General features: G+C 31.5%; 3 protein-coding genes across 5 annotated transcripts; all 3 read left to right on the forward strand.

Annotated features, from left to right (window-relative positions):
- Positions 1–37,396: 37,396 nt before the first annotated feature.
- Positions 37,397–42,477, forward strand: LOC112274381 (uncharacterized). Its single transcript, XM_024503831.3, has 4 exons — positions 37,397–38,002; positions 39,015–41,086; positions 41,501–41,589; positions 41,781–42,477. The coding sequence occupies exons 1-4, from the start codon at positions 37,747–37,749 to the stop codon at positions 41,896–41,898; spliced, it is 2,535 nt and encodes an 844-aa protein (XP_024359599.1). The 5' UTR covers positions 37,397–37,746; the 3' UTR covers positions 41,899–42,477.
- A 474-nt stretch (positions 42,478–42,951) lies between these two features.
- On the forward strand, positions 42,952–45,231 carry LOC141044657 (TPD1 protein homolog 1-like). 3 transcript variants are annotated; one of them, XM_073529732.2, is made up of 3 exons: positions 42,952–43,084; positions 43,442–43,565; positions 43,869–45,231. In XM_073529732.2, the coding sequence occupies exon 3, from the start codon at positions 43,929–43,931 to the stop codon at positions 44,409–44,411; it is 483 nt and encodes a 160-aa protein (XP_073385833.1). In that variant the 5' UTR covers positions 42,952–43,084; positions 43,442–43,565; positions 43,869–43,928; the 3' UTR covers positions 44,412–45,231. The 3 variants fall into 3 exon arrangements, with proteins under 3 accessions (XP_073385833.1, XP_073385831.1, XP_073385832.1); XM_073529730.2 differs by having other exon boundaries at positions 42,968–43,108; positions 43,442–43,587; XM_073529731.2 differs by having other exon boundaries at positions 42,968–43,108.
- A 1,110-nt stretch (positions 45,232–46,341) lies between these two features.
- Positions 46,342–51,767, forward strand: LOC112274383 (putative zinc metalloprotease EGY1, chloroplastic). The gene is made up of 10 exons (XM_024503838.3): positions 46,342–47,944; positions 48,325–48,783; positions 48,978–49,118; positions 49,483–49,584; positions 49,986–50,197; positions 50,424–50,474; positions 50,639–50,708; positions 51,060–51,128; positions 51,267–51,317; positions 51,530–51,767. The coding sequence occupies exons 1-10, from the start codon at positions 47,510–47,512 to the stop codon at positions 51,677–51,679; spliced, it is 1,740 nt and encodes a 579-aa protein (XP_024359606.1). The 5' UTR covers positions 46,342–47,509; the 3' UTR covers positions 51,680–51,767.
- Positions 51,768–72,089: the final 20,322 nt, after the last annotated feature.

The raw sequence follows: 72,089 nt of genomic DNA on the forward strand, positions 1-72,089 counted from the left end.
AAAAAGAAAAAATCCTTTCCGAGAATATTATATTTTGAAGGGATTTTATTATAACTTGAGTATTTTATACAAAATACAAGAGTATTTTGGGAGCTTAGATTTTATACATATGTTGAAGATAGATATATGGAACTATGGTTGAATTTTTGTATAAAAATGAGTTTTTGAAAAGAGATTGTGGATTTCCTTTGAAGTTGTTGAAATCCTAATCTACTAGCAAATGATTATCTATGATTTGGTATGGCGAAGAATGTTAGAAAATTTCTAAATATTTTTAAAAGCCTTATGTATAAATCTTCTTAAATATAAAAAGGTTTATTAGTATAATATCTTTTTGATATTGTAGTATTTAATTTTCTTCTACTTTTAAGATTAAATAACTTATTGAAGCTTGGCTAGTAAGTTAAAAATAAAATCTCTACAACTAGGTACCCAATGTATTCCTAGATAGAAAACCATGCAATATGACAATAGTAATAGGACTTGAAGCACCTTTTAAATAATGATACGATTCTTGAAAAGAACTCATGATTGCAAGAAGTTCTTTGTTGTAGATCTCATAATTAAACTTGGCTGTTAAAACATTTCTTGAATAAAAAGCTATTAGATGAAGTTTGCTATGTGATCCTATTTGTGATAAGACTGCATCCAAGGCAAATAGATATAGAATACTTTTTGAGATTTGTAGTGCTACTTCAATAGATATAAAATCCGATAATTAATGGCAAATCTCAAAAAGTATTATATATCTTTTATTATTTTTAGATTCTTCTAATCCATACTTGTATGAACTTTTTTAGGATCCATCATTAGACCATTGTTTGAAATGATGTATCCTAAGAAGTCAACTTGGATAGTATGAAATACACACTTTTTCATCTTAGCGTACAATTGGAGATCTCTAAATTTTTGTAATACATGATGGATATGAATTTTATCTTCTTCTGCATCCTTAGAGTATATTAAAATGTCATTTAAGTAATAGACAACAAAATCATCTAAAAACTCATGAAAAACATCATTCATAAGATGTTGAAAAGTAGTTGGTACATTCATGAGTCTAGAAGGCATGATCTTATATTCAAACTGTCCATACTTTGTTTGAAATATAGTCTTCCATTCATCTCTTTCTTTAATGTAGACTAGACTATATGTTCCTCACATATCTATTTTTATATAGATCTTAGCTTAATTTAATTAATCAAGAAGTCCAGATATCTAGTTATGTCATTGATAATCTAGATACATTTGCAATGATCCATTCTTTTTTTCGCAAATAAGATAAGAGCTCCTGCAAGAGATTTTGAATGGCATATGAAATTCTTGGCCAAGTTTTCATCAATGTACTTCTTGAGTTCAACCAATTCATTCTGTGATAAACTATAGATTGGACCAAATGGCAGTTGAGTTCCTTCTTTAATATCAATTGAGCAATCATATAGACGATGCTTTGAGAGAATATCTACATTCTTTTTTTCAAAAATATCTTTAAAATCTTGATATTGACTTAAAATTTCACTTGAAAACTTTCCATCATTTAAAATGGATGTGGCATAAATAACAAAAGATGATCCTTCTTTTACAACATGCAAGAAAGTTTTTACACCTACAAGTATATGTTTGGCTATATTAGACTCATGGCTTTCTATTGGATTACAAAAACTCTTAATAATATTAAAAAAAAAAAAATCAAATTTATGAGAAATCCAATCTATCACAAGATTATATTTTTTTAATTATGATAAATCTAAAATGACTGGACTAGATAGAGATCTAATTATATTAAAAATTATACAAGTATTATGATCAATTACTACTACATCCATAGGAAGTGTTTCATGAATAATATCTTTAAAAAATAACGAACGACCGTCTATGACTTCTACGTGTATGGGTTTAATTTTTTGTATCAACTGTATATTATGACTTTTAATAAATTCTTTAGCTAAAAAATAAGCAGAGGTTCTTGAATCTATTAAGGCAGAAGCTTTGTGGTTATTAGATCTTAAATATACATCTATTATAAAACAAGAAGAGGGTTCTAAGGAGAAAATAAAACCTTCATTAGAAATTGTAGAAGATTCCAGCCACACAATCCCTATATTAGTTGGACAAATTTGTTCTTTGACATGTTTTGATAATACTACTTCTCATTTTGTAACTGTGTTATTTCTTTCGACAATATTAAGTAGTGCGCTTAGCTTTTCTATCATACAAATATAGTCTTTCTTGGCAACGACGAGTCTTTTTTATTTGGGAAGAGGTTTAAAATATACTATATCAATTTACATGTCTTTTACTTCCAAATGCTTAGATTGAAAAGTCGTTGTTATTGTCATAAAATTATAATAACATTGAGGTTTTCATGTGCAATTTTCAAATTGAAATTCAAAAAGCTGATTGCCACATTTCACAGCAAAGTCAATTTCATGACTTGATGTTTGTGGATCAGATAAATTAAGCATGAATTTCTTTACTTCATATTATAATCTATAGAAAAATTGGCTGATGAGTGTTGTATCATCTCACTTGATACATGTTGTTAATTGTCAAAATTATCAAATGTATAATATCACTGATTGATTACCTTGTCGCAAGACATAAATTTTGTTGGTTGCAATATGGATTGCATCATGTTCTCTATACATTAATCAAAAGTCCGCTAAAGATGCTTCCAAATTATCTAAAATTGGATCACATCATTGAAAAAATGATAAAAATGATGATAAAGCAGAACCTGAAAGTATTATTTTAATAAATCTAATTTGTAATCCTTGAGTTGGATATTTTTGAGGTTGTAGTTCAATCACTAGTTGTACCTGATTGATGAATTCTTGAAACTTAGATCTTGTACCATCAAACTTCTCAAACAATCTAATTTTTGGTTTCTTGAAACTTGAATGATGTTTGATTGTAGGAGCAATAGTATAGCTTGGTGTAGATATTGAAGCAACTCCAATCATCTCTATATCTTCATTGCTTGATAATCTTATTTCTCCTTGTAGTGGTAGAGTGAATTGATGCATTGCAAGTATCAATTCTCTCATTTGCTCTTACATTTGAGCCATTGCATTCTTCATTTTAATAAGCTTTGCCATGTTAGTACAATAAAAAGAAAGATATTGATTCTCAAAAAATACATAAATCAAGAAAAAAAATTCTAGAAATAAGATCAGTTTCAAAGAGGGTAATCTGCAACTTTTAATATGCTTATGTTTTATTAAGAGAAAGGAATAATCCACTCTTCATCAAGAAAAGAAAAAGTTTTGATATTATATGTGTATTCTTGTTAATTTGTCAAAAACACAAATTGGAAGTAGATGCATAAAGTCATGAAATCAGTGTCAAAAAGAAAGTGACAAAATAAAAAAAATATATATATTCAAAGAAGAACTTGAATAGCTATTGCCAAAGTCTAAAAAATATAAGACTCTTGAAATTAGAATAAAAAACAAGAAAAGGATTGATAAGAGTAAGAAAGGCCTTATTCTTGCCTCTGTATATACTACTTAATTAAGAAATATGTGGCAACATGCTATAGGATCTCTAATACGCATCCAACTTACAGAATACATGTCTAATTTATAAGGCAAGTTTCTTAGGTTTGCGCCATATGTCCAACTTGTATTACAAGTGGTCAACATATAGACATGTGGCCTCCTTGTTGGCCAAGTTTTCAACCTACCAATCACCTATAGACATATATAAAGGCAAAACAACGTCTATGAAGCTTCTAAGAAGCTTTCTACAAGATATTATCATATTTATCTACTTTGACTTACTTCTACCTATTTTTATTATCTAGATAATTATCAAGATAAATATGCATGTCCGTGACATTTAGGGCAAAATAAGGTTTGATTCAAAGATAAGAGATTATGGTTTCAGAGCTAGCTAGAAGCTTCTTTCAAGGATATAAGGCTTGTTTTTGTAGGATTTGATTGGACTTTATAATTGTTATTCAAAATCAGGGTTTGTATTGGCAAATCAAAATTTATGTAATACAATTAGGGCTAGCACTATTGACTAATTCATAAAATTGAAGTCAAATCTATGGTTCAAAATTTGATAATGCTTTGTTGATTGGATGTGCTAATTGTATGTAAAATTTTGTGATAATCTAATGGTGCAATTGAAAGATATCTAGGTTTTAATACAAAAAACTACCAGAAATTGGTAGTATGAGATTGGATAGGATATCTATGATATCTAAAGATCTACTAGTTTGAACAAGATAAAATTTATCATGGTATTAGAAGACTTGATGATCAAGCTTCAAACTAATTTTGACTTGAAGTTAATAGTTAAAGAAGGAGAAGTCACTGCTCAAACATTTGCATCAACTTTCAAGTTGGCGATTAAGTAACATTAGATATGTTTTTGGACATTTTTTTATGATTTTTAGGTTAGATTGGAGTGCATTTTATTTAAGCATATAAAAGACTTATAGTAGAATTTGTATGAAAAAGTTTGCTTCAAGTGGATGATTAGATTAGAAGCTATAATTTGCTAAAGCTGGTTGATTAAGATTAAGTTTACAAAGAAAATTTAAAATTACCTAATTATGAAAATTATAAGGCAAATATAGATTATGTATAGTTGAGATTATTAAGAAGAGTGTTTTTGAATACTTTGTATTAGAATTAAGTACTTCTGTAATAAATTTTAAACTACACTCTTCTTATAAAGGGGATACATATTAGGATTCTTGAATACTTGTAAAACACCTTTGATAGCCACATGCCTACTGTATTTCTAAATAGGATGACACATAATACAACAGCGTTCTATTTGCATATCAATTTGAGGATGGAAAGTCGAAAAGAGCTTTATATCCATCTTTAAAATCATAAAAAGGATTCTTCATTATCTTGATATAAATTGAAACCTCTTATCTAATATAATATCTTTAGGCAATCTATGATAGATATAGATGTTGTTAAAAAAAGCTTAGTTGTTTCTTCACATGTGATAGATTTTGTATATAGTACAAAATGTGCCATCTTTGTTAAACCATCAACTATCATAAATATAGAATCATACAAACCTGAGACTGAAAGATCTATAATAAAATCCATAGAAATGAAAGACCATAGTTGCTATGAAATGGATAATGGTTGAAGAAGTCTATAAGATTGATAGCAAGGAGTTTTGAATCTTGAACAAATATCACATGATTGTATAAAGTCTTTGACTACTTTCTATATTTGAAGCCAATAGAAATCTCTCGATATTAGTTCCAAAGTTTTTTTGTATCCAAGATATCCGACTGCAGGAAAGTCATGACAAATTTGAAGAATATGTAATCATGTCTCAGTTTTTAGAATGTATAATTGTACCTTGAAATAGATTAGGTTGTTCTTGAACTCAAACTTCAAAGTATCATGAGATTTAAAAGAATTATTTTTGATATCATGGACAAGAAAATCAAAGGACATATTTAATTGAATTTGCTTAAGAAATGTTGAATTAATAATCAATGTTGATTTTGTTGCTCAAAGGTGAAAATATTTTGGCTTCAAGAGAATCTTTTTTTGTTGATCAAAAGATACATTTCATTCTTTTGATATAAGATAAGAACATCTAAAAAGAGCTTCTGACAAATTGTATTATTTTTTGAGTCGATAAGTAATCTTCAAATCAAATCTTGATAAGAACATGCTCCAAGGAGCTTGGCTACAATTTAAAATATATGCCAACATAAAATACTTGAGGATCTTGTGATTTGTATACATAGTAATTAGACTTGAGGCATCTTCTAAATAATAATGCTATTCTTGAAATGAATCCATGATTGTAAGGAGTTCTTTGTTATGGATCTCATAATTAATCTTGGTTGTTGAAACTTTTTTGGAATAGAAAGCTACAAGATAGAATTTGTTATCTACTCCAATTTATGATAATACTATACCAAAGGCAAAGTCTGATACATTTGTTTCTATAAAAAATATCTTGGAAAAATTAAAATAATATAAAATTAATGCAATAGTAAATTATTTTTTTAAATCATCAAATAATACTTCAGCTTCTTTATTCTACTCAAGTTTGTCTTTACAAGTCAACCGTATAAGTGACACTACAACTAGAAAAAAATTCCTTGATGAAGATCCAATAGTAATTGAGAAAGCTCAAAAAGCATTGCACATTTCTTATTGTTCTTGGAATCTTCTAATCCATAATAGTCTTGACCTTTTTTAAATCCGTCATTAGTCCTTCATCAAAAATAATGTATCTTAAGAAGTCAACTTAAATAGTGTGAAATACACACTTTTTTAACTTGGCATATAATCTTTCATCTCTAAATTTTTGTAACACTTGATGAATATGATTTTCATGCCCTTTTGAGTTCTTAGAATAGATTTAAATGTCGTATAAATAACAAATGACAAAACCATAAAAAAAACTCATTAAAGACATCATTCATTGAATTTTAAAAAGCAATTGGTGCATTCGTGAGTCCGAAAGGCATGACATTATATTCAAAATGCCCATACCTACTTTGAAATGTAATTTTTTATTCATCTCTTTCTTTAATACATACCAGATAATATGCTCCTTATATATCTATTTTTCTATAGATCTTTATTTGATTTAGTTGATCAAGAAGTTTTGAAATCAAAGATAAAAGATACCAATTCTTGATGGTGATCTTACTGAATCTTTGGTAGTCTACATACATCTTCAAAGTTCCATCTTTTTTCTTCACAAATAAGATATGAGGCCCTAGTAGAGATTTAGAATGATATATGAAATTCTTTACCAAATTTTCAACAATATACTCCTTAAGTACAACCAACTCATTTTGTGATAGGCTATAGATTGATCCAAATGGTAGTTGAGCTCTTTTGTAGAGATCAATAGAACAATCATAAGGACAATGCTCCGAAAGAATATTTGTATTATTTTATTAAAAAATTCCTAAAAATCATGATATTATCTAGGAATATCACATGATGTCTTTTCTCCATCAAAAATCGGCATGGAATATAAAATAAAAGATAATCCTTCTTTTGCAGCATATATAAAAGCTCTTACATCCACTAATAAGGATTTAGATATACTAGACTTATGTATTTCTAATTGAATAATGGAATTTGAGATTAAACTATTAGATAAAATTAAGATTATAAGAAATTTAATCTATCTAAGGATTATATATTCTTAAATAAGATAATCCTAAAATAATCAGATTGAATGGAGATCATATTATATTAAATATTACTATGCTATTATGATATTGAATTATCATTTCTAAATGAAAAGTCTCATGGATAACATATCCATAAGATAGCAAGCGACCATCTATGACTTCTACATGTACTGTCACACACATATAATTGAAGAATGTTCTAAAAGATTTTAAAAGATTTTAAAAGGTTCCAAGAGATTCCAAAAGGTTATGGAAAGTTTTAGTAGATTCTAAAAAAGTTCTAGAAGGTTCTAGGAAGCTTTAGATGAATTAGGAAGTTGTTGAAGAAGGATCTTAGGCTTGCTTTGTTCACAAGCCTCATAAAAACTTCTGAAGAAGCTTCTTAAGATCTAATATATATAGGAGTCGAGGCTAAGGAGATCCTCAATCTTAACAACTTACTTTTTATGGTCTAGACAGGGCTTTCTTGCCATGTATCTAATTATTATTCTAATATGGAGTTAATTCCAATTCAAAGGATTGGATCCTTATCTTATATATGGTCACTAATATTTTATCAAGATTGCTATAAATCAATATTAAGAGCTTGATCTTTTTTCATACGAAAAGAATTACTGTCATAGACATATGCATGTAAGCCAATAATTACATGTATAAATAGGTAGAAGTAAATAAAAGTAGATAAAAGTAAGTTAATTCTATAATATTTACTATGGAGGCTTCTTAGAGGCCTTAAAGATGCTGCTTTGACTTTATAGGTATCTTTAATTGACTTTTTGGATTAGAAATGTGGTCAACAAGTTGGCCATGTGCCACACAAGTTGTTAGCTTGAAGACCAAGCTAACTATGTGGTCCGCATGTAGAAAAACTTGCCTTGTCAGTCAAGGCATGTGTCCTACAAAGTCAACACATATTGCAGGTCCAATAGAATGTCGCCACGTAGCCCCAATTTAGATAGTATATTATCACGAACATAATCATGTAAACTAGTAATTACTTATATAAATAGGTAGAAGTAAGTAAAAGTAGGTAAAAGTAAGTTAATTCTATAGTATTTAATATGAAAGCTTCCTAGAAGCTTCATAGACGTTGCTTTACCTTCATAGGTATCTTTAATTGACTTTTTGGATTAGAAACGTGGTCAACAAGTTGGCCATGTGCCACACATGTGTTTAGCTTGAAGATCAAGCTAACTATGTAGCTCACATGTAGAAAAACTTGCCTTATAAGTCAAGGCATGTGTTCTACAAAGTCAACATATATTGGAGGTCCTATAGAACGTTGCCACATAGCCCCTAGTTAGATAGTATATATAGAGACAAGAGTGAAGGCTGCTTCACTCTTGTCATTTCCTTTCTTGCTTCCAGTCTAGTTTCAAGGGTCTCTAGTTTTCTTGTCTTTTGGCAATAGCCATTCCAGTTTCTCTTTTAATATACATACTTGTTTATTTATATTTTGTTACTTTTCTTTGAATAAAGGTTCACTTCTCTGAATTGTTTTTTCATCGAATTCTTGTCCTTGACAGATTGACAAGAGTACACCTACAATATCAGAGCTTTGTCTAATCTTGATTAAGAGTGAATTACCCATTTTTCTTGATAAGATATAAGCATATTAGAAGTTACGGATTACCCTCTTCTAAACTGATATTGTCCTTAGTATTTTCTTTATTCTCAAGTCCTCTCTTCTATTTGTCTTGAGCAATATTAGACATCTTCTCTCTTCTAAGGATTATCATGACAGAACTTGTTGAAATGAAGAGTGCAATGGCACAAATGCAAGAGCAATTGAGGGAGTTAATGCTTGCGATGGATCAACTCAATTTACCACCACAAGGGGCAACAAGATTGGCAAGAAGTGAAGATATAGAAATGGTTGGAGCTGCTTTAACATCTGCACCAAACCATGTTCTTTTTCCTATAGTGGAACGCCCTTCAAATGTTAGAGAATCAAGAATTACCCTACCCGAGAAGTTTGATGGCACCAGATTCAAGTTTTGAGGATTTATCAATCAAGTGCAACTTGTGATTGAACTTCAACCCCAAAGCTGTCCAACTCCAAGATCACAAGTTAGATTCATTGGTATGCTTCTTTCAGGTTTAGCACTATTGTGGTTTTCATCTTTTCTTGAACGACGAGATCCAATATTGGATAATCTAGAGGCTTTTTTGGCGGAGTTTTGATCCATGTATGGAGAACATGATGTAATTTGTGTTGCAACAATAAGATCTGTATTTTACGACAAGGCAATCGATCAGTAATGTTATACGCTTCACAATTTTGATAACTTGCAACTGATATTAAGTAGGATGATGCTGCACTTATTAGTCAATTTCTCTACGGATTACAATATGAGGTAACAAATTAATGCTCAACTTACTTGATCCTCAAACATTGAGTCAAGCAATTGACTTTATTGTGAAGTGCGATAATCGCCTTTTTGAATTCTGATCTAAGAACCGTACAAGTGGACCTCAATATTACTATAATTCAATGGCAACACCAACACCTCTTCAACACATACATTCGGAAGTAGAGGATATGCAAATTGATGCAGTACGTTTCAAACTTCTTACTGAACAAGAAAAAACTCGTCGTTGCCAAGAAAGATTAGGTTTATATTGTGGAGAACCAAAGCACACTGCTCAACATTGTTCATAGAAACAACGCAATCACAAAATGAGGAGTATGGCTGTGAAACAAGACAATATGTCAGAAAACAAGTTTGTCTAGTTACAATAGGGACCGTGTGGCTGGAACCTTACACAACATCTATATATCTTGGTCTTGTTGAATTCCCTTTCTGCTAACTTTCGTTATTGGAATCGAATGGAGCATTTCAGTAAGCCTCGGCTGACTGTAATGGGGTGACTGAACCTAACCTCTCAGTATTTGCACTGGAATTGGTCGTTGCTCCCAATATTCGAGGTAACTGAACATTAATAAAAATCCTCTTTCTTTACATTTTCACAGTATACTCGTGTTACAACACGACAACGCTCCGTTTGTCCATCAATTTGAGGATGGAATGTCGAAGATAGTTTTATATCCACTTTAAGGACCAATTCAACAACGGGTGAGCCTGGTTCGAAGAGCCAATTGGATCCAATTTCAAGACATCCAATCCGGGTCCTCTTACCCAATATGAGACCTGAATTGGTCGGGCAGCCCAATGCGGTCCAATTGTCGGAACATCCAGGTCTTACTACGGGCCTCTTATCTAATATGAGACCTGAATTGGTCGGGCGACTCAATGTTGTCCCGATTACGAGGCTCCAATTCCGTTTCAGGCTGTTCTATGCTTTGTGCTGTTTCGAAAACGTCCTTTCGATAAAAGGATCTCTTAAAGGTAAAAATGGAAGAGAAAGCTCTGACGACGAAGCTAATTCCAGATCCAAGACGGAAGGAGCCAATTCCGGATCCAAGACGGAAGGAGCCAATTCCGGATCTAAGACGGAAGGAGCCAATTTCGGATCCAAGATGGAAGAAGCCAATTTTAGATCCAAGACGGAAGGAGCCAATTTCGGATCCAAGACGAAAGGAGCCAATTTCGGATCCAAGACAGAAGGAGCCAATTCCGGATCCAAGACAAAATATTGAAGAAATTCAAAGGCTAGGGTTTGAAAGAGGGGAGAATTAGGGTTAAAGGGGAGGAAGGTTAAGAAATGGAAGGGGGAGTTTTTTTAGATCAGGTTTTTTGGATCGAAGAGCTAGCTTCAAGCTCTTTTCAAGGTTACTAGTTTGGTTTCATTAGGGTTTGTGAGGGGAGAGCAATCGCTGCTCAAAGTCAGTGTTTATTTTGGTGTTTCGGATTTTATATAAAACATTGATGGTTTGTATTCTCAATCGGTTTGTGCAAGTCGTGCAGCATCTATGGGTCAAAATTTGGTATTGTTTGGATAGTTGGATGTGCTAAGTGTATACAAAAATTTATATTAATCTAACGATGCAATCAAGAGATAACTGGGTTTTAGTACAAAGGGTTGTCGGAAGTTAGCAGTCTAGGGTTGGATAGGATTTGAGTGATATCTGAAGATCTACCAGTTGGATCGACGTAATTTTTGGCTTGGTAATAGAAGATTTGGAGATCAAGCGGCTATTCAATTTTGAACTGGAGTTAACAGTTGACAAAGGAGAAATCACTTCTGGAGTTTCTACATCAAATTTCAAGGTTGCGGCTGAGTATCATCAGTGCAGTTTTTGAGCATTTTCTTGCAATCTGTAAGTTGGGTTGGGCTGAAATTTTCTAAGCATATAGAAGGCTTATACTGGTATTTGGGTGCAAAATTTCACACTAAGTGGACAATTGGATCAAAAGTTACAGCTTGTCAAAGCTCATTGGTTAGGATTAGGGCTTGTTAAGAAAAACAAAAACAACTTAATTATAAAAGAAATAAAGCAATTGGAATATTGTATAGTTAAAATGACTATGAAGAGTATTTTTAAATACTTGGAAATTGATATTTCAATTATATTCTTCATACATGGATAAAATCTATTAGGGTTTCTTTGTTATTTGCAAAAACAACTATACCTTCCACAGCCAGATATCTAGTGTATTTTCAAACAAGACAACACGTAATACGACTGCGTGTTAATCAAGTTTTGGAGCAATATTTAAGATGTACCATTAATTACCAACAAGATGATTGGACAACTCTTTTGCTATTGGCAGAGTTTGCTTACAATAACACGGTACAATCTTCTACAAAACAAACACCTTTCTTTGCTAATTATGGTTATCATCCACTACTTGATACTTTTGACTTTTCAAAAGTTGATAATTCTGCTGTGAAAGATTTAGCAATTCATTTATCAGAGCTATATGCAACGATGAAGGCGCAGTTAAAAGAGGCTCAAGAACAACAAAAGGTCAATGCGGATGTCTATCAAAAGGAACAACCATCATTCGTCTTAGGTGATAAGGTATGGCTACTTCGTCGCAATATCAAGACCACTCGTCCTTGTGACAAGTTGGACTATCGAAGGCTAGGCCCATTTTCTATTTGTGCACAAATCAATCCAGTTGTATATCGTTTACATCTACCATAGTCAATCAAAATCCATCCAGTATTCCACGTGTCTCTTCTTGAACTATACAAGATAGTGGACATACCAAGAAGACGACAAGCTCCACTTCCTCCTATAAAAGTGGACAATAATGAAGAGTTTGAAGTAGAAGAAGTCTTAGATTCAAGGCGACGCCAAAATAAATTAGAATATCTTGTCCATTGAGGCGGATATGGTATTAGTGAATGCAGCTAGTAAAGAATCTTGCAAATGCAGCAAAGGCGGTGGAGGCTTTTCATTGACGACATCCATCAAAATCAAGATGAAAACCTTCTTTATAAAAGAAACAACATCTAAGCAAGATAATATTCTACTTTCAATTCTTGTTCGTAGCTTCTTTGTAGTAGTGACACTCAGGAGATGGAGAACCAACAACCAACGGATTCGACTCAAGAGCCTTCATTTGCTGACTTGTCGGATGAGACATTACGATTGTCACAACCTTCAAGATGACACAATCGAGATGAAGATCTTCAAAAACAACATGTTCTTCCTCAAATAGATGGCGAGATACAACGCATTTGGTATCACGATTTGGGAAGGGACTCTCGATGTTTGGTGATTGTGCTAGAAGTAGGAACAACTCCTGATGGTGTTCCAAATATTCTATTCAAAGGAAGTTACGAAGGCCTCAACAATGATCAAATAAGTGGGTGGTCTTCCCGTCCTGGAATGGGACACTACCAATGGTTGAGAGGCCTATCAATCATCTTCGAAGAGAACAAAGATCAGAGTATGTGGCGAATACAATTTGTCGCATCATAGATTTTCTCAACATATGATGACCGCTCCTCGTGGAACTCGTCCCTAGAAAGGAGGGTAATGTCACGAACATAATCATGTAAGCTAGTAATTACATATACAAATAAGTAGAAATAAGTAAAAGTAGATAAAAATAAGTTAATTCTATAGTATTTAATATGGTAGCTTTTTAGAAGCTTCATAGACGTTGCTTTGACTTCATAGGTGTCTTTAATTGACTTTTTTGGATTAGAAACGTAGTCAATAAGTTGGCCATATGCCACACATGTTGTTAGCTTGAAGATTAAACTAACTATGTGGCCCACACGTAGAAAAACTTGCCTTGTAAGTCAAGGCATGCGTCCTACAAAGTCAACACATATTGGAGGTCCTATAGAACGTTGCCACATAGCCCCTAGTTAGATAGTATATATAGAGACAAGAATGAAGCCTTCTTCACTCTTATCAATTCTTTTCTTGCTTCCAGTCTAGTTTCAAGGGTCTCTAGTTTTCTTGTCTTTTGGCAATAGCCATTCCAGTTTTTCTTTCAATATACATACTTGTTTATTTATATTTTGTTATCTTTCTTTGAGTGAAGGCTCACTTGTCTGAATTATTTTTTCATCGAATTCTTGTCCCTGATATATATATAGAGACAAGAGTGAAGCCTTCTTCACTATTGTCAAGTCTTTTTTTACTTTTAGTCTAGTTTCAAGGGTGTCTAATTTTCTTGGCTTTTGGTAATAGGTAATTCGAGTTTCTTTCTTAATACACATATCAAGTTATTTCTATTTTTTGATCTTTCTTTGAGAGAAGTCTCACTTATTTATTTATTTTTATCATATTTTGGTCTTTGACAGATTGAGAAGAGTGCACTTACAATATCAGAGTTTGGTCTTATTTTGATTAAGAGTAAATTATTCCTTTCTCTTAATAAGACATAAGCATAATAGAAGTTACAAATTACCCTCTTCTAAATTGATATTATCCTTAGTATTTTCTTTGTTCTTAAGTCCTCTCTTCTATTTGTCTTGAGGAATCTTAGACATCTTCTCTTTTCTAAGTATTATCATAACAGAACTTATGTCACAGACCTACTCATATAAGCTAGTAATTACATATATAAATAGATAGAAGTAAAAGTAGATAAAAATAAGTTAATTCTATAGTATTTGGTATGGAAGCTTCTTTGAAGCATCATAAACGTTGCTTTGACTTTATAGGTATCTTTAATTGACTTTTTGGGATTAAAAATGTGGTCAACAAGTTGGCCATGTGCTACACGTGTTTTTAGCTTGAAGACCAAGCTAACTATGTGGCCCACACGAAGAAAAACTTGCCTTGTAAGTCAAGGCATGTGTCCTACAAAGTCAATACATATTGAAGGTCTTGTAGAATGTCGCCACAAAGCCACTAGTTAGATAGTATATATAGAGACAAGAGTGAAGCCTTCTTCACTCTTGTCAACTCTTTTCTTATTTCCAGTCTAGTTTCAAGAGTCTTCATATTTTCTAGTCTTTGGCAATAGCCATCTACTTTTTCTTTCAATATACATACTTGTTTATTTATATTTTGTAACATTTCTTTAAGTGAAAGCTCACTTATCTGAATTTCTTTTTTATTGAGTTCTGGTCCTTGATAGATTGACAAGGGTACACTTATAATATCAGAGCTTTGTCTTTTCTTGATTAAGAGTAGATTATATATTTTTCTTGATAAGACATAAGCGTATTAAGATTTTTGGATTACCCTCTTTTAAACTAATATTATTTTTAGTATTTTCTTTGTTCTCGAGTCTGTTTCCTTACTTGTCTTGAGCAATATTAGACATTTTTTTTTAGGTGTTATCATGGCAGAGCTTATCAAATTGAAGACTGAAATGACACAAATACAAAAACAATTGAAACTATTAATTCTTGTAATGCATCATCTTGAGATTTACCAACTACTATCAGATCTTCATCAAAGACTTCTCTCAAGTTGCAGCTCTAATTATATGTTTGACTTGTAAATACAAACTTCAATGGAATCAAGAAGCAGAGATAACATTTGAAGTTTTAAAAATAGCCTTTATTTCTGCACCAATCTTGTTTTGTTTCGATTTTTCTAAACTATTTTTTATGAAAACAAATGCATCAGACTTTGCTTAAGGTGTCATATTGTCACAAATGGGAATAGATGATAAACTTCATCCAATAGCTTTTTATTCCAAAAAATTTATAGCAGCCCAGATCAACTACGAGATCCACAACAAAGAACTTCTTGCAATCGTGGATTCGTTTCAAGAATGGCATCATTATCTAAAAGGTGCTTCTAGCCCAGTCACCATATATATGGATCATACGAATCTTAAATATTTTATGTCAGCACATGTTTTGAATCGTCACTAAATCCATTGGAGTATGTTTTTGTCAAGATTTGAATTGAAGATCACTTATCGACTAAGAAAACAAGAAGGTTTGTCAGATACACTTTCTAAACGATCTTACCTTGCACCAAAGGAAAGAGATGCTACTTTCGATCAACAATAGATAATTCTCTTGAAGCTAGAGCATCTTCATCTTCGAGCAATGAAATCAATACTAACTGATGATTCAACTTTCATTAAGCAAGTTCAATCAAGTATGTCTTTTGAACATCTTATTCATGATATTAAGGAAAATCCTTCAAAGTCTCTTGATACTTCCAAGTTTGAATTCAAGAACAATCTACTATATTTCAAGGAACGCCTATATGTTCCAAAAGGTGAAGCTCAATTATGTGTTCTTCAAGCTGGTCATGACTTTCTAGCAGTAGGACATTTTGGGTACAATAAAACTTTGGAATTAATATCCAGGGACTTTTGGTGGTACCAAATATAAAAAGCAGTCAAAGATTTTGTACAATCTTATGATGTTTTCTCGAGATCAAAAACTCCTCGTCATCGATCTTATGGACTTCTTCAGCCATTATCCATTCTAGAACAACCATGGTCTTCTATTTCTATGGATTTCATTTTGGATCTTCCAATCTCAGGTTCTTATGACTCTATATTCATGATAGTAGATCATTTTACCAAGATGGCACATTTTGTACCATGTACAAAATCTATCACAAGTGAAGAAACAGCTAAGCTCTTTTTTGACAATATCTATCGCTATCATGGATTATCCAAGGATATTATATCAGTTAGGAGAACTCAATTTATATCAAGATTTAGGCCGACTCTTTTCAAGATTCTAAAAGTGGATATAAAACTATCTTTGGTATTCTATCCTCAAACTGATAGACAAATGGAGCATGTTAATCAAGTTTTGGAGGAGTATTTAAGATGTACTATTAACTACCAATAAGATGATTAAACAACTCTTTTGCCATTGGCAGAATTTGCTTAGAATAACACGGTACATTTTTCTACAAAACAAACACCTTTCTTTGCCAATTATGGTTATCATCCATGATTTGATACTTTTGACTTTTCAAAAGTTGATAATCTTACTGCGAAAGATTTGGCAATTCATTTGTCAAAGCTACATGCAACGATGAAGGCATAGTTAAAAGAAGCTCAAGAACAACAAAAGGTTAATGCGGATGTCTATCAAAAGGAACGACCACCATTCCAGAGAAGTGATAGGATATAGTTACTTCATCGCAATATCAAGACCACTCATCCTTGTGACAAATTGGACTATCGAAGGCTTGGAACGTTTTCTATTTCTACACAAATCAATCTAGTTGCATATCGTTTACACCTATCAGAGTCAATAAAAATCCATCTAGTATTCTATGCTGTCATATTACATTTATTTTAGCTTGAGAATGTATCGACATCTGGTTGTAGAAGATAAAATGATGTTTTGCAAGTAGTCAAGTAGTCTATTGGGTTTCAACTGTCTAAATACAAACTATTTCGGATTTTAATATAAAAGCTTAATTCTAATATAAAGTACTTAGAATACTATTTTTAATAAGTTGTGGATATTATAAGTATAGATTCTTTTATTATGTGTTATTTTTATTTCTATTTTTTTTTTTTTTTGATTCTAATCCTAGACAACGAGCCTCAACAAGCTGTAATTCTCAATCTGATTGTCCAATTGTTGTGAGACTTCTACCACTAGTGTCTTTATAAGTCTTCTAAATGCTCAAGAAGTTCAATCAAATCCAACTTATAGATTACAGAAAATATCAAAAATCCATGTTGAAGTCCCTTGACCATTGCCTAGAAGGTTGATGACAAACTTGAACTTGCAATTTCTCCTTCTCTAACTGTTAATTCTCATTCAAACTTTGTGTGCAGCTCCGCCTTTGAGTCTTCAAATTACCATGTCAAAATTCACCTTATTCCAGTTGGTAGATCTCAGATATTACTAAAACCCTAAACAATTCTAATATGTCAACTTCTGATACCTCTTTATATTAATGAACAAATATCCTCTATTCGTACAGTAAGATGAACACAAATTTTTGCATGCACTTAGTATATTCAACCATCTAGACACCTCTATGATTTCAACCACAAATATCTCTCCAATTTTACAAAACACTGACGAGTACTAGCCTTTACTTTATTACAAAACCCAATTCACCAATACAAACATAGACTTTGAGCAACAATTGCAAAGCCCTCCCAAACCCTATGAAATCCAATTCTACACCTTTCGAAGGAGTTTGAAGTTAGCTCTCCAATCCCAAAATCTTGATCTCCGAATGTCCTCTTCCTTTTCTTCTTCTTTCGTTTAACTCCGTGAGGTCTCCTATTCTTCTGCCCTAGACTCCAAATTAGAACAGCAGACCCGCCTCTAAGAGGATCTTTCTATGGAAATGATCACAAATATCACTCAAATACATATCAATTCAATCTTAATTTAATCCTAGTTAAAATCCTATCGAACTTCAATCAAACTTTAGGCCAAAACTAATTGAATCTTAAATCTTAATAAAATCCTAAACCCTGAATCAAATCCTAAACAAACCTTAAATCAAACCCCAATTAAATCTTAAATCAAATCTTAATCAAACCCTAAACCAAACCCTAAACCCTAAATCAAAATCTAACCAAACCCTAATCCAAATCCTAAACCCTAAACCAAATCCTAATCCAAATCTTAAATCCTAAATCAAACCCTAATCTAATCCTAATCCAAATCCTAAATCCTAAATCAAATCCTAATTCAAATCCTAAATCCTAAACCAAATCCTAATTCAAACCCTAAATCCTAAATTAAATCCTAATCAAATCTTAAATCCTAAATCAAACCCTAATCAAATCCTTATTCAAATCCTAAATCGTAAACCAAATCTTAACCAAATCCTAAATCCTAAATAAATCTCAACCAAATCCTAAACCAAATCCTAAATCCTAAATCAAACCCTAATCCAAATCCTAAACCAAATCCTAGTAACTCCTATAACAAATTTAAACCTCAATAACTAATGAATAAACCATTGATTTTAACTCAAATTTTTCGCACTTCTAAAACAATAAGTTAAAAATAAGCAAAAAAAAAAATTGATAAGGATCGGAGTTACCAAATTGACGATATCCTCAAAAATGGGCTCGGGTATTGGCCGGCCTCCTTCTCTAATCTTGATTCTAATATTCCAAAATTGATATCTCTCTTTTCCACCGTTCGATTGATTTCAAAATTCTCATGCACATAGCAAATCAAGTCTTATATCCTCTCATGTAAGTTTTACTCCAATCCAACTAGTAGATTAGAAGAAATCTTAAAAATTCCCACTAGACCTAAAATTCTACTTTTTGAGACCTTGACCTTTTTAAACCTCAATATTTCTCAATTTAATCATTAGATCGAGCTCAAATTTACGACACATATTGAAAACAACTATAAACATAAATCTACAAAATTTCACCTATAGATCTATTACAAAACTCTTGAAATCACCCAAAACGTAAACTCTATTTTATTTCATAAATTCCAGGTCATCCAAAATAAACCTTGACTTTGCAAAGCTCTTTCAAAGTCATATCAACTCCAAATCACCCAAAATTAATGCCTATAGAAACCTTATCCAATCTTCTATGAAATCCCACTCTTTGATTTACCAAAGAGTCTTGGAATCGTCGTCGAGACTTAGTTTTGTGCCTTAGGGTCTGATTTCGACCCTAGTTCATAACTGGTCCTCTCCGGGTATCAACATCTAGTTTTTTTTTAGTAATTTATACTAGAATTTACTCTTAACTTCCTCCTAAAGATGTTCATATCATTTATTTTTCCAATCTACCTTATTTTGCGTTATTTTTGGTCCTACAAAATAAATAGAAGCTATTTTTTTTCTAAAAGGGCAGCATTACTACTAAAAGTTTTACTACCTTCCTATCTTTTATCCATATTTTTCTACCTTTTTTTTGACTTGGCTCTTCTATAATAAGATCCATATTACCATCTTTAACCATATAGTCATGTTATAACATGACAACGTCAAACATGAGAGGTGCATCCACTCAAAGCAATGATATGACAATAATAACAACAAAAGAACCAAGAATTAGCCTTCTAGTAAATTCTATGGCACCTACTCAAAATTTCAAGGCTTTGTAAACCAAGTAAGACTAATCACCTTGCTTCAATCTCAATGATATTCCATTGAAGCATTGTGTGTTAGGTTGATTAGAACCTTGCTCTCAGATCAAGATTTATTTTGATTCGCCCCATTATTTGATAAAAATTCTTCTATATTACATAATTTTGAAGCATTTTTGGCAGCATTTGCAGAAGCATTTTGTAAACATGATGAGGTTTGTTCTTCAAGAACTAAAATTTGGAGCCTTTAACAAGAAACATATTTTGCATCAACATATGCCTTTGATTTTTGATAATTGACATGTGAGATAAATTAAAGAGTTGAAGCATTGATGAGCCAATTTCATCGGAGATTAAGAAACAATGTCAAGGACTTATTATTATCTATGCTAGCAAAAAACCTAGCTATAAGATTAATAATTGTTCAGAGAAATCCCAGCGTATATATCAAATAAAGAGTGCGGCCAGATCATCAAAAGCGTTGTAGGAAAATAAAGACGTTCAACTATAGTAAGGACTATGTGGTTGAATTCTTTACTATGACAAATCAAAAAAGATCTTGTACTCTTTGCTAGCCCTTCTTGTTATTTTACTATACCTATACAGTTAAGAGTTACAAAACTAGATTGCATTACTTAACTCAAGAGTCTCTACATATTTTATTGACAAAGAATTTTCTAGATCACACAAAATCTGTACAGTCAAAAAATCCAAAGCCTTACATGTAGAAGTAATAGATGGTTGACCTTTATCCTCTGGAGACATCACTCATGAAACAATTCCATTAGAAATAACCTTTGACAATCATAGCAGCCAAGTAGTATTCAACATTATTGGATCACCATCAAGTCTAATCATTTTAGGACTCTCATAGTTTGAAAAATATAATCCATAGATAGATTAGGTATCAAAAAATTTAGAATTTCTTCTAGTAGATCATAGAATCTCTAGAGCTATGAAAAAGTTTTTAACATCCAACAAGCCAAAATTTAAATAACATTTATTTATTCGAGCTAAAGTATTTATAAATTTGGCCAAATAAGGTATTACATTTACTCTCTATGCAAATCCACAATTGAATTAATGAATGACATATTTTACAAGTATCTTGATGACTTTGTTGTGGTCTATTTAGATGACATTTTGATCTTTTTTAAGAATCTGAACAACTACAAAAAAACATATCCACCTTGTACTTGAAAAGCTATGAAGTGTTGGACTATATGCAAAATTAGAGAAGTGTGTATTTCATGCACCTCAAGTCAAATTTGTTGGATATATTATTTCCAACACAGGCCTTTTTATGGATCCAAAGAAAGTATAAGCAATCATTGATTGGGCAAAGCCAAAAATTATACGTGATGTCTAATACTTTCTTAGATTTGTAAAATTTTATAAGATTTTTGTTAAGAATTAATCCAAGATTGGTGCTCCACTTATGCAATTGATATGTAAGGACAAACTAGATTGACGCCCTAAAGCAAAGAAAGCTTTTCAATGCTTAAAAGATGCTTTCATAAAAACTCCAATTTTAATACATCTAGATTTTAACAAGCCCTATTTTATAGAGATCAATCCCTTAGACTTTGTATTGAGAGCACTCTTGTCACAATATGGAGAAGATGGTAAATTTCATCTAATTGCATTCTATTCTAGAAAATTCTCAATGGTAAAAATTAACTATGAAATCCATGATAAAGAGTTACTTACTATCATAGATTCTTTCCAAGAATGGCACCACTTTCTTAAAGACACCTCTCATCAAGTGACTGTATATACAGATTACAAGAATCTTGAATACTTCATGTCAGACTAAGTATTGAACCATTGCCAAGCACGTTGAAGTATATCTTTATTACAATTTGACTTTTACATCACATATCAACTTAAGAGCTAATAAGAATTATTAGATCCATTATCAAGATATTTCTACCTTGAACCAAAAGAAAGTGAGGCAGCATATAATCAACAATGGACAATCTTCTTAAAACCTAAGTAATTTCATCTTCGAGTAAATAATGTATCAATGCCTATGGATTTATTATTTCTTGATCAAGTTTGTAAAGCCACAAACATAGACATTCTTATTCTTAATATCAAGTGTCTTGCCAACAACCTTCTTGAAGAGTCTTCTAAATTTAAGTATAAAAACAACCTCTTGTTCTTTGAAGAATGTTTGGTTATTCTTGAAGGACCAACTCGTCTATGTTGTCATACTGTAATTGCTTATAGTATGTAAAAAATAATTAAGACGTATAATATGTTTGTAAGTCTTGATGTAGATTAGAGTGGTTAGTAAATAAATTTAAAGAGAATTGATATAAGAGAATTTATTTGGAGATTTATCTATTTTGATTATAGTATTTGTATTATGTAGGATTTAGATATTTAGTATAAAGCTTGAGAGGAGATTAGAGCCTAAAGAAAAAAAAAAATAACTAATAGGAGGCTTATTGGGAGGAATGAAAGTAAGGCATGGTTGGATGAAGGCAAGGAATGGAGATCTTCATTCCTATTGGTCGAAGGCCATGCCCAATGGGCTTCAAGGAGGCTGCCCGAGGCCTTATTAGAGATTAGGATTTCTCTTTCGAAGTCATTCGAGCTTTGGAGGCTAGAATCAGCAAGTTCAGGGTTTTGGGTATAATTTGACGAAGAATTTATGTGATTTCGAGTTTTTGTGAAGGAGATATAAGTGTTCAAAGTTAAGGTGTCAAATTTGTACCTATTGTCACTCTTTGAAGTATAACATACGAAGAGCAATGAAAGATGGGTAATTGAAATTGGAAAGAAAACTTTCTTGACTATACTTTATATATACTATTTGATGAATTCTAAGTCTAAATAAAGGAATTATAGGGCATTGAAGATAGCACATGTAATTCAAAGGTAGTAAGTGAATCATTTTATTGATAGTATTGTTAAGAGCCATAACTTGAATTTTGGACGAATTTTTGATTCAAAATTTTTGTAAGTATAAATTATTAAGTTAAAAAGCTATAGATCAAAGTTTCATGGTATTTAAGTAGTTATTTTGTGAAATATGAAGAAAATAGCACATGAGTGTATGTAAACTAGGGTTTAAAGCTACTGTGAGGATTTTGGTAATATCTCAAGATCCATAATAAATTTGCAGTTGAATTTTTTTGTAGTAATTTTGAAAGTATATCAATACTTTATGTAAAATTTAAGATTGTTTGGACAGTCCGATCGTGAGATATGAATTGTTGAAGTTTGGAAAACATTTCTTATAAGGATATGTAAGGTTTTAAGATACTTTATCATACATTTGGATATTTTCTTGATACTTCGCTTATGTTTTGATGTAATTACCTTAAAAAAGAATATATTATATGTATAAACTTGGTAATTTTATATCTTAGACTTGATTGAACATTTAGTGGCAGCCAAAAGCTCAGTGCTTTTTTGAGGCAAACTCTTTCTATTCCGACAACGCATTCTTCAATCATGCCATGACTTCCCTAAAACTGGGTATTTTGGATTCAACAAGACCTTCAAACTTCTCTTTAGAGACTTTTGGTGGCCTAAAATGTAGAAGGACATTAAAGAATTTGTATTATCATGAGGTACTTATTCAAAGTCAAAGAATCCTCGACATCAGTCATATCGACTTCTTCAATTCCATCCTATTCCAAGACAACTATGGTCATCTATCTATATAGATTTCATTATAGATCTTCCACCATCAAAATTATTTGACACTATCTTCATAGTTGTTGATTGATTGATTAAGATAATATATTTTATACTTTACAAGAAGTCAATTATTGGTCAAGACACGGCAAGACTCTTTATTGACAATGTCTATCATTACCACAAATTACAAGATGACATGTATTAGATTGTGGACCACAATTTATATCAAGGCACTTTTTAAGATTCTTAAGGTTGACATCAACTTTTCCTCTATCTTCTACCCTCAAACTAATGGCCAAATGGAGCAGATCAACCAAGTTCTAAAACAATATTTGAGGTGTACCATCAACTATCAATAATACAATTGAACTTCTTATTTGTCATTAGCAAAATTCACATATAACAATATAATCCATATATTTATGCAACAAATATCATTCTATTCAAATTATGGTCATCATCCAAAGTTTGATATAATAGAGCCTTCAAAGTTGGCAAATCTAACAACAGAGGAATTTGTTACAAAGATGGCCGAACTTCAAGCAATCATGAAGACTCACTTAAAAAAGATTCAATAACATTATAAAATATTAGCAGATGAATTAAGGAAGGAACATCCTCTATTTCAAGTTAGTGACAAAATATGGCTTCTTTGGCATAATATAAAAATCAATAGGCCATATGATAAGTTAGACTACTGAAGGCTAGAACCATTTGTGATTAAGAAATTAATCAATAATGTAACTTATTGCTTGAAATTAGCTTCATCCATGAAGATTCATCCAATCTTTTATGTTTCACTTTTGAAAAGGTATAAAGAATCGAACATATCAAATCAAAGACAACCACCACCTCCTACGGTTGAAATCAATGATCATATTGAATTTGAAGTAGAAGAGGTATTAGATTCAAGGATAAGATATGAAAGGCTTGAATATTTGGTCTATTGACACAAATATGATATCAACAATTATACATGGGAACCAAATGGCAACTTTATAAATGTACATATGAAGGTTTAAAGGTTCGATCAACGACATCCATCCAGATCAAAAGTGGCAAAATAAAGAATAGTAGTAAGATGGCTTCACCACAAAGATTCTTAGTTCTTGGCCTCACAAAGAAGGTGAGGAGGCAACCTCAAAAGAAGCAATTATTGTCAAATATTTAGAATAGTATAAGTTAGTAGTTTGAGTTCACGAACATAGCTTGTTTATATTCTTTTTATCTTGTCTACTTTATATGATAGGAGTATTCAAGAGATAGATGTCTTATCGGTCATACCATCTCAACCAAATAGCTTGCAGAGATGACTTTGAGATGAAGAGCCTCTTGAACCATGAAGACGTTGAAGGATATCTAGTAATAGGCCATTGGTAATTGTGTTTGAGGTAGAACCTGCTTAAGAAGGATGTCCAGAAGGAGTATATGCAGGACAATTCTATAATGAAGATATCAAAGTTCATGCTTGGTCATAAATAAAAGACTTGAGACACTATCAATGGCTATAAGGGCCTATGAACCATTTACCTTGCAAAAAACAATTGAAATATATAACAAATACTATGTGATAAATCTTCAACTTCTTGTACATAAACTAGCTTGTTGCAATATTGTTTCTCAAAGACCTCGAAGCTAAAAGAGGAAGTGATGTGATGGACATACAACTGACGAAGGTTCTAAAAGATTCTATAAGGTTTCAAATAGTTCTAAAAGATTTCAGAAGGTTCTAAAAGATTTTCGAAGGTTTCAGTAGATTCTAAGAAAGTTCTAAAAGATTTTAAGAGACTTTAGATGAATTAGGAAGTTGTTGAAGAAGAATCTTAGGCTTGCTTTGTTTTTAAGCCTCATAGAAATTTCTCAAGAAGCTTCCTAGGACCTAGTATATATAGAAGTCGAGGTTAAGGGGATCCTCAGTCTCAACAACTCACTTCTTGTGCTCTAGATAAGACTTTCTTGTCTTGTATCCAATTATTGTTTTAATGTGGAATTAATTCCATTTCTTAATCTTAGATCCTTGTCTTGTACATGGTCCCTAATATGTACAAATTTAATTTTTTTGACTAATAATATTTCTTGTTTTTTGACAAAATCTTTGTTTATAAAATAGGATTAGGCTTTTAAATCTAACAAAGCTAAGACTTTGTTATTTTTTGGTCTTAAACAAATTTCTATTATAAAAAAAAGATGAGGGATCTAAAAAAATAATAAGACCTTTACTAAGAATTATGTAAGATTTCAGTCGCACGGTTCCTATTGTAATTGGAGAAATTTGTTTTTTGACACCTTGTCTTCTTTGACAATCATACTTCTTATTTTATGATTGTGTTGTTTCTTTAGGTAATGTTGAGTAGTGGGTTTAGCTTCTCCTTAATATGAGCATAAGCCCTCTTCATGTTGTCAAATATTTTCTTACTCTATGAGTGGTTTAAAACATATCATATCAATTTATATTGGTTCTGATGTTGATGAATAAGTTTTTGAAAACTCAAGAATTACCATAATTATTTGATTTGATCTTCTTTAGCCAAATCTTAATTCTTGACATCTTTCAAATAAACTATTATCACATGTAATGGCTTAAGTGATAAATTATTTTAAAGATTTTACTTGTGATATTATCAGTAACAAATCTTTGATATTATCCTTCAACCTATATCAAAATTGATTGATAAGAAATTTGTCATTCTAATCCATGTCGCAAGTAAGGTTTTAGAATTGAATAGTATGTATGGTGGTTGATCATGATCTTTGCCATAAATATAAGAGCTTGATTTTTGTTATCCTTTTTTTTTTATCACTTTCTTTGAATGTAATCATAAATATTTCTAGAAATTAATTCAAATTATAAAAGAGTCATAAATTCTTTTCCATTAAAGATGCAAACTAAGAGAGAGCACTTTTTGATAAAAGTGCACCTATGAATCCGACTTGAGTAAATCCATCGGAGTATTGGAAGAGATACAACCTTAGATAGAGCTTAACTTGTTAAAAAATCCTCAAAATTTTGATCTTATTCCATGAAACTTCTCAGGCATACTAATCTTTCTCCTTGTCATACTTGTAGAAGCAAAATTCCTTCAATTTGGTTGTGAAGACGATCTACTTGCATCTTTCAATTGCACAATTTCTTGTTACAAACTCTAAACTTCTTTTATAGGTGTAGGCATAGTAATTCTATAATTCATATTGGAAATACGTCAGATTTCCACTCTTAGAATGTTAATAAGCTCATGAAGATTTGTAATAGTTACAAATCTATATTCACTTCTACTAAGAGTAGCATCTATAATCTTTCCTTCCATAGACAACTCAAAAAAAATCAAATAATTAAATTAAAGGAGGATAATCCACAACCTCTAATATCAAATAAATATTTCTACAAAGAAGAATAATCCACTTTCTTTGAAAAAAATATATATGGAGGCAAGAGAAAGCCTCCATATATATTTTTAATTAGGAGTTATGTGGTGATGTCTTATAGGACCTCTAAAATGTGTTGAGTTTGTAAGACACATATCTTAACTTATAAGGCAAGTTTTCTATATGTGCGCCACAAAGTTAGTTTGTTTTGCAAGCTAGCAATACGTGATTAACTTGTTGATCTAGTTTCTAACCTATTAATTAGCTACAAACACATGTAAAGTCAAAGCAACATGTGTGAAGCTTCTATGAAGCTACTCTTGAAGGTATTATGAAATTAACATATTTTTATCTACTTTTGCCTATTTCTATCTAATTACATAGGTATTTACTAAAGTAACTATATTTATTCATGAAAGTTGCTTCTTAAAAGTATTGTTGTGATTTGTGTTCTTAAAAAAATATTCATAATATTTTTAATGGTTCCTTTTTTTTTTTTTGACTTTGGCCAAAATTATATTTTAAGTTAAAATTTAATCTGAAATTATTATGACATTCTTTGTAATATTTCATATAAAATAAGTGAAATTTTATTTTTTGTCTCTTTAATTCTGTTTTTGCAATGTATATATCTAATTAATATAACTAAAATTAAATTTTAAATTATATTATCCATTAATATTTAATGAATTGATTAAAATAATAATTTTGTCTTTTATTTTTTAAAAACATATTTTTATAACTTTATTTGAAAATTCCATTTTAAATGCATTTTTTATTTAAAGAAGAGTTTTTATGTTATGTTACACATAAAAAATCTTATTTTATTTTCCTTTAAATAAATATAATGAAATTAGAAATAAAAATAAAAATAATTGATATAATTTTTTTAAATAGTAACCTATCAAAAATTATCAAAAATAAAAATAAAATTATTGCTCGTAGAATTTTTACTTTACTTAGAATAACCTTCTAATAATTATATGCCACATTTGTTCAAAAATTTTAAAATAATTAAGTTATATATTAAATATCTTTTAAGTTATTTGATGGAGCAGAAAAATAAATTTAAAATATAATAATTAATTAATTAATTAATTTTCATAAGAACTATAATACTAAATAAATCTATAAAAGCTAATAAAAGACCAAAAATTATATGCATATATATATATATATATATATATATATATATATGTTAATTGGATGTCATGTTATGGTAGTAGCAACAAAAAATGTGGTAGTATTAGTAGTACCTAAAATCAATATGTATTTTATGTTAATTTTTATAATTATATTATTATAAATATATTTTGTAATGATTTTTTTTCATACAACTATATCTATATTTTATTATATTTTAATAATTAATTAATATAATTATAATTTTTAAAAAATTATATAATTTTATTTATATAATATAATTTATTTTTTAGAATTCTATTTTTACCAAATTATTATTATATTTTAAATTTTAAAACTTATTATATTTTTAATAGATTAAAAATTGTATAAGAACTTTAAGAATATTTTTTATAAAAATATAATTATACATAAGTTTATATTATTATATAAATAAATAAATATGAATATTTCTAAATTTTCTTTTTGTGAGTATAAAAAATAGAGAGTCATAAACCAAGATTAAAATACATGTGATATTTACAAGATTGTATCTCTTTTCAATCTTTATTTCAATGTATATTAAAGTAAAATAACATAACATAAAAGCTTTTCAAATATCACAAAGCATATGGAACAAGTGTCCAAATTTATGAGCACTTTTATACTAGCTTTTAAGATTCATAAAACTTCTACAATCACGTGGTATATTTAAAAAAAATCATAGGTCAAACTTTTTTTCAAAAAAAATGATAATATATACAAATATAACAATCTATACTAAATTTATATTTATTTTATTTATTTTATTTCAATCACATAAGATTTTAAAATAAGACGTACAATTTTCGAGTTCAATGTCTTTAAATATATTCTTGTTTTTTACAAATTTATTTAATAAGTAAAAACTATTAAAAAAGATAAATTTGAACATTAAAAAGTCTATTTAAAATATCGTTAATTATATATATATATATATATATATATATATATATTAAACCATCTTATAAAAGAAACAATTGCTTGGAAGCAACCTCTATTTTATTGTCTGGATACTCCCTTGTGCCACACCCTTTCATTCATATTCCTAAAAATAATAATTTGTTTTATTTTAAATAATCATTCTCATTATGATTTTTATTATTTTAGTACCAAATTTTGATATATCTTTATCCATATGTGTATTTGCTTCCATATTATGTCAACAATTAATTCTTTTGTCTTTCCAGATCTTTGTCAATTTAATTATTTAAAAAAAACAAAGAAATTTACTTTATTTTTTTATTATCTGTAAATTCTATATATATATATATATATATACATATACATATATCATTTAAAATCTAAACTAGTTAGTTTTTGCAAGGATGTGTATACAAGGGTGTGTGGCATTAGAGAAGGGATGTCTATGCATTAAAAGAGGGGTGAGATAATTATCAAAAGTTATATTAGAAAATATTCTATATATATATATATATATATATATATATATAGTATTTTTGGAAAATAAAAATGTGCAATGATATCAAATATTATACGTATAAAAAAAAACAAACATCAAACCTACTTGATTTGTTGCTTTTTGTTTCATATTTTTTAAAATAACTGTAAATAAATAAATTATCTTCGTTGATTTGCCATTGTAATTCTTATTATTTCATCTTTAAGTTGTGAATTTTGTCTATCTAAAAAAAAATTTAAAATATTATTTTTGAATGATTGTAAGTATTTTATAATATTTAAATAGTAATCTTCCATATTCAAACCCACAAAATTCAATATCCAATCTTAGGTACATCTGTAAAGACTAAAAGAATTCTAAATGGTTTGGATGTTTTTGAAATTCTTAGAATAAATTTTTAAATCTATGCAATTACAAGCATATTTTAATGATGGAGGATGGATTGTTTGTTTGAAAAATTTAGAAAACATAAAGAATCTAGATAATCTCTTGAATTACATTTTTTTTAGTTGGATTTTATTTTTTATTGACAAGCAAAAGTGATATTTTTCACTAAATCAATAATATAAATGCCACATATTCAATTTAAAAAGCCCAAAAAATTGTAAAATATAAAATTATACACAATCAGACAACATAAGGATGTATCAAAAGTTACATGTATGTAAAGTAAAAAATAAAAATAAAGGTTCATTAGGATTTGTTTTATGTACAAACCCTAAACATTTTCCAAACAGCCATGATTAGAAAAAATTGGAGAAATAAAAAAGGGATATTGGATGCAGCAAAATGCATTGGGCCACTTTCATTACTGTTATTACTTGAATACAATTTCTGTTTTTTTCTTTTTTCTTTTGAAATATGTAGAGGTAGACTCTCTTCCTAGTAAATTATATCTAGAAGTTACATAGTACGATGCTGAAAATTTCGAAGGACATGTAATTTTTACAACACAATCTTAATAACATTCTTCAGGTTACTGCAAAACGGAATATGCTTCATGCATCATCTGATATGTGAAAGGAGCACTTTCAGCATGGCAAGACTGACGACACAACTGAACTAGTGTCAGTGGGTGGATCAAACTCCTGCTCAGTTAATAGAATCAGACAAGTCTGATAACCACTATGATTTTGTACAAACAGCAGGAGTGTTCAGCTGTTGGATATCAGCTTCCTTGATACAGTTTCACAATGAAACTACACTAGAACCCAAAACCAGGTACTCACAACCTCAAGCTCCATTGCTGTTATATATGGACCAAAACTGACACGTTTTTTTCCTTTTAAAGGGATGGAAGCAGTCAGATCCTCTGTCATTTCTGTCATTTTTTTCTTGGCTTTCTGAGACCAGGAAACAAAACAATAAAAGAAAGAGCGCAAGGTGCCTGTGGTACTCCATATTTTCGCACATGCTCTGGTTTCTCTTGGATATTTAGCTGCAGTACAGGTAAAGCGATTCAACGCTTGGGAATATGGGTTCATTGCACAACAATTGTGTATCGCTTTTAAGTCGTCCGCCCATGTCCCTCTGCGTGAAGAGCTGGATTTTCCTGCAATTCTGCTAACAGACACCCATACTTAACAACTCCTAGAAAAAGTTGATTCACTTATGTTTTAAGAAAATGGAAAATGGCAGAATAGTGGCATATTATTCTTAGTTTTCAACCGAGGGCTCTGCAACCGAGTGAAGAAGTAACAGAACGGAACAAAATGGCATGCGAATTCATCGCCGAAACCAAACAAAATCAAATAAATAAGTAAATGAAGATTAAACAACAAAAGATGGGGAGAGTGGAAACCAGGATCAGCAACCCAACGAGTGAGGGCTTTCTGAATGCTCTGGGTCCACCAAAGGCGCCTGCCTGGTAAAAGAAAATACTGTCGAACTAGTAGAATTTTGTATTAAAAAAAAAATACATTCACACACGAGTGTCCAGCTCAGCTCTGATGCCGACAGAGTGAAAGTCTACTTGCTTGCTTGCTCCATGAGGTCCAGGGGGGATTCATAAATAAAAAGGCTGGATTGATTGCCCTCCAGCCCAGTGGGCAGAATTGTGGCAAGATTGCGACCATGTCGTAAAACACACACGCACACACATACACATACACACTCACACACCCAGTTATCGTTTATTGTGCAAGGTCGTCGTTGACTCACTGAACTTTGCTCGGTCAACTTCACTGCTGCTGTTCTTCCTGGAGCCTTCGGTCGCTCAAGGCCGGTGTCGGCAGAGACCTTCTCCTGGATGATTGATTCCTTGCTGCACCTCTCCTCGTAAGTCACGCCCATTCTTTTATAAAGTAGAATAATTAGAAGGAGTTTTTATAGGGCTTTTCCAACAAACTCAATGTGTGAAGCAAACCTGAATGCTTAGTTATTTGCCTGAGAATTCAGGTGTAAAATAATGGTATCATGTATTTTTTGTATTTTAATATTGATATCAGCGGCGGAGCTATTCTATATTTGTAAAAATATAAAATGAAATGAAATAATATCTCTTTCTTTTACTTTTTGTGAGTTCCTTGTTTAGGAGTTGTGCTTACTGTAGAGTGTGAATAACGTAATGCAAGTGCTAGTTTGTGTGTGTGTATACAACTCTTAGGAATAAACTGCATGATGTTGCCATAAGTTGATTTGGATGTTCATTGTACTATCTTTTTGTAACATGTAATAATGTTCTTTTGTTATGTTTGTAAAAATATTTTGCCGGTAGTTTTAAATGTGATAAATTATATTTCTTTGATTTTGTACAAAACATGGCAAATGAATTCCTGTGAGTGTTTAGAGATTGTTAAATAGACATAGGTTCTGTAAAGTTTTTAAATGATTACATAACCAAGATAGTTTACTGATGTTATCATCAAGTGTAGTTTAATGCACTATTTGAACTAAGAAATAAAAAGAATATAGTATTTTTATATTTCTTTTATACATAAAAAGAAAAAGACGTGATATTTGTAATATACATTTATATATATTGCTAGTTTATCTACTTTTAATGTATGGGAAATAAAATAAAATAAAATACAATAAAATAAAAAAACTACTACTAAAATATGTTATATATCTTTGAAAAAAATCAATGAATCACACTTGGATTTGAGTAAGTTAAAGATTACAATGCTCTCAAGATGATTGTGACTACAAAAATAAAAACAATTGTTGAAAAATATTGTTTGGACTTATTCTAGAATGGAATATTGGTTGGATATACTACAAGTCTTAATGATAACGAAAGTGTTTAATAAATATTTCTTTTACTTACGAATTCTCTGTATGTAAATTATACAAAAATATTAAAAGTAATAAATTTTATAATCCATGGTAATAAATAATTATAATGTAGAAGAAAATAATTTAAATCATAAAAATAGCACAACAACTAATTATAAAAATAACTTGATATCAATCTTTACAATATTATACACATACCCAATTTTTATTTTTATAGAGAAAAATTAATCAAACATGCACATGTAGGTGTGTAACACACAAGATTTTGTTAATATATTTTTTTTTAATACAAAAAAAATGTTTCTCTATATCTACAGTATGATAACTTGTTTTTTTGTAACAAAACATTGTTGTTGATAAAGGCCATGAAGAATTTAACAAAAAAACAAAAACTACAGAACTTAGAGTTTAAGATATAAAAAGTATAAAACCTTATAAACAAATTAGGAAAGTAAAAAACTATATGCTTTAATTTTTCATTAATCAAATTATATTTCTATAAGTATATACCTAATAATCTATATATAAAAATATCATGAATAAACATTGATTGGTTTATCTATTTATAATCACGGAATTTTTGGCATACAAAATAGAGATTTGACATTTCTATTATTGTTTCTATGAAGTAATTTAGTATAAACTGATGCAATTGATTGAGATGTAAGCAACATTCTTGTTTGTTAGCTTATAGTTAACATCAGTACTTAAGTAAGTTAATTAGGTTTGTAATAATTTTTAATTCATTTTATCCAACTAAATAAGTATACAGATACATAACAAAATAATAATAATTTCAACTATAAAATGCAACAGTGCTAAAAATAATATAAATTTAAAACTTCATGAAAAAGTCTATATTATTTTGTTAATGATTTCATAAATATTCTTTATCTTTGATTGGTAGATAACTTTAACAAATCATTACACATTTCTATCAAAAAAATCCAAATTTACTTATAAGCTTTATGTATTGATTAGAAATTTTATTGAAATTTTTGCATTGAGAAAATGTAAATAAATATGGTTGATAACTGTACAAGAAATTATTTCAAATATATATATATATATATATATATATATATATATATATACATCAAATAAATAAATAAAGCCAATAAGTTAACATGTAAAAATGATATTATATTCGTTTAATACATTTGGAAAAACATTCAAAAGAACCTTATTATAAACTGTTTTGAAGTTTTTTGATGTATTATTTTTTAATTATTTAAATGAATACATACATATACGATGTAAATTTTGGTTTTGATTCTAGTTTGAAAATGCATTGTTCAAATTTAAAGCCTTAATGATTTTGATTTCTTTTGTTTTAGCTATTTACTTTAGAATATATATGAATTTATTTAAATAGCATAAAAATAAATTGATTAATATAATATATTTAAAAAATATATTTAAATAAATAAAAAACGATCGAAAAAGAATTGTGAGATAGAACATTGACATAAGAAGCTAAAAATAATAATAATAATAAAATAAAAATGAATATTTAGGCTAAAGATTTAAAGACTTTGTTTTGTATTATAACTTTATATACTTGATGTAATGAAATTAAGAATGTATTTTGAAGAAGAAGAAGAGAAAAAATTAAAATTAAAAATGTTGATTATATAATTGTACAATTAAATCATAACAAGAAGCACAACTTCCACTTGAACTACTTGGACTTGTCTACAATTTGTTGCTAGTAGAATCAATTATTATAAGTTTTGTGTAATTTTGTGTAATAATTGATTCTACTGGCAACAAATTTTGAGTAATTATATTACAAAAGTATATTTAAGAAAAAAGTTAACCAAAAACTTTCTCCAACATATAAAGTCATAATTTTAAAAAAATGTTGTTTAGCATCAAAAAATGAAACAACGGTTTGTTGTAAATTTGTATTAAATATTTAAAACTCATATATATATATATATATATATATATATTAAATAATATTTTATCATATAATAAATAAATAACTATAGAACCTCGAGCAAACAAAGGTCTTGACAAAGATTGACTAAAGAGACACACATAAAACCAACACATGAAAATCTCATAATAACTCTAAATTTGTTTGTTACTAATCTAACCAACAAATATAACACACTGTCCATGTCCAAATATTTATTGCATTTCATTAAGGATTAGATTTCATGAAGAAAAATTACAAAAAACGACATCTCCCTAATAAATTAAAAGTATGAAAAAAGCTCACACTAAAGTTCAGGTCCTAATGCTGTGATACGTGGAGACTCAACGGGTCGCATTAGTTCCATAGTGTGAACACGACTCTGACTCGAGCTGTGGGTGATGAGCTGGACAGTTCAATATTTTGACACGTGGCAGTGCTGAGTTGGCATAAAAGGTCACGACAGCGGGACCTTAAATACCACGCCAGAGTGAGGTCACATCTAATTGGTGCTCCCCCGGTGTCAGTGCAGTGGTTCCCACCCAGTAGAAGCTGACGTGTACATCTAGGACACTGTGCTCATGGTGTGGATTCGTTCCCAACCACCCGTTCCCCACCATTCGTTCCCCAGCATCCGTTCCCGTCACCAGGTTGGTTGTTGTATTCTATCTTTTGGGGCCGACAAGTGGCACGTGGGTTTCACCACAAGTATCATCAGTTACTTCAATACTTCGTTCTACAGTTATTCCAGTTTACTGTTGAAAAAATTCTGTTGGATACTATTGCCAACATTTATTACAGTAATATGACTCGCAGTGCTAAATTATGTGGTATTGGGCTTTCGAATAATGGGCATCATGGCCCCATTCAAGATTTTTGTTTTATTCTCTGAATATACACTCATGTATGTATGTATGTATGTATGTATGTAGTTATAGTGTGTAACAAGAATATTGACATTTATGATCTTGAAAATAAGACAAGATAAAACATTACATTCACATTAATTTAATAATAAAAAATGTGGAGATATGTTTCTTGACATATCTCCACACAGGTTTTGAAAACATTTCAGGAAAATTTTAAACCCCAAGATACTCAAAATTGATGGTCCAGCAAACACTCGACATGATTTCTCATGGTCTGAGTAAAGGAGAAGAACATAAGGAACCCTGTCTCAAAGGAATTGGGATCTGAAGTTGGCATGCCAGAAAAAAGACAGACTGGGAATACAGACCTGAAATGAGAATTGGTGCAACCCACCGAGTCCAAAGATTCACGAGATTTTGCAAATATCTGTATATATATATATATATATATATTCTTTAGATTAGATAGTATTTTTGTCTGGTTTTCTCCTATTTTTGGGCACGTTCAAAATAATATTTTTGAAAGCTTCTGGGGCTCATTTTTCAACCAAGTTTATTTTTCTCTAACATCAAGACTCTCTAAATTACAACGTTTGTATTCCTAGGAAAAGTTGTGTCATAATTTTATAGTGCAGAATTTTTAACATAAGTGCAATGTTCTGTGGCATTATTCTATTCCTTTCATACACATATATATATATATATATATATATAGATAGATAAGGGTGTAAGAAAATGCATGCTTCATGTGCGTCAATGTATCATCGTTGTAAACAATACACAAACTGCAAATTTAGCTTACAACACATATGAACTTATTTTTGAATATAATGGATAATATGCAGTGTCAAATACCCGAATCCACACTGCAATAATCTGTTAATATTGTAGTTTCAAGAAGATTTGCTCATGTTAATATTGACTGTTGGTAAATGCGTAGTGAATTGTAGGTTCATAAGAGTTGAACATGAAGACCACTGTATTTCGCCATTTATCAACCTCCATCCCATCTTGGCCTTTCCAAACCATCGTCAAAAATAAAAAAATATATAAGTATTCTTCTCTCAAAATCCCGTGCAAAATAAAAGCATAATCAATAATATTTTAACATATGACAAAACAATTTTACTATATCTCCTCCTCAGATGCCATCCCTTTAAGCCTTTTGGTTGGTAGACAATGAAATATCTTGGCTTGGGTGGAGGAATAAAATTATGTTACACGTCAGCAACACTAATTCCTAATTAGAGTCTAAGCACACTCCAGCATGTGAAGCAATAGGTGGACGTGGAGAGGAAGATTTGGGTGGCCAACACTCAAGCTGCGCACAGCCGACCGCATCCTCACTTGCTCTGCTGCTTCCGCTGAAGAACTCCCCTGCCAACTCGGACACCCCAGGTGGCACTTATCACACGTGTCAAACTCAAAGAAACGCAGAATGGCTGTGGCTTCCAGATCTGCGTCTGACGTGGAGCGGGAAGAGTGGGTGGCCCACGTAATAAGCGCCGTTGTCCCCCGCCAGCTCATCGATCTACGTGCACAGGATTTTACCGGCTCCATTTTATTTTTTCTTATACTTGTTGTTATGTCTGCGGTTTTTATTGGAGTTGTGGTTGTACCTCAAACACACATCATACGTGGCATGTTTCTTAACTTGTACAATTTTAATACAGTTGAGAGAACACGCTCTTGTAATGAGCTTGACAATTCTCTATTGAAGAGCAGATAACAGAATTGGATGTAATGAGAAAATATTAAATAAGGATAAAAGGGGTCGAATTCTCGTTAATGAATGAAATCCCACATGGTGAACGCGGCGGACTTCAGATTAGTTAGTTTGAATTGGTTGGTAGTTTCCTTGAAAAAGCTCCGTAGGCGGAAATCAAACGAGTTCGCCACGTCAGTGAGACCCACGTCACCGGTCAACAGCATGAGATGATTGGACGGAGGCGCAAGGGGCCGGGCCCGGGCCCGGGCCGGGGAGACCAACCCGGCTCTCTCCGATTAACTACCCAAAGCACAACACATAAGGCTGTTTACCAGGGTGGGTTTACGAAGCCACCCACAGCGGGCCAGTTTAGAAGCATCCGAGGCTTTCCAACGTGACCCCGCGCGTAAGGTCTACGGGTGCAGCTCAAGCGATTCTTCACAATTCGTAGATTTACGGGGTTCAAAGCACAGGCTGTGGTGGCGGCTTTTTGAACAAGGGCCTAGAATCTACGTTGTTCGTGGATTTTCTGGAGGAAACAGACGACCAGCGTATGGCTCAAGAAACATGACAAATTATTGAGGCGCCGAGAATTTCATTTCGTTGAGAGAGAGAGTTGCTCGGCCGATTGCGCGCCTGGGGTGGGGCTGGTCGGATCGATCTGCGACGTAGGATTATAGCGGATTTCCAACTTGTTGCAGTGAGTTCGGTTCAAATGGGCGTGGCTCGGGTGCTTCCGCGGCGTTCTTGGTGCTGTAGCCGCGCTGCGAGGCGGATCTGGTAGTGACGGCCGAAGGTCGCCGTGAGATTTCGTGGCTCGTTTTGCGGTGTGTTTGAATCCCGGCAGGAGGTTTTGCGGTGGGAGGGATCGGAGTCGCGTGGGGGGGTGCTGAGGGTCTGATGCACATGGGAGTGTAAGCAATGCAGAAAAAGGGGGGGAAGAGTAAGCATCACAGGGCGGCGGGGAAGGAGGTGGAGAGGATTGAGAGATGTGAGGGAGTTGCTTTGTTTCAGAAGGATCTGCAGCAGCAGCAGCAGCTGCAAGAACTGGGGAAGGAGAGAAAGGGCTGCTACAGAATTTCGTGGTGCGCTGTGGTCTCAATCTCAGCCACGCTGTTTCTCTTCCTTTCTCTCTTCCCGTCCCTACCATCAATAGTAAAGCTTCCAGATCTTGAAGGTAATTGCTGGACTTGTGTTTCCGTTTTGTAGCTGGTTAAATGTCTTGGGGACTTGAGAGTACGATTGGGTTCTTGCAGGGGTAAGGGCGAGTTGGCAGCATTTTAGTTTGTACTCGCGGTTATCTCACCCGGAATTCGAGATCAGTGGTACAACAGTTTCGATTAGGTGGTACCTCGTGGTTTGCAATGTTTGACTCCAAGTATGTGTTTAGCTGTCTGATGTGTCAGTGGCGCTGCTTGTATGAAGTGGTACTCTATGCCGACTCGGTTTGCCTCCTGGTTGCTTCACAATTTGATCGTTGGTTGGATTTACTGTAACTGTAAGCGTTGCCGATTTTTTGTTCTCTTTATTTATTTTTATTTTTCTTTTGTATTAAATGGAGAGAAGCCGAATGGAGTGTCAATACTTCCATCGTTTGAAGTCATCCGTTATCTTTGCCTGCCGTGTTGTAGACCACCCCTCGTGATTTTGTGGAAGGCTGCACAATTTATATTCGTTTTTGTGCGTCTATTATCTAGATGTAGGACATATCGATAAGGTAGTTACCCATCTTAGAATGCCTTATATATATTTTTAGTTTCTCCACAGAGATGTGCTTGTTATCTTCAGATGGAAAAATTTCTGCTTGATGTCTGGGTAGCTCTGTTTTATCCTGCAGGGATTACCATTACAATCAAATTACTGTCTCAACGATACAGCACGCCGATTCGCGCTGTGTGGGATATTGGTTGAATAATTTTCTAGAAGTTTTACACCCTGAACCCTGGACTAGAGATTTGTGCGAGCGTCTGATAATTGCACAGGTGTAAGACAGAGAAGAGTAAAAATGCCCGGCGATTTTGTTGGAGACCACAGAAATAATGGCTCAGCATCTCTGAGAAAATAGTATATAACCACGTTGCATCATTGTGGTCTATGTAGGCATTGATGTTGTCAACCCTATTTTGATTCTATGTTGTAAGGTCGGTGAATTTTTTTGTTCACTTTTCCTGACTTGGACTTGGATGCAGGATTATCTCATTTCACGCCCCTTGTGTCAAAGAACTGGGTGTCGCCATTTTCATTATCGAAAACAAAAGAATTGCATTCTAGGAAATGGTTTGCCTCTCAGTCGAGTGGACAGAGGTGCCATCTGAACGACACAGCGCACCTCGATGCAGATACCTGCTTGATCTTCAATGGAAGTGCGGTGATCGGAAATGGTGGCTGCCTAAAAAGCATCTATGCTGGTGATGGGAGTAGAAATTCCCATGAGAGTTTTTCTGCATCGAGGAAGTACATGTCATTTTTCGCATCGGCAAGTTCTGTAGCAGAGGAGGCCGATCATTTTCTCCCTGTGGAATCTCCTTCACCCTCCAGCTCCGATGAAGAATCTTCCTCTTTGGGAGATGTAATTATTTCTCTACCTTGGAGTTCAAGCGTTGGGGAGCCTCTGAAGCTTTGCTTGGTAGGTGAAACGGGCGCTGATTGTCTGAGACATAGTAGCGATGGTGATGCCTTCTCATCGCAGGGCTCACCGGATGGCACGGTTTCATGGGTTTCTGAATTACCATCTCTGGATCAGATTTGTCCTACTCAAGAAAGCTTGCCATCATCGAGCGACTCAGAAGCTGAATTAAGTTCCGCCATTCAAATAAACCAACAGTATTTGGTCTGTCGAAGGAATCTTGGGACAGGTTCAGTTGTTTGTGAGCCACTGTGCCAAGTGTCTACACTCGACTATCTGACTCAATCAGCAGCTCGGGTTTGCCCTTGTAGCCCATCCTTGGTTGAAGAATCAAATGCTGATGCTTCCAGGATCTCGTTTTCTGGAAGCCTTCTCAGCAAAGCATCCTCAGTTGACGAACTCCAGATCAGTGATGCACCCTCACTGGAAGAACCATCTGAGGTTCCTGAGATTTCGTTTGACATTGTTACTCAAACTCTTGCAAATGAAGATGTGAGCGAGGAAATAGTGAAGTTCGATGAGCTTGTTGAGATTCAGCAGGAGGTGAGTCGGCCATCTCGGGTAGTGCAGGTGAAGAGCTTGGATGAGTACAAGAAAGCAGTCATTGAGAAACGGCGTACGGTGAATGGGAGTGGTAGTCTTCATCATCTCCAACATCAAAATCAGGAAGGGAGATTCAATTATGCTGATGTTTCACATGGTGCAAAAGTAGTTGCCTCTAACAAGGATGCGAAAGGAGCTTCAAATCTTTTGGTCCCAGACAAAGATAAGTACTTACGCAATCCATGCAGTGCTGAGGACAAGCATATTGTTGTCGAACTGGCAGAAGAAACACTTGTTGACACTATCATAATAGGTAATCTCGAATATCATTCCTCTAATGTGAAGAATTTCGAGCTACTTGGTAGTCCTGAGGTTTATCCAACAGATGATTGGATATCTCTTGGGAATTTTGAAGCTGAAAACGTCCGTCACATACAAAACTTCACGCTTCCAGAGCCGAAGTGGGTACGCACCTTGAAGCTGCGCTTGCTATCGCATTATGGCTCAGAGTTTTATTGCACATTGACTCTCTTACAAATTCATGGAGTTGATGCTATTGAGCATCTCTTGGAGGATTGGATTGTTGGAGACGACGTTGATCTTGGTAAAGGCGTTCGACGTATTATACCTAATGGGACATCGGGTATGGGGAATGGTGGTAGAGCTGGTGAAAGTATCTCCGACAAAGGTGAAACAGCATCTTTGAAAGCAAATGATTCTGATAATGACCTGGATTCCTTAGATACTTTGATGGATCCTCTTGAAAAGCCGGTGAAGGATGAACGTGGGATTAGCGTTGGTCCTGAGGAAAGAGTGAAAAAAGAAGCAGCTAAGGGAGTCAATGGGGGTCCTCCGGAGGCGTGGCTACATTTATCAGGCCGACCGTCTGGAGAATCTGTGTTGAAAATACTGATGCAGAAGGTGAAGCAGTTGGAGCTCAATCATTCGCTGCTCGACAGTTATATCGGTGAACTATATGAGAAATACAAAGAAATGTTTGCCGACATTGACAATGACCTTGCTGGTGTTGCGGCCCAGTTAAGAAATGAGACCGCTATTGCTGCCACGCTTGTGGCTCATTTACAGGAAATCGTAAGTTTTTAAAGATTGGCGTTTCTTCTCAAGTTTTTCTAATTTCTATTAAGGGTTCTAGTCAGTTGTTTGGTGCACTTGCGGATGGATGCTGGCATGTCAATTTACAGTATCATGGCAATTCATGTTCTCGTGATTCACGTTTGTAGTACTATTAAGGGTTCAGTCTTTAGTGTTGCTATCTTGTATCTGCTGCACGTAGGTACACTATTTCACTATTATATTAAGTCTCTGTTCTTACCATCGGATAAATATCATAGTATCCACAACTGCTGAAGTCCCCAGTTGTCTGACAAGCATTAGTACGTTTTTGGCCTTTCTTAGCTTGATTGATTTCACACGACAGGTGAATCTAAGCTTTACGGGATATTAGGTTTGTGGATTGTTATGCTCATGGTGGTAAATGAACTGCAGGAACTGAGGCGAGAGGCAGAGAACGAAGCCTTAAACGCTAGACTAAGTTCAAAGTTTGATGCTCTCCAGAATGATATGGAATTGATGAGGTAATTGATCTTACACTGAGCCACAGAGGGTTGATACATGCTTGAGTTAAGGAGAGCTACGTCCTGTGAGTTCCTAGAATTCCTGTCCAGATAGATCGTAGCTTATAGTATCCAATTGTAGAACTGTTGTGACTTATTTCCATGTAAAGCTTACATGTTGAGTTCTGTTCTTGGGTTGATCCTCTATGCAGGGTGAGAATCCAAAACATGGAGAACCGTGAAGCTTTAGCCATCACAATTGCTCTTATTTGCTTGGTCTTGTCTCCGATTCTTTACTTTATCCGACACGGCCCTCACTTGCGTCAATGAGTGCTGCAAACTGATGGACGTGCTGTGTCAATGTTAAGCAGCCATGACCATGCATACCTTGATGTCGTTCATACTCTGTCCATTAGTACAGCATGGTGTTGAAACACAACCCGTTTTTGGATTAGTCTACCACTGTTCAAGAATGTGCCATCAAGTGTCCAATTTGGAGCGTCCAATTTGTGGTGATGAGCCCCTGGACACTCATATGTCGGATGAAGAGCTCTTGGATTTTGAGAGTGCTTCTCACTCACCAAGTACAACTCATTTCGAGTATTATCGGGCAATCTACCATCACATCTACGAGTCCTACTTTTGTATTTTGTTAGGATGTACTAGTAGGCATTGGGGTTCTTATACCTCGAGTAATGAAGCTTCATGAGTAGCACTTAAATAAGTGTTTGGGGCAAGCGTTTTGTATATCTGAGATTCTAGCGTAGTAGACCACAGACACTTTTCCACCTCACTGTAATTGCACCAGTGTCCATGCTGTCTTGGCACAGACCAGGAGAGGTGTAGTATGTTAATTACGGCGCCATGTCATTTTGATCGACAATATACGGATGCTGAATCTTTCATGAATCTGTCTGTTGTCTCATGTCAACAACTCTCAGCGTTGATGTGTTACGCTTTGTCATCCTCTAAGATTGAAGTGGACCCATTTCTTCCCACTTGCAAGTACCTGACTGTCCTCAATATTTACCTAAATCGACGCACCTCCAGAAGGGCCCCAGATCCTGCAACGACACGGAAGCCATATGTGCAGGTACACACCCTGCAACCGTTAATGGCTTCGTGCAGACGTGTACCTGCTTTCATTCTTTACCTCATTGCAGCCACACATATGTTTTTTAATTTCCGGTATCTTAGGACAATCTGGTCCTCATTTGCTGCTCTGTCTTACTATTATTAACCCTAAAATTCAGATGGGTGTCTTCTTCCCCAAGGTAACCCTAGTGTTATGCTGCAGTAATTTCACACATGTCAAACGGAATGTTCTGGAAGTTTGGAGTGTACCAACTAGTTTAAGCTTCCAGATTGAGGCCTCCCATTTACTACGGTGGCGCTCACACTATGCGGGTGTCCCTCAAACGACCATCTCTGAGCCCTCTTCTGTCACTCTGGAGTACACCCATTATGACTGGAGCTCATTAATTGACTCATGGACATGGAGATACAGGGTGCAGAGGTTTGTCAGAGCAGAATATCGCAGGTTTGGTCAGGGAGAATGTAGTAGATGATCTATCTAATTAGTGTTGTGATAATTTGCTGAAACTTGCGAGTCCTGTGAAGACTAGCTCACAGCTCTGCACGAGTACACAAAGTCTTTGATTGACTCACCCTGGACAGTGTCGATAGCTCCACCTAGTAACCAGAGGGAGCTGTTGTCAGATCTTTTCTAAATTTGGATTCATAGTATCTTGCTTAGTAGTTTGCATTCTCTTTTAGACGTTTCCCTGCAAGGTTTGGTTTGCCGTCATTGAAATTGTCCGATCTTCTTGAGGGTATAATTGGCTTTGATCTCATTTGATTGAAGCTTGTGCAGCCCACACTAGGATGTCTCAACGGCGGCAATCACACCCAATTTGGTGTTGTATGTGCCCCACCGTGCTTGTGAAGCCAGCTCGCGGGTGTAGCGACGAGAATGAAGCGATGGAGATCGGTGAAACGTAAGCTAGGCTGTGAGAATTTGTGAGTGCTCCAGGGAAGTCTTAGAGGTCACGACTTTGTAGACGTCGACGTTGAAGTTTTTGTGTAGCTAGCTGTGCAGTGGTACATTGTAATGTGTGCGGTACAAGCACTCGATGGCAAACAGTCGAGGTGCAGATAGTCTACACTCGAGGGGCGGCATTTTTCTGGGTTGGAGCTGTCATCATGTTTGTATGGCTTATGTTTTGAAGCTGCGTGGCCTTTTGCATCCATCACCGAGCTCTGGGTTCTGGCATGACTCGTCTCTCACCTTATGACTGTAGGTTTCACGAGCTTCCACTGTCAGATTGTCCAGCATTGAGCTGTCAAGTTCAGGCACAGCTATGGCGTTGAAGACTAGGTTCTATCTTTGGCTCTGTAGTTTCATGCTTCTCGGTAACTGTTTGTTGCACACTGTCGAGGGAGGAGAGCTGGGATTAGGATTAACTGCTGCGGTCTCTGTGAAGCATCCACAAACCTATGTCAACAGAAAGCTTCGCGCATCGACACCTTCTTGTACCAAGGCAGACATAAGCATCACTCAGGGGAAGAGTGGCAACAGCAACGGCATTCCAGCCTTTAGCGTGCAGATCACTAACTTGTGCGTGAACCACAACTGCCAGCTGAAGAATATCCATGTGGCGTGCGCGGCGTTTGCTTCTGCTCGACCGCTTGATTCCCACGTCTTCCAGCGCATCAAGTACAACGACTGTCTGGTGATGGGTGGCGCGCCGTTGCGCGCTGGCGGCAGTGTGGCCTTCGAATACGCAAATTCTTCCGAGTACCCCATGCATGTCATCTCTGCGGAACTAGGTCCTTGCGCATAGATCCCACTCTCTACCCCCCACGCTTGTGATGCTCTCATCGCTTTTGTGACCCGTTTTGATAGTGGACACTGCTCATGTTCATCTTGCTCACACTTTCCATCCGGTGAAGGATTACTGGAGTGCTACCATGAAATCATAGGAAATAGCTGTGCTCTCCTTCCCATAAACTTAGGTTTTCGGAATGTTTGAAGTCTTGTATAATCCCCTCTGCAGGAATAATGTGCACGCTATGCTCCATCGTCCCCGCAGACGATTACTTGGGCATTTTTTCTCCCTCGTGTTGTTTGCTGCCCTGTCGATGCTTCCTCAAAGGATTAGAGGGCCCCAGTAAAAGTGTGCGGTATCTCTTTTCAGGCTTTCTTTTCGTGCCAGGCTGTTAGCAAAGTAATTTTGGTGGCAGTTTGTTAGACATGGTTGTTTTTGCTTCTTTTTTTAATCCCTCCTTTCTTCCTTGGCCGCAATAAACCTTGCGAGGACATCTGCCATCCTGTACACGTAATTATGTTGCACTCAGCTGCTTGCTGTTCACCGTGATAAATGTGGGTGCTCCAATACGTCTCTCTCGACAAACCTCTGATTGGATCGAGAAAACGGTGTCGAAACCACCAGCGTCACAGGATGCTGCTAGACTTCAATTGCGGAGAGTCGAGAACAGCATTGAAAGAGATCACGGAGACGACGCTGAAAAACTCATGTGCCCATGCTCTTGAAAAGTGTGTTATAACAAGTTTTCTTCCAAGTCTCCAACAAGGAAATATGCTAGAAACTGCTCTCCGAATCATAAATTATTATACAAATTTGTTCACTTTGCTTCAAATCACACAATGGTACTTCGAATGTCATGCTTCACTTGTGTGTTTCAGCATCTGCTTGCTAATATTGTATGGCCTGCCCTATTATGATAGCAAACTTTCTTGCATTTTGTTGTTACATACATTAAAGTGCGTGTGTGTGTAAGTATACATATCTAGAGAGAGAGGTAGAGAGAGAGAGCGCGAGAAAATGAAAATCATGAGAAGCAAATGTAGTATCAGTTTTATTGTGGACTTCAATTATACCCATGTGCTTGAGGATTGAAATATCATGTTGAATTATTCAACAATACGTCTCAATGTCACAAACGAACGAATCAATAAGCATGAAGATTGCACTCTAACTACGTAAAACACCACTTTGTGCTTCATCAACTTCTCCACAGCGAACAGTTTAAGAAGAACGTTGATCTCCAACATCATCTTCCAAATCTTCAGCAAATTGTCCATCTGATGGAACTTTTCCGCTCTAAATTTCATAGTACTACAACCTTTCAGTATCCTTTATTTCACTTCTATTCTATTTACTTTGAATTTAACTCTCATGGATCAAAATTTTCTGGCCAATTGCTGAATTGACATCTTCATGCGTAATCAACATCAATCTCAACCACACACGGTGTCAATCATGTAGACAGTTCGCCATTTTAAATTGTAAAAAGAAAGAGAATTTGCTCTCGTATCTGCGACCAAAGAGAGTGGGAATGGAAACAATTTGCATGCAAATGTGTGGAAAAGGATCGCTTAGAAACTAGCGCTGCGGCTCCTCAAAGAGAGAAGAAGCAGACAAAGAGGGTGAAGAGAAAGCTGGAGCGCTGTGCTATGAACGCTTTGTGGCGGAGGTGGTGAAGCTCATGGAGGGGCTGACACAATGCTGTTTGCCCTGCCTCGTAAAGGTAGCAGTCAAAGCTGGAGAAACGTGCCCATCGACCTGTCCCCACAGGAATATATACGCATCCTAAACGTGGCATGCCAGGGTCACGCATCACAGCGCGCGTGAGGATTCGTGCTAATGCGGATAGACTGGATCTCTATACTCCATTGCGAGACCGTGACTGATTGCCCCCTCTCCCACTCTCATCTGGATTTGACCCCAATCTGCCTCTTCCATCTGCGTCGTTTCGGCCGCCTGTCGGAGCTTGTCATGGCGGTTGCCCTGGCATGCGAACCCTAAGTCGTGTTTCGGTTGCTTTTTCTCGCTTCTTGCGGCGCACGTCCTCGCATTACGCGTTGCAGTGCACGTGTTCTGTGTCTGAACAACGAAAACCCGCTGTTCGGTGGAGCAGGGTCATGCGTAGTTGGCCCTGGCGCGGAGTCTTACGTTGCTAAGATGCGACTAGCTTAGAATCGATCATCGCACCAGAGACGTGATATAGCTCTAGACCCGCGTTGGTTATCACATGTGGCAAGTGAGATCTGCTCAGTAATGGGTTTTACAAATGCCACGCTCTAGACTTTCGACTTCCGACAACGGTTGCATTTAATCAAGGCTTCAGACTCGTGGGCAATGATCTGCAGTATATACAGTCTTCGCCTCCAAGGTCGACAAGCACCGTTTGTACCGACGCTTCCTCGAGAGACGCACCGGCACTTCGAACGCCGCAATGTCAATGATCAGTTGGATAGTAGTTTAACTATTTCTTGCAGGGACCCAGTTGCCTCTGTACTACTTCCAGTTGACTCTGTACTACTTCCAGACTTTCAGAACTCTGAGATGGAAAAAGTTTAACTCGAAATAGGGTAATATCTATGAGGAGATTCGATGCGCATGTGCTGGCCACATTACTTTTGACAAGGGAATTGTGTTGACGGAGATGTGATGATAATGGTGGGAAGGATGAGAACAGACCTGCGTGACGACGGCAAGCCACTGTCCCAGTAAAAATATCGAATACAATGTTATTTTTAGGGGGTTTATTATTCTATTTTTGAAAATTATCCAGGTGGTACCAGAGGGCTATCCTCTCTTTTTCCCTTGGCCACTCTTCTCGCCTCCGCTTGGACCTTCACTCCATCACAATTTGGCTTCCGTCGTGTTTCTCGCAGGATTACGAGTCCGGTTGTCTTCGTTTCAATGCCACCAGTAGGTGTCAACTCTTAGAGAATTTAGGTGAATGCTGATCAGTGCTGGCATTGATTTCCAAACCTAGGGTTGTGGGTTTGAGAAGAAGAAGCTGAGACTTCTGCTCCGTGACGAGTTGCATCTGCGAGCCAGGGATCGATTTTTGATTGTTGTGGGGTTTGGGAGGGAAGAGGGATTATAAGGGTGGCTTAGGCGGAATTCAAATGACAAGTATAGGGACTGCATCCCCTTTATCAAGGGGTAGTCTCCTGCGGCGTGTTGACAATACTCCGCATCTACGCTTCCACCCTCTTCCCCATGTGGGATCCCTCCCTGTTACCGCTAGAGGCCCTGCTAGTTTCTTAGAACCTGAATTCCATGGAAGAGTCCCTCAAAAAAGATGTAATGTTGGTGCGGCGAGTACAAGCTCAAACTCTTTGGGTAATTGTCACTTCAGCTCCACCAATGACACATTCTGCAAGGTCAGATTTGGCTTGAAGAGCGGAGGCGGAAGAACGCATGGTTTTAGGATTCCCAAATCGACGGAAGATGGAGGAGGAGAGAAAGGAGGCGATAATCCTACCTCTACTGCGACAGAGGAGCCGGAGAAAGACCCAAACTCCTCCTCAGACTCGTCATCTCCTGCCACATCGAACCCCGTACGTGAGCCGATTTTGTGTCTCGTCTACATTCTCGTCGTGTAGCTCTCTTCTATTTTGCATCTCGATTTCCTCCAATTTCTCTAACTGCATATGCCTCAGTTTTCTTCATTTACCACATCCTTCTCTTATTCTGTGGGAGTGATCAGGACGCTGTGTGATTATCTTGTCTGAATATATCTTATCAAAAAATTTCTCTCCCAATTGAGCATCCCATTGTCGAACATATATCCTATCACATCATTAAGTTCCACCTTAACACTCTGTTTGGAGAGTAACTTATGTTTCAAATGATACGATTTCTGCTCTTTGTGTTGTAGATTGTGTTTACTGCTATACCAATGTAGAAGGAGTGAATTTCTGAAAGACGTTGGTCGCAGGCAGATGATGTGCCCAAAACCGTACCAGTCGACGTGCAATTAGATGCCTTTAAGTTGTTGGAGCTCATTGGCCCTGAGAAAGTGGATTCGGAGGATGTCAAACTTTTAAAAGAAAAGCTGTGTGGTTACAAAACATTCTGGGTGACTGGGCAAGAGCCCTTCGGAGATTTAGGCGAAGGTGTGCTTCTGCTGGGTAATTTGAGAGGGAAACGAGAAGAAGTATTTGCGAAGTTGACAAGTGGTGTGAGGGAGTTGTTTGGATCAAAGTATGATCTATTCATGGTGGAGGAACCAAATGCTGAAGAGCCGGATCCCAGAGGTGGACCTAGAGTTAGTTTTGTCTTGCTTAGGAAAGAGGTTTCAGATCCGGGTCCGACCACACTTTGGCAGTATGTTGTAGCTGTGGTATTGTTCGCCTTCACAGCTGGTTCCTGTCTTGAGCTCGGGATCGCATCGCAGGCAAGTTCTTGGCCTCCACCAACTTTGAATAATCTTTGGGAAATACCAGAGAAGGAGGAGGAATCGGGAGTGTTGGTTATGGATGCGTGTTTCCGGCGTGGTTTGCAGTTATGCGGTAGTCTGGTCCTTGTAAATACAAATTGGATATACTTTTTTGGGTTTAGCTGCTGAATGAGTTGGAATGTGGTATGCAGTTATCAAGACTTCCACCTAACGTTGTGCAATACTTCACGAATCCAGAGTCAATAGAACCACCTGATTTTCAACTGTTGGTTCCATTTGTAGACTCCGCGCTTCCACTCGCGTACGGAGTTTTTGGTGTTCAGCTCTTCCATGTATGTGCAATAATCGATCTATTTCTCCTCATTTCAAGTTTATCTTTCCAATTTGTTCACACTTCTCATCTTGCGACCAACTGGCATTCAAGTATACCTGATATTTTGACCAAAGTTTTCCCAAGCATTCAGTGAATAGAATGACAATCTAGTTTTCTGTGGAGATGGTGCACACTGTTTTGCCCTAGTGTCTCAGCTATCTTTTAGAATCCTCCTGCTTGACTTATACCTTACAGATTTTATGTTTGATCTCTTTCAGATTCAAATCAGCAACTTTAGTATGTTTATAAATGGCAATTGTAGAAATTCACTGAGTTTCTTTTTTTGACATCAAATAAAGCAATTGTTAGTGCCTGCATTTCAGGAGGTAGGACATTGGCTAGCAGCAGCACCCAGAGGAGTGAAGATGAGCATACCCTATTTTACTCCCAACATCACCTTGGGCAGTTTTGGGGCAATCACCCAGGTATCTTTATTGCGTCTGATTCAAATGCCTCATTCAGTTGATTTATTCTGAAGGGACAATTTTGCCACGTTTTATCTATCTTTAATTTCCCGATTTAATTTCACGTATCTAGTATTCACGATTTTTCTATAGATAACAGTATACCTGCCATTCCATCTATTTCTCCTATTGGGTTATTCTTGGATTACAATATTTGTGGTTTTGCTAAGAGTTATGCCTGACTGTTGGTTTACTGTGTAGTCATTCCCCGAATAATCTATTTTTTGGCACTTCCATTACAGAAAGATCGTGTGTTGACGGGGAGTAGGAAAAAAATTTAAATTACAAGTATTTCAATTTTCCAACATGGGTTGCCTTGTTATGAACTAATTTGAACTGATCTAAGTAAACTATGTTTGCAGTTCAAATCTATCTTGCCGGACAGGATGGCAAAATTTGACATTTCAGTAGCAGGCCCTATTGCAGGGGGACTTCTGTCGCTTTCAATGCTGAGTGCAGGGCTTTCGTTATCGGTCAACCCTCAGGCCACTGGTGATCTTGTACAAGTGCCGAGCGTGTTGTTTCGAGGTTCTCTACTTTTGGGAAGTGCCACCCGAGCAGTCTTGGGCGACAGGTAAGTCTCTTGATTGGTGCAACATGGATATAGTTTCCTAGCTCTCTTAAATGACAGTCTTTGACTGATAATCCCATGTTTGTTTCCCTAGACTATTGTGTTCTGTTCTGAGGTTCATAGAGTCAGACTTACTTGTCAATCGCTGCGTGTTTTATCACATTTAGTTTTAAAGATTCTACAATCTTGTATATAAACAGCTTACAACAACTTCATTGATTTGTTGCAGTGCCATGCGAGCTGCATTAGTTTCTATACATCCTCTTGTAATCGCGGGCTGGTAAGAGCGGAGTTAACTTTTATGTTTCTACTAAGTGCTCATTCAATGCTATTTCTCAATTTGTGTTTCTGTAATTGCTTGAGATTTTCCATTTGATTTGAAGTGTTAACTTCGGAACAAGCAAGACCTGATAGTTTCTCATGTTTGATGGCTTTTGGTTGCAGGTGCGGGTTAACTACGACTGCCTTCAATCTGATGCCTGTAGGATCTCTTGATGGTGGCCGTGCAATGCAGGTGGGATGCTTATCTACATAGCCCTAGGGCAGAACTCGTGGTTTTGTCTGAATAATTTGTCCAAAACTACTAATCGGAAGATTATGTTTACTGTCAACATTATTATCAAGACACATCTGTCCAAGCTCGATCTCGTCGATCAGAAGATCTTTTTAGCAAGCTGGTGCTCAGTAGTTCGGTTTTGAAATGTTCAGTGTACTTTCATCCCTCCAACGCATTTCCCCCTTTTTAGAGGAAAAATATTAATTAGTCTGTTTCGGACCGAATAATGAAGCGATCCTCACTTTGAAATGATTTTCCAGTTGTAACAGTAGGCCTCACCCATTGCTTCTGCTTAATTGAGTTGTGCAGGCAGCGTTTGGAAAAAGATCATTGAATGTTTCTGGCTTCTTCACCTATTTGATGCTCGGACTTGGGTTGGTATGTCCCCTATCCTCCTGAAATCTCTGCTTACTTAGCGATCAAATTGTATATAAAATGAGTGTCGAGTGCATCGATTACATCTTGTTCGGGGTACTGTATGGACTCATACCTCGCGTTGTATTTGTGTGTTTGCAGCTTGGAGGAGATCTGTCATTGCCATGGGGTTTATATATACTCATTCTTCAAGTACAGTGCACATTTTCACCTCTTTCTTCTTTCTTTCTTTGGTTGTATTGAAGTGCATGACAGTAATCATGGCGAATTTAGGGTATCACAAAATGAAATCTGCTTCTGTTTCGTGTTTTCAGTGCTGTTTGTCATGGTTTTATTATCGCCGCAGTGCAAATCATTGCAAATGTTGTTCTGAACACGTAATGTTGCTTTTGTTGTTTTTGCAGAGAGATCAAGAGAAGTCCTGCTTAAATGATGTCACTGAAGTGGGGACAATTAGGAAAATAGGCTTCGTGATAGTGTTACTACTTGCTTTGGGCACGTTATTACCCCTTTGGGATGGGCTTGTAGAGGATATGAATCCCCCACTTTTTTGAACAGCTTTGATTAGTATCTGCCATTTTGTTTAGGTTATTATTCAATCTCAATTGAGAGAGCACCACCACATAATGTTTCTTGAGTCAATCCTTTTTGTTCCAATTATGAATTTTACCCCCTTCTGTAGAGCCCGAGTCTGCACGGCGTGCGCTCACGTCAATTGATTGCTGGTTTTTGTTGCTAATTCTTATCTCGAGTCCAGAAAATAGACACGTATGATTGGTTTCATTACTCTTGTGCTGTCTCAGTTAATGAAATAATGTTAATTGAGCATCTAACGATAATTTGGGATGCTGTTAAGTGCAATACCAATATGTCTCCTGTGTAAGTGAAAACTGAGCGTGGGGCAAATGTCATTTACCTTTGTTCTACCGGTGCATTCTTGTGAATCTTAAACATGAATTGGCATACCTAGTTCATTCATACAATGTAAAGTGATCTGTTCTTATCACCTCACACTAAAAATATCAGTGATAATAATCATTAGGCTTGCTAGAAGTTCAATGTTATCTAATATAATTAACTTACATTTGTCTACGCATGAAGCAAGAATTCATATCGATATGTTAATTGAGACAATGATGCTATGTGTCGGCACTTCATGCTGCAGTTCTCAGCAATTAAAACTCGTTACTGTACAAGCTTCCAAACAAACATTAAATCGTTAAGTTAATTTTAAAGATAAAATCAAGATTGCTTTTGCTGTGGGTTTTAAAAGTGTCATGTGATGCCAAATGACTTTCTTTCAACATATTTTAGTGCACAATTAACTACTCCTCAACAATTATGTATTATTGCATGCATCAATCTTTATTAAGTGAAAGAATCAGATAAACATTTTGTACTTGTTCTTTCTTGTAGGCTTGTAGTGAGTCATTTTGGTATCATATTTAATGTCAAAGACTTTACATGTAGAAGTCCATTTTGAAAGGATATTGTTCAAAAGTCCTACCAAAGTCTCATGCTTGGTGAAGAAAAGCCTTAAGAAGGCTTGGCCTTTGGATATAATAACAAATAAGAAGAGGTTAAGAAATAAACAAAATCATTTTTTTTGCTGCAAGTCTAAATATCTGAGATCATATTCTTATTTTAACAATTATGAAAAGTATAAAAGCTTGACTTCTATTTTATTTAATGGTTATTTTTAACATTTTGTAAAATAATTTTAATTTTTTTTACAAAACCACTTCTTAAGATGGATTCAAAAATAATTTGAAAGACAACACTATTCATGCAATATAGGAAAAAAAATAAAAATAAAAAATACATTCTACCTCATTTTTTTTCTTTTTAAAGCTTGTAGGCTTATATTTCAAAGTAAAAAGCTAACTCAGTGATACTTCTCACTTTCAATCAATCAAAAAATTTAAATGTTGAGACTTTTTATTTTGTTTTTTTAAATATAAAGACCCTCTAAACTTGAAAAAATTTACATATATGCATGTGTACATATGATTGAGCACATATATACACATTCTATATTTAAGATGTTTATTTATTTATTTATTTATTTATTTTTACTTTGTGAGTCATTTAAATATTGTAATAAAAAATCAAATTTTAATTTCAAATTTTAGATTCTTGTTTGATTATTAATTTATAATTAATATAAATTAAAAATTGATAAATAAAATTAGATTATAGAAATAAGATTTTTCTTATATTTTAATTTATATTGGTAATTTACCATATTTATAGGTTTATATCACAACTCAAGTTTTGATTGTTATAAAATTGGATTGTGAGTATTATTAAGATAAGAAGAAGATAATTTAAAAGAAATTTAAAAGGCATATGCATAGAGACATAGGTCAAAATATATTTTATTCACTTAAATTCAAACTTTTTTTTTATATCTATATTCATATCCAGGAATTATTTCTATCCATATTAAAAAAATTATTTTATTAAATATAAATTTGAATTTTTGAAGATATAAGGTACATTTTTATTTTTATTTTATAATTTTAAAGATAAGAATACAATATATTTAATCTATTTTATAATTATATATTTTATCATAGACATGAATTATAATAAAATTCTAAAAATAATAATATATTTTATACTACCAAAAGAGAGAAAGTAGATCATGAAGTTAGTTGATAGGTTCTTTCAACCATTAATAATTTTTTATACTTAGAGAAGATCACCTTGTATTTAATTATTATTAAGGCCTTTATAGCTATCTTCTAATAACATAGTATCTACTGCTAATAATAATACTAAGCATTGAGATTCTCTTCCAAGATTGTAGTATCAAACATATGTATTAATTTTTTGTCCTTCTTTTGCCTTTTTTAAGTATATCTTTATTTTTGTGTAAATCTCTTTTATTCTACTTATTACACATTTTTTTTTTTTAGATTTTTAACTTTAAAAATATCAAAAGCATTAATACGTAGATAAAAACAATAATTGATAAAAAAATAGTATTTTTTGAATAAAAAAATGTATTTTATTATTATATGAAAACTTTATTAATAATAAGAAAGTTGTAAAATTATTTAGGTAGTAGTTGATGATATATCACAAGTATTGTTTAAATATTTAATTTATACCTTATATTTTTTTTATTAATTTAAGAATAAAAAGCTAAAAATAACTTTATATTAATTTGTAATATGTCAAAGAATTCCATCTAAAAGCTTGATATGAATTGAAACCATTGAATAGATATGATGTCATTTGGAAGTCTATAATAATAATTAATATCATTACTTTAGAATAAGTGACACATGATTCAACAAATACTTATACTTCTTTTTATATTTGAAGCTACCAAAAATTACTTGAAGTAAATTCTATTCTATTATTATATCCAAGGACATGCTCCAAGGAGCTTGTTAATAATATAATATATAAGTTGATATAAAATATTTAAGATTCTTGTAATTAATACAAATTATGATGATTTAAAAAGTATTTTTTAGGTATCAAAAATAATAACTTAAAAAATATAAAAAATTAATATTTATATCAAAGATAGATAATAAAAAATAAATAAGAATATATATATATATATATATATATATATATATATATATATATAGATTCAAGAAGAAACAAGAATGGCTATTGTTAAAGATTAAAAAACTAAAAATTCTTGAAATGGATTAAAAGCAAGAAAAAAGTTGACAAGATAAAGAAGGTTTCATTCTTGTCTCTAAATATACTGTCTAACTATAAGCTATGTAACAATATTCTACAAGCTTTCCAAGTTGTGTCTAACTTGTAAGGCAAGTTTTTTTATATGTGCATCATGCAGACAAATTGTTGGCCAAGTTTTTAACCTACCAATCATGTACAAATATGTATAAAATCAAATCTCCATCTATAAAGCTTCTAAAAATCTTCTCTATAAGATGTTAAATAATTTATTTATTTTTATTTATTTCTACTTAATTTAACTTATCTACATAATGATTAGTATAAATTACGTTTAGGATATTACTTCCTCTTCTAAAAATAAGTTCTACAAAGAATAAAGATCACATATTGATGAAGTTAAAGATGCAACAAATTATATTTGCTACATACTTTAATCATTGTTCTCTTTAAAGATATTTGATATGTCTTCTCAGCCACTAATAGTATTTTAAACGAGGATAAAAATATCACCTTATGATTTGATCATTTTTGATGCTTTTATAACTTTATTCAAATTAAATATTTGAAATACTATTAAGAGTGATTCTTATTTGAATAATATTACCAAACATCAAAAGTTTCTTTTAAGATTGTGATATCAAATATATTATATTTCACCATCTATTTGAGGTTGAATATGTCATTCTTAAAGGTTTAGATTTCTATTTTATTGACTTAAAGGCTATAAAAATCTTAATATCTTGTCTAATAATTTAGATAATATAGAGCTTAAATTAAATCTATTATTTGTTGATTTTTTATATTCTAAATGCCATAAATATAATAAAGCTACAAATAAGAATAAAAGGTAGAATATAATCTTCATTAAATTTATTTTATTTTATAGCAAATAATTACTTGATTCTTTATCCTAGTTTTTATAGATGTTAAACTTTTGTATTACATTTATAAGATTCTTAAATAACTATTATGTACATTATTATATTACATGTGTTCTTGCTTGAGAATATACCAAGTGCTTAGTTGTAAAAAGTAAGTAGAAATACAAGAATAATCCTATCAAGTCTAATAGAATCTTAAATAATCTTAAGTAGATCTTAATAACCTTGTTCGAACTTTGATCAATCCAAAATAAATTTAAAAGAAGTTATAAAAGAAAGACAAAGAAATTCCAAACTAATTCTAAAGAAAAATAATAAAAAATATTTTAAAATTAATAAAAATAGAAACCTTTAAAGAAACAATAAAGAATCTTAAAGAAATATTAAAAATAAAAATTTAATATAATCTTAATTGAACCTTAATCAAACCTTGGGTCAAACTTTAATTGAAATTCTAATTGAATCTTAACCAAATCCTATGTCAAATCCTAATGAAATCCTAATAAAACCTTAAATTCTAAACAAATCCTAGATAAGCTCTAATCAATTCTTACTCAAGTTCTAAACTAAATTCCAAGCAAACTCTGAATCCTAACCAAATCTTAGACCAAATCCTAAGCCCTAACTAAATCTTAGACCAAATCCTAAGCCCTAACTAAATCTTAGACAAACCTTGAACCAAATTCTATAGCAAATTGGAACCTCAATAATGAATGATCGAATTGTTAATATCAATTTAAAATTTGAACAATTCTTAATATCTTAGTTAAAAATAAGCACAAGAAAGATGAAATTGATGACACTTACTAATTAAGAGAAATACAAGGTAATCCAATTGGATATTAGGCGGCTTCTTTTTCCAACCTAAATGTTGAACTTCCAACATCAATACCTCTTTTTTGAACTATTAATTTTTTTTCAAATTTCACTTAAATGTTAAAAATTAAGTCTATTATCCATATAATTTTTTTTGATATAATTGACACATTGCTAAAGATCTTAGAAACACTCACCAACCTTCAAACTCCAATTTTTGAAACTTCAATCTACAAAAACCTTCACACACTTTGATCCAACTATTTGATTGACTTCAAAATTTGTATACACATTTATAACTAGTACACTAGCACACTATTCAAAATTCATCCATACTCACACCATAAAAATTAAGAAACCTTCAAATTTGTAAACATGTTTTTATTTTTTAAAACCTAAATTAACTAAGAATATTATTAATTTTAAATTTTTTTCAAAAATTTAATATTTATTCAATTGACATATTATTAATGAAAAAGAATCTTTGCTTAAGTTTTCTTTCAAATTCCACTCTTCAAACTACCAAAGAATCTTAGAATCATTATAGGTGTGCAATTTTATGCCTAAGAGTCTAATTTCAACCCAAGTTAACAACCGATCCTCTCTGAGTATCAATTCTTGGCTTCTTGAAGAAAATTTTGCTAAAATCTACTCTTAATTCTTTTCTACACATGCCTATATTATTTAATTTTTCAATGTAATTTTTTTTGCCTTATTTATGGTCCTATAAAGTAAGTTGAAGCTTATTTTGCAAAAAAGCAGTATTAGAACTTTTTAATTTCACTATCCTTTTGACTATTATCTATATTTTAAAGATAATTTGCTATAATATTTAAAATAATATTTTTTTAATATAATTTTTTCTTCTTTTTTTCATTCATTAGTTGTATTATATCATAATAATATTTATTAATATCATATCCATGCCAATATATAAGTTATTCCAACCTATTTTGATGTAGTTTTAAATCTAAGACTTCTTTGACTTCAAATTCTTGATTATTGTCTATTTCTATAAGAAGAGGTGGAATTTTTCTTCTTTTTGATATATCCATTATCTTATATGGCTTAAAAATAGATATATAGAATACAAGATGAATTTTTATTGATTCTAATAGATATAATCAATAAGCAATTGAATTAATTTATTTACAAATAAAAAATAGTCTAAGTATATAATAATCCAAATTATTACAAAAGCACTAATCTTGATATTATATTAAAATAATCATACCTTAGTTGATAACATAAAATTTAAGTTCTTCCTTGCAAAAAATATTATTATTATTATTATTATTATAATTATTTTTTATTATTTTTGATATTCTTTTAATTTTTCTTTTATTATTATATGTAGCTCTAATAAATATTTTATCAAATCTTTTGTTGCAAGATTATAAAATTTTAAAAATCTAAAGTATCAAATAATAGATGACAACCATAATTATCATATAACAATGATTGTTGAATAAAAGAATGAGTTGTATAATTATAATGAAACCCTCGCAATAGCAAAAGAGTTGTCAAATAATCTTAATGGTAGTTAATGTTGAATATCAATTATTGTTCTAGTATATCTATTAATTCAAGGATAAAAATATTGTTCTAGTAATTTAAGGACATATTTGAAGAGCTTGTAATTTTGCTTCACCTTTTGAAATATATAAGTATCTTTTAAAATAGAATAGATTTTTCTTATATTTAAACTTAGAAGTATCATAAGATCTAGAAGAATTATTTTTAACAGCATAAACAAGGAGATCTAAGGACATACTTGATTGGACTTGATCAAGAAAGATTGGAACAATTATCAACATAAATTTCATTGTTGGAAGATAAAATTGCTCAAGCTTCTAAAAAATGGTTTATTGTTAATAAAAAACTCCATCTTCTTTTTGTATAAGATATGAATATCTAGAAATTAAATTTAACAAGTATTATTATTTTTTAGTTGATAAGTGATATTGAATAGAAATTCCTTATTGATTTGGTGTCACGGTGTCATATAACATGATTTGCTATTTGAAAATACACTAAGTACCTAATTGTAGAGAGTTTAGCTTTAACTTATTAGAAAAGTTTCAATAAGTGATGTATTCTTATTATAAGGCCAAAAAAATATAATAATATCAAAAGATATTCTATTGATAAAACATTTTATAATTAAAAAGCTTTATACATAATTCTTTTTAAAAAATCTAAAAATTTCCTAACATCCTTTGCTATACCAAATCATAATTAATTATTTGCCGGTAAGTTTGATTTTCCATAAGCTCAAAGAAAATCCATAATCCTCTTACAAATATCCGTCTTTATATGATAATTTTGTCATACTTCCATATCTCCATTTTTAACATGTATATATAGTCTTAGCTTCCAAAAATCCTTTTACTTTGTATAAAATGTCCAAATTGTAAGAAAATCCTTTCAAAACATTTTTCTCATGCAAAAGATTTTTTTACTTTGAACTTTAGAAATTCATATCTCTTGATCCAATTTTTAATTTTTTTCAAATTTTTAGATAATTTAAAATTTATCCTTAAGCTTTATTACAAAAAAAAAAACTATAAATCTACTTCAGATCATCTAACATCTTAGAAACCCTAACAAGTGCTTTAAATCCTAATTTATAAGCATCAAAATACTATTTTTTCTATATCTCAAAAATCCAAACTTCAAATGCCACAAAATTTGTGTATAAAATTTATTGACATAATAACACATATTCTTATAAATTTTTAGCCAAAATCTTGTCAAATTTCTCAACATATAGTTCAAAACACAACCATTAGTAAATCGAGTCTCTTATTGCAATTAGATTGTAAGTGCTGACTTTGACTTTTTATAACTCCTTCTTTCTAGCTTAAAATTCATCAAGAAATATATAAAAAGTGTAGTCAAAAAAATTCTCTCTTCAATTCTAGTTGCCAATCCTTCATTGCTTCTTATATGTGCTCGTTATATTGAAAAGAGTGATAGTAGGTACAAAACCAATACCTTAACTTTGAGCACCTATATCTCTTTCATAAAAACTCTAAATTATTCAAAAGTTGTACCAAAACCATAGCCAAAAATCTAATTTTTTTGACTTTAGTCTTTTAAATTTGAATGACTTGGAAAGAATAATCCTAATTCCTAATAAGGCCTTAGACAGTCTCCTTGAAGTCTAATGGATATGAATTTTGGCCAATAAAAATAGAGATTATCATCATCTATCTCTATTCATCCATATGGATGTCTTAACTACTATTTTTGCTATCAAAATCCCTCTCCAATCCTTTTTCTTACAAGATTTACATAGTATGTGTCCTAAATACCAAATAAAAGAAACAAAATAAGATTTCAAGAGTTACCAATGTCTAATAAAGGTGGCTATAAATATAAAACTATTATCAATATAAAATCACTTCAATAATAGTTCTTTCAAATTAACTACTTCAAAGTAGCAATCTAATCACATTTTGTGACTAATTAAAATCTAATAATATGGCTCTTACTACATTGTATAGTAAATTATACATTAAATAGTTATGTGCATTATTTTCACATCGTAGCCAAACCTCAATATGACAATGGACATATGTAACTATTCCAATAATTAGTCATATAATTAGGTAGAAATAGATAAAAATAGATTAATTTTATAATATCTTTTAGAAAAGCTTTGTTGAACCTTTATAGATGTAAATTTGACTTTAAACATGTTTGAAGTTGATTGATAGGTTAAAAATTTGATCAACAAGTTAATCACATGTTAATAATTTACAGAATAAGTAAATTATGTGGCGCACATATAAAAAACCTACTTTATAAGTTAAGATATGTATCTTACAAAGTCAACACATATTGAAGATTTTATAGAATATGGCTATGTAGCTTCTAGTTAGATAATATATATAAAGGCAAGAATTAAGCCTTTTTTACTCTTGTCAATGTCTTTCTAGTTATTAATCTTCTTTCAAGATTTTTTAGTCTTCTTATCTTTGGCAATAGCCATTGAAGTTCTATATACCACCTTCTTTAGTGATTTTTTAGTCGTTTTGAGTAATATAAGAGTGTATTGAGGATTTCTTTTTTTGAGATTTATGTCCTTAATACTTGGTAATGATTCAAAATATGTATTATAATAAAATATTTAAGATTTTTAGAATTTATATAAATAATTAGAGTAGAAGCATATTCCAAATAATTGTATTATTTTTGAAAGAAATTAACAATTATAAGAATTTTTTTATCATAGATCTTATAATTAATCTTAGCCGCTAAAACTTTTCATGAATAAAAAGCTACATGATAAAGTTTGTCATCTATTTCCATTTGTGACAATATTATATTTGAAGTTATGTCTAATATGTTTGTTTTTATGAAAAACAATTCAAAAAAATTAATACAATACAATATTGGTACAAAAATAAAAGTTATTTTAAAATACTATAATTTTTTTATTCCACTCAAGTTTTATTTATTTATTTATTTATTTATTTATTTTTTACAAGTCAAATATATAAGTGAAGTTGAAGCTAGAAAATAATTCTTAATAAAAATTTGATAGTAATTAAAAAATTCTCAAGAACATTGTATATTTTTTACTATTTATGAAATCTTCAATTTGATAATAGTCTAAACTTTCTTAAGATCCATCATAAGACAATTATTTCAAATGATATATTCTATAAAATCTACTCAAGTTTTATAAAATACACAATTTTTTATTTAAGCATATAGTATTGCATCTTTAAATTTTTGTGATATATAACAAACATGAAGTTCATGCTTTTTTGGATTTTAAGGATAGATTAAAATATTTTCTATATTAAAAATAAAAAATATCATTCAATAAATGCTAAAATATACCTAGAATATTTATGAATTTTAAAGATATGATATTTTATTCAAAATTATCAAATAAGGTTTAAAATATAATCTTCTATTTATTTCCATTTTTAATGCATATGAGATTGTATGCTTCTTAAAGATCTATTTTTATATAGACCTTGACTTAATTCAAGATATCAAAGATAGAAGGAACCAATTTTTGATCATAATCTTGTTGAGTCCTCAATCATTCACACATCTATAATGATCAATCTTTTTTCTTTGTAAATAAGATAAGAGCTTTTGTAAGATATTTTTAATGGCATATGAAATTCTAAGCTAGATTTTTATTAATGTATTCTTTAAGTTTAGCTTTTTTATTTTGTGATAAGCTATAAATTGATCTTAATGGCAATTGAGTTCTTTCTTAAAAGACAATAAAGTAATTATAAAAACAATGCTTTAAAAGAATATCTGCATTTTTTTTCTAAATTTTTTTTTCATAATCTTTATATTAGATTGATATACAACTTGAAGTCTTTATATCATTAGAAATAGGTGTTATATTAATAAAAAAAGATGAGCTTTTTTGTAGCATGCATGAAATTTCTTGTATCTACAAATAAATATTTATGTTATGTTAGACTTACGACTTTTTATTTGATTATTGAAAATCTTAATTATACTTTGGAAAAATTTGAGACTACAAGAAATTCAATTTATCTAAGAATTATAATTTTTTAGCCACAATAAATCTAAAAAGATTCGATTAGAAAAAAATTTAATAATATTAAATATTATTAAATTATTATAATCATTTTTTGATATATCTATAGAAATAAGTTTATAAATTATATTTTTAAATGATAATAAATGACCATCTATGACTTCTACATGTATAAATTTAATTATTCTTATGAATAGTATCTTATGGCTTTTGATAAAGTTTTAGTCTAAAAAATAAATTGAGACCATTGAATCTAGCAAAATAGAGACTTTGTGATTTTTAAGTTCTAAAAAAATATCTATTGTAAAAAATTAGAAGATGTTAAAGAAAGAATAAGACTTTTACAAGGTATTGTATAAGATTACAATTGTATGGTCTCTATTATAGTTGGAAAAATTTGTTTTCTAACATTTTTTTTTTTTGACAAAAGTATTCTTTATTTTGTAGTTACAATAATTTTTTGGATAATGTGCTTAGGTTGAGTAGTGTGATTAGATTCTCTATAATATAAGTACAATTCTTCTTGATAATGTCAAATCTTTATTTTCTCAGTAAGAAGTTTAATACATATCTTATCAATTTGCATGTCTTCAATTTTAGAATATATGTATAAAGAAGCTTTTGATATTGCCAATGATTTGAAAAGACATTAAAGCCTATTCGTGTAGCTTTTAGAGAGAAAATTAAAAAGTTAATTATCACAATTCACAACAAAGTCAATTGCTTGATTCAATAGGTAAATATCATATAACTCCTTATATATCCTTATATTATAATTCATAGAAAAATTGATTAATTAGTGCAATATCATTCTACTTTATTTTTTGTAAGTTGCTGTAATTTTAAAGAGTATAGTATTATTTATTAATATATTTTATTCAAAATTAAAATCTTATTGATTATTATATAAATTGAATTATATTCATTATATAAATATTAAATTTTTGCTAAAATATCTAAATTATTTAATATTAGATCACATTATTGTGTAGTAATAAAGAAAGAAAGTATTTCATTATAAAAGAGCCTTATTAAAATTTATAATAGAAAAACATAGATAAAAAATAAGTAGATGGTAAAATCTTATAGTGTTAGAATTGTTCTTTATAAATATGGATTCTATTTACTTTTTATAACTATAAATAAGACAAAATAAGATAGATTAAAAAAATAAAAATATAAGGATATATAAGAAGGAGTTTGGAGTTGATTTTAGCAAAAATTATCTCAAAAAAACAAGAATTGATACTTGGAGAGGATTGGTTGCTAAGTAGGATCAAAATCTGATCCTAAGGCACAAAACCAAGCACCTATGCCATTTCTAGGATTCTTTTGTAAATTAAAAAATGAAATTTGAAGAAAAAAGAAGTTAGGTTTTTTTGAGCATTAAATTTGAGGGATTTAAATTTATAATGACGTTGTAAGTGTTCTACAAAATCAGGGTTTTTTTGAGTGACTCTAGATTTTGGAAAATACAATAAGATTGATATTTTGGAAAATTTTGTAAAATTTGTAATAAATCTATTGGTGGAAATTTGTGAATTTGTGAGTATAGTTGTATTTAGTATATGTTATGAATTTGAATTTAATCAAATTTTTAGGTTGAAGGTTATTAAAATTCAAATGGATTGAGGTCTTAAAAATTAGAGTTTGAGAGTCAATAGGAGTTTCTATCTTCAACAATTTGTGAATTGGATTGAAGTAAAAATCATTTTATAGCTACTAAACTTGATTTCTAACATGTATATGAATTTTATAAGAAATTTAATATTTAAAAAAAGAGATATTGGCATTGGAAGATTGAGATTAAGATTGAAAAAGAAAGCCATTCAATACTTCAATGGATTATCTTACATTTCTTTTAATCAATAAGTGTAATTGATTTCATTTTTTTGTGCTTTTTTTTAATTAAGTTCTTGAAAAATATAAATTTTCTGAATCAATATTAATAATTCAATTATTAGCTGTTGAGGTTTCAATCTACTGTAGAATTTGTTAAGAATTTATTTTAGATATAGGATTTGATTAGGATTTGGTAAAGATTTAGGATTTAATTAGGATTTGATCTTAGATTAGGATTTAAAATTTGTTTAGGATTTAGTCTAAGTTTTGATTAGGATTTGATTTAAGATTTGATTATGATTTGATCTAAGATTTGATTAGAATTTTTTGAAGGTTACATTAGGATTTAATTAGGATTTAATTAAGATATCTATTTTTGATATTTTTTAAGGATTTTTTTATTATATATAATTCTTTAAGATTTATTAATGATTTCTTTATGTTATTTTTTGTAAGTTGAGAATTTTTTTGAAATTTGATTATAGATTGATTAGCATTGTTATAATTTAGTTAAATTTTTTTTAGGATTCTATTAGAATTTTTAAGTTCATCTTATTGCTAGTTCTATTTTACTTTCCAAGTATACATATTTAAGGAATTATACATATTTAAGAAGAAATAAGCGTAGCTATTACAAAAGACTAAAAAACTAAAGATTCTTGAAACTAGATTAAAAGCAAGAAAATATGTGAGAAGAGTGAAGAAAACTTCAATCTTTTCTTTGTATATATTATCTAACTAAGAACTATATATCAATATTATATAGGACTTTTAACAAGGATTTAATTTATAAGACAAATCTCCTATATATACATCAAATTACAAACTTTTTGGCTAAATTTTCAACCTATAAATCACCTACAAACATGTATAAAGTCAAATCTATGTCTATAGAGCTTCTAAGAAGCTTTTCTAAAAGATACTCAATAATCTATTTATTTTTATTTACTTCTATTTAATTTTACTTATCTACATAATTATTAATATTTATTATATTTATGATATTAGGTAGTGATACCATTCTTAGATTAAATTTATAATAATATGAAGTTTTTTTTTAGATCTCATTATAAATCTTTTTCATTGAATTTTTTTGAATTAAAAGCAGTATAATGGAAACTATTATTTTCATATACTTATGATATAATTGCACTTAATGCAAAGTTTGATACATCAATTTCTATTAAAAAATAGCTTCTAAAATTTTGAACAATATAAAATAGAAGATGAAGTAATAGCCATTTTCAAACTAAGCTATTTTTAAACTTTTATGTTTTTATCTTATTTTAATTTATCTTTAAAAATTAATTAAGTGAGAAAAGTAGCATTATATTATGTCAATATTATTGATTAAAATAAAAAAAGATTATATTATAAAAGAACTTATTATTAAATATAAAAAATTATTTAAAAATATAAATAAAAATTAAAAAGATTATAAAATTAATTTAATTATTATAATACCTTTTCATGTAAAAAACTTCGACTTTTATTTTTTAGGACCATAAACAAGATAAAATAAAGTAGATTATCAAAAATACCATAACATAAATCTTATGGGAAAACAAAGAGTAATATCAAGAAAAAATTATCTAATAAACCCTTAGATTGATACCATGAGACGATTGATTGTGAATTAGGGTCAAAACTAAACCCGGAGGTACAAAATGACACATCTACTTTAAATTTAGGATTCATCCATTGATTGTAAAATAAGATTTGAAAGAAAATTTAATATTATTTTTTAAATGTTAATCTAAAGATATTTGATTTTACAATGACTCTATAAAAGCTTTGTAAAGTCAAATTGTTTTGAATGACTTTTTTTTTGTATAATAAAAAAAAAATGAAAATTTTGTAGATTTATAAAGATAGTTTTTTTAGATGTATTTTATAATATTTAGCTTAATTTAAGAAGCAAATCAAAAGTGGTTGAAATTCAGATCAGCTAAGATCTCTAATATTGGATTTTAAAGATCAATAAAGATAAATATATTTTTCAGTAATTTTTTGTTTGAATTGAAAAAATTATTTTAGGATGATATTTGACTTAATTTCAACATTTTTATAAATTTTGAAAGCAAGTAAATAATTTAAAAAAGAGCTATTGATGCCAAAAATTTGACATTGAAGTTAAAAAGAAACCAACCAAAATTCAAGCAAAATAGAAGCATTGTCTTTTAATTTACAAGTTTGATTTTTTTAAAAAAATTTATGTACTTTTTTTCAATTAATATATTAAAAAATATATAAAATTTTAATTAAAATAAATATTCAGATTAAAATTTAATGATGTTTAAAATTTGCAAAAAAAATTTTAGGATTTTTTGAAGGTTTTGGTAGAGATTATTTAAGATTTGATTAGAATTTAATTAAGACTTATTTTTAGAATTTACTTAAAATTTGGTTTAGATTTGATTAAAATTCAATTAAAATTGGTTGGAAATTTTGAATGTCAAATAAGATTATTTGCAAGATTTTCATCAATGTGTTCCTTCAAAATAATAAGTTTATTTTGCAATAAGTTATAACTGGTCCAAATGATAGTTGAGCATCTTCTTAAAGGTTAGTTGCACAATCATAAGATCAATGTTTGGACAATATTATTGCATTTTTTTTTTTCAAAAATATCTTTATATTTTTTATATTACTTTAAGATTGTATTACAATACTCCTTTGAATAAAGACTTGGTGCTGAAAAACTGAAAAAATGTGTTTCCTTCTTTTGCAATTGGCATAAATGATTTTGCTCACGTAAATAAAGGATAAGATGATTTTTTTTTGGGATTAAATTTTAAAGTGACTTTGTATAATTTCCAATGAATATCAAGATTATGTAATTTAAATAAAATTAATTTAATATATTATTTAATAATATTAAATAATATTTAAATTATTTGATTTAAATTACAAAATGAATCATTGGCACATGCCGGAGGATGCACAGATTCAGGGGGGTTGATGTTGTGATGTAACATGACTAATAGGAGAAAGAGTGTGGAAATTATTATAATATAGGAGATCTTAGTTCAAAGTATTAGAACAAATTATCTTAAAAATATAGTTAATAGTCAAAAGGGTAGTAAAACTAAAAAATACCAATATTGCCTTTTTTAAAATGGCCTTTTATCTACTTTGTTGGACCATAAATAAGGCAAAATAAAGTAGATGAGAAAAATAGAGAATATAAGCATTTATAGGAAGAAATTAGGAGTTGATTTTAATAAAAATTAACTCAAAAAGACAAAATTTGATACCCAAAGAGGGCCGGTTATCAACTTGGGTCGAAATCAGACCCTAAGGCACAAAACCGAGCACCTATAGCAACTCCGGGGTTCTTTTATAGATCGAAGAGTGGGATTTAATAGCAGACTAGATATGGTTTCTATGAGCATTGTTTTTGTATGATTTTGATTGTAATAAATTTATAAGAGCTTTATAACGTTAAGTTTATTTTTAGATAACTTGGGTTTTGTGAAATAAAATAAGCTTGACATTTTGGGCAATTTCAAGAGTTTTGTAATAGATTTATAGGTGAAATTTTGTGGATTAATGATTATAGTTGTGCTTAATATGTATTGTGAATTTTATCTAGATCTAATAGTTGAATTGAGGATTATTGAGGTTTAAGTGGGTCAAGGTCTTAAAAAGTAGAATTTTAGATCTAATGAAGGTTTTTAAGATTTCTTGCAATCTATTAGTTGGATTGAAGTAAAACTTATAAGAAAAGATAGTAGACTTGTTTTCTTATGTATATGAGAATCTTGAAATCAATCAAATAGTAAAAAAGAGAGATATTGGCTCTAAGATATTGGCATCAAGGTTAGAGAAGGAGGCTAGCCAATACCCAAGTATGTTTTTGAGGTTATCTCCTATTTGGTAATTCTGATCCTTTTCAAATTTTTTGTGCTTGTTATCAATTTAATGTTAAAAGTGTGTAAATTTTGAGTTAAGATCAATAGTTTATTTATTAGTTATTGAAGTTTAAATTTATTGTAGGAAATAGTAGGATTTAGTTTAGGTTTTAGGATTTGATTAGAGTTTGATTAAGGGTTAGGATTTGGTTAGGATTTGATTTAGAGTTAGGATTTGGTTAAGATTTGATTTAGGATTAGAATTTGGTTAGGATTTGATTTAGGATTTGATTAGGATTTGATTTAGAATTTAGGATTTGATTAGGATTTTATTTAAGATTTAAGATTTTATTTAGGATTTAAGATTTGATTAGAGTTTAATTTAGAGTTAGGATTTGATTTAGGATTAAGATTTGGTTAAGAGTTGTTTTAGAGTTTAGGATTTGATTTAGGATTAGGATTTAGTTAAGAGTTGATTTAGAGTTTAGGATTTGATTAGGATTTGATTTAGGATTTAGAATTTTATTAGGGTTTATTTAGGATTTAAGATTTTGTTAGTTTTTGGCCTAAAGTTTGAATGAAGTCTAATAGAATTTTAAGTAGGATTAAATTAAGATTAAATTGAGATATATTTGAAATATATTTGTAATCATTCTAATATTTCTTTAAGATTTTTTTATTATTTCTTTGTAATTCCTTTGAGGTTTCTTTGAATTTGATTAAAGCTTGCTTAATATTATTATGGTTTAATTAGAATTTAATTAATGTTCCATTAGAATTGGGATTTTGTTGCAATTTCCATTCTATCTTCCACAGCCAGATGCTTGGAGCATTTTCAAGTAAGACTTCATGTATTACAAAAACATGAGGATTTTATTTTGAAGGTATTTGATATGAAACATTTGAAACGTAGTGATTTGGTACAAATTGTAAAAAAAATAATAAGAGCAAATCGATGGCTAATAGTGGCCAACAACAGCAACAGCTTATAGCGTATTCTTGTAGCTTAAGGAATCAAGCCACAGTCTTAAGTAAGTACTATAATAAGGCCCTTTGCAATCATAGATGTATGATGATAGGATCCACTATTGTATTACATAAGTCCTTGCTTGAAAATGTACCAAGCACCTAATTGTAAAAGATAGAAGAAAAATTACAATAATAAGATTTTCATTCTAATAGAATCTTAAATAACTTTAATTAAATCTTAAAAATTCCAATCAAGATTTAATCAAATCCAAAGAAAACTTAAAAAAATTAAAAAAGAAGCATAAAAAATTCGTAAAGAAATTTTAAAAAATATTAGAATAAAATCTTAAATATATCTTAAATAAACTCTAACCAAATCTTAATTTAATCATAGTTAAAATTTTAATAGTCCTTACTTAAATACTAAGTCAAACCTTAATTAAATCCTAAAAAATCCGAAACTCTAAAAAAATCCTAAATACTAACCAATTCCTAAATCTTAAAGCAAATCCTTATCAAATTAAATTAATCTTAGGGGAGTTTAGAACCTCAATATTAATTGATTTTATTGTTATTCTTTCTTAAAATTTTACAAACCTCTCAATAACTAAGTTGACAACAAGATTTAAAGAAGATCAAACTTACCAAATAGAAGATCAAATCTAAATTCTACTTAGATGTTGGCCAGTTTCCTACTTCAATCTAAATGTTGAACTTCTAGTGCCAATATTTCCTTCTTGAACCAATGAATTTCCTCCAAAATACATCTAAACTATTGAAAATCAAGTCTAGTCTCTATACAAAATAAAAAATCAGTTCAATTCAATCAACAAATTGTTATAGATCTTAAAAATATTCACTGACCCTCAAATTTTGATTTTTGAAACTTCAACCCACAAAAACCTTCACACACTTTGATCTATCTATTTGATTGATTTTAAAATTTACACACATATTAACAACTAAAATACTAATATATTGCCCAAAATTTACCTATACACATACCATAGAACTCAATAAATCTTCAATTTTATAAACATAATTTTATTTTTAAAAATCTAATTCAACCAAAAAAATTATTAATTTTGAAAATATTTCAAAAATTGAATATTAAATTGATTGACATAAATCCAATGATCCAAAATCTCTTTTTAAGTTTGTTATGAATTTTTGCTCTTTGATCTATCAAATAGCCCTAGAGTCACCAAAAGTACATGATCTTGTGCTTTAGGATCTGATTTCGATCCAAATTGACAATCAATCTTCTATGAATAGCAATGTTTGATAATTTGAGGTAATTTTTTCTTGAATCAATTGATCACTTCCTACTAAAAATGTCCATATTAATTACTTATTTTGATTTGAGGTATTTATGCCCCTAAAAAGTAAATAGAAGCCCCTTTTCTAAAAGGCAACATTAAGACTAAACTTTTTATTACCTTCCTATCATTTATCCTTGTTTTTTTATCACATCTTCCTACTAGGCTCTTCTATAACAACATATATGTTTTATTTTTCACCATATAGTTGTGTAACTATACAACATCACAATTATAGGGCCTTTAAAGTAATAGAAGTACACAATAATAGGTCTTATGGTAGTAATTCTATAGCCATAGCTTCTATTATAAAGTTATAAGGTATTATTAAAAAAAAAAAAAAAAAAAAAAAAAACATTGTCCAGAATTTTTTATTGTCAAGTTTGGAAGTGCCATCCAACTGCATATGTAGTCTAAATTTGATGATTTTTGAATAAATTTTATGTAGAAGAGGCCCAAAAAATTCATTGGCGTACTTAATTTTTTGATTGGAGGTCATTTTTTGATTGAGGTGAATTACTAAATGCTGATTGCTTTTTAAGTGATTTTTTGATTTTCTTTTACTTTTCATTATTTTATTTTATTACAATTGTCTTTTACTATCACAAATTTTGTGACTTGTAACTATCAACCATAAGCAGATGCTGTTTGCTCTTTTTTACTTTTGATTTTTACTTACATGATGTTGAGGATGAAGATCTAGTGTAAATTTATAGATTTTATTTTTGATACCTTTTCCTAGTTGCAAGTATTGTTCTAAGAGGTTTTTCATAGTTATTCTATTTTGTAATTTTACTAGTTTGTGTTGATAGGCATATTATAGGAAAGAAGTTGGATTAATAGCCAACAAGATCTTTCTGTTTGTGGATATGTTAAACTTGTAATAATTTGAAAGTGTTTACTAGAGAATTACATAGCTTGGTGGTTTTTGTAGGTGGAGGTTGCTCCTTTAGTCTTTAGATAGTTGGAGGTATTGAAGTTGTCCTTTTACGGTGCATACTAGAAGTTGATATTATTGATTTCTCCCAGTGGACTACTTGGATAGTGACCACATCAAAAACTTCAAGCCGGAAGTGAATATTAACAAGACTTTTTAGTTTTTTTGACCCTTTAGCCTTTAACCTTTAGATAGTTTGTTTCAGTAATAGATATGACTTGGAGGCTTTGGATCTTGGGAGTAGATACATTTTATAAGATGGAAGATGATTCTGATAATATGATGATAGATAGATTCTCAGAAAGAGCTAAGGGTATTTCTTTGTTAGATTGGAAACTTAGGTTTTAAATATGGATGGAAGAAAAGCATCAAAGGTCTCTTACTTTCAATGAGTGGTATATTTTTGAGCTCTTACCATGATACTTGGAGCATGAGGCATTCTAAATTTATGGAAAATAGAGTGGAGAACACTTACTTGAGTTGTATAAAGTAGAACATTATTGAAAGGCATGCATTGAGCTTATTTCAGCTCCTAAAGAAGGTGTTATTTCAAGTTTTGTGCCTATGGTGAAGGAAGAAGATCCAATCTAAGAAGAAGTTGATATACTTTCAAAAGATGCTAAAAGAAAAGAAATAACTACTTCTTTAATTAACACTCTAATTATTTTATTTCACATGGCTCAAGCAATAAAAATAGTTTTATTTATAATAGTAGAGCCACCATCATTTGAACCTCTCTAAATATTTATTAAATACTTGGAGCACAAATATGGAGGTTTTAGGCATGATCACATACAATGCATTTAAGACTTCTATTATCAAAAAGAAGATACTCCACATACCATGTATATTTATTTGACTCGAATTGCAATAGAATCAGAGGATTCATTTGTTGAGAGTCAACTTATTAAGATTTTCTTATCTAATATTGATAAGAGATTCTTGGATTTAGCCACACCAAGAATTATTTTCAACTATGACAACAAGGCTATATTGGTATAAGCTAAAGTTGAAAAATGCAATAAGATACTTTACCAATATGATTTTATTAATATGATAGCTTAGACGACGTGAAAGCCCAAGCAGATGGCAACTATCATAAGTAGCTTGGCAAAAATCTAATTTAAAAAGACTATGC

Source organism: Physcomitrium patens, chromosome 21, assembly GCF_059467195.1.
Source record: "Physcomitrium patens ecotype Gransden chromosome 21, ASM5946719v1, whole genome shotgun sequence".
NCBI lineage: Eukaryota > Viridiplantae > Streptophyta > Bryopsida > Funariales > Funariaceae > Physcomitrium > Physcomitrium patens.

Excerpts from the sequence above, each read along its gene's own strand:
- LOC141044657 (XM_073529732.2), top strand. The coding sequence starts at position 43,929 with ATGGCGTTGAAGACTAGGTTCTATCTTTGGCTCTGTAGTTTCATGCTT.
- LOC112274383 (XM_024503838.3), top strand. The coding sequence starts at position 47,510 with ATGACAAGTATAGGGACTGCATCCCCTTTATCAAGGGGTAGTCTCCTG. Across the intron at positions 50,475-50,638 it reads CCTCTTGTAATCGCGGGCTG|GTGCGGGTTAACTACGACTG; the intron begins GTAAGAGCGGAG and ends TTTTGGTTGCAG. Across the intron at positions 51,129-51,266 it reads TGATGCTCGGACTTGGGTTG|CTTGGAGGAGATCTGTCATT; the intron begins GTATGTCCCCTA and ends GTGTGTTTGCAG.
- LOC112274381 (XM_024503831.3), top strand. The coding sequence starts at position 37,747 with ATGCAGAAAAAGGGGGGGAAGAGTAAGCATCACAGGGCGGCGGGGAAG. Across the intron at positions 38,003-39,014 it reads AAAGCTTCCAGATCTTGAAG|GATTATCTCATTTCACGCCC; the intron begins GTAATTGCTGGA and ends ACTTGGATGCAG. Across the intron at positions 41,590-41,780 it reads AATGATATGGAATTGATGAG|GGTGAGAATCCAAAACATGG; the intron begins GTAATTGATCTT and ends TCCTCTATGCAG.